At 44.5% G+C, this 72,089-nt stretch overlaps 1 protein-coding gene across 1 annotated transcript; it reads right to left on the bottom strand.

Moving 5' to 3' along the window:
* Positions 1 to 20,839: 20,839 nt before the first annotated feature.
* Positions 20,840 to 23,720, bottom strand: LOC147253789 (homeodomain-interacting protein kinase 1-like). Its single transcript, XM_086217392.1, has 8 exons — positions 23,452 to 23,720; positions 23,125 to 23,316; positions 22,851 to 23,029; positions 22,653 to 22,776; positions 22,330 to 22,449; positions 21,897 to 21,983; positions 21,602 to 21,781; positions 20,840 to 21,325 (listed from the first exon to the last, which is right to left on the bottom strand). Exons 1-7 carry the CDS (start codon positions 23,494 to 23,496, stop codon positions 21,713 to 21,715), a joined length of 816 nt encoding a protein of 271 aa, XP_086073518.1. The 5' UTR covers positions 23,497 to 23,720; the 3' UTR covers positions 20,840 to 21,325; positions 21,602 to 21,712.
* Positions 23,721 to 72,089: the final 48,369 nt, after the last annotated feature.

The raw sequence follows: 72,089 nt of genomic DNA, 5'->3' as shown, positions 1-72,089 counted from the left end.
CTGCAAATTGCGCTTTAATATTGGCCTGTTCAACCGCTCCGGAAGGGAATTTAATGTACCTGCGGGAGAGGCAGAGAGGATACTGAAATATCGATACTTCCAATACCAGATCTCTAGGTTCTAAAATCGATTCTCAAATCAAAATATCGATCCTTTTGATACTTCAGTCATTTGAGATTATGTATATCATTAACAAGAACAAAGTGGAAAATATTTAAACTATCGAGATCTTGGATAAATGACATAGTTGGTGGGAACTACTTTTTCTTCCGCCTGGGTAAGAGCGTAATGCGGAAGCACAGCAGCACTCACGCGCTGCTCGCTCTCGCTCAGTCACTCACTCACTCGAAATGGCGGAGCGTAAGCGGAGTGCTGTGTGGAGCTACTTCAGCTCCACAAACAGCCAAGAGGCAGTGTGCGATATATGTGGGAAAACAGTAAGAAGTTGTGGCAACACAACAAACCTCGTGAAACACCTGAGGTTATCCCACAACACAGAGTATGAGGCATATGCTGTAAATCGGACAGAAGAGGAGAGCGCAGCTTCAGGTGCTGCTGCTGGTAGGGCAAGACAGACGTCTCTGGCCGAGTCCTTCTGTGCTGCAGGCAGGCACTATCCAGGTAACAATTAAAAATATGGAACTTAAGCAGTGCTAAGCACTGTTGCTGTTGAAGTTGTTCAAATTAATATCGTTATGAAAAGTAACAAAATAAATACACACTTCAAAAAATAGTTGCATGAGTTCATCTTGGATTAATAATAGGGTTTATTATTTTACATATTTTCTTTTCTTCTTGAACTTGAGACTATTTTCATATATTTTATATGGCTGTGTCCTCTGTTTTTTCTGTTTTTCTGTTGGCTTGTATAAGAAGAAGGCTGCTGCCTCAAGTTTGAAATATATATAAGAAATGACTTGGATTTCTTGTATTTTTGTGAGGCTATGATTTGAAATACACTACTTTTTTTTTCAGATTTACCAGACACATTAGGTGTAATTGCACAAAGTATCGGTATCGGATCGGTATCGCCGATACCAGCATGAATTTTACTCAGTATTGGATTGGAAATGAAATTGGTGGTATCGATCATCACTAGCACGCGGAATCGGCTCATCGGCCACTCATCTGAATTGTGCAGCAGATCCTCCCGCTCCCTGAAATGTCGCTCCATTGCACCCTTTGCCACGTCCTCCAACAGCGCAAGTGCTGCCATCGTTGAAAGTTGCACATTCAGCACAACCATGAAGGCTCTTTTATAGCCGCTTAAGTAATGCCAACAGGTGTTTGGGTTTGTGTTTTTGGCTTTTTTGTGCCCGATGTATGTGCGGTTGTCAAATAATATCAGTTACCAAACACCGCCACAGGGTGTCGCCAACAGACCAAAGTGCAGTTAACTCAAGAAACGGCTTTCCGCCAACTTCTATGGCGACTCTGGATTTGGCGTGAAACAGCACAAGAATCAACGAACTTTTCGCGTTTATACATCTGATCCTGGCGTACGCAAGTTTTTCTTGCGTAAACCGTGTTGACACATGAGGCACCTGATCTGTGACATGTTGTAATTGTTTACGGTTTATGATTATCAAGCACTGGGAGGGGGGGTCATTCCTCAATTGTTCATTTTGTCATAGTTGACTAAGCTGTGATGTTATCGGCACAATGATAGCAAGGCACATCAGTGACTGTAGATAACTTGACCCTGCAGTTACATCACTTCAGTATCCTGCCCTTGTCACACACACATACAGTAGACCTACAGTGGCAGACACCTTCCTTCCTTGTTTTCCACATTAACTCAAAAAGTCAGCAAATTGGCAGGTCACACAAGCACGAGCAGTTGTAAAAATTTGTCTGTTGTGGAGTCTGTTTCAGTTTGACTCCAAAAGGACTGAACTAATTCAGGAATACAAATTTCTGTTAATTTAAAAAACCTGTTTAAACCTAATGTTGCCCTCATTTTGAAAAAGTTTCGACTGACATTAAAAAAAACAGATTGAAAACAGATGCCTATCTCATTAATAACTGGAGTTACCCTGATCAAGATGAACTTCCTTTCATGCTTACGTCATCAGATGGAATGCATCAAAAGCATATTACCTTTAGGGATAATGAGGCAGACACTTAGAGCATTCAGGCTAAAAATAAAGTCACCTGAAATCCCTGCAGACACATGCACACACATATATTCCACAGAAATGGGGAGGTGATAATACTGAGGTACTAATAATAATAAATCATGTGTGTCAACAATGCTTTTTCAAAGCTGATTGATTCTCTTTTCCGGAAATACTGATAATCACAGTTATATCCAAGCACAATAGTTCAGTAACCTTCAGCAGTTCGATGGTCTCTGATTACATGTAATTTTTAAATTTCTTAAAATTTTAAAGTAACAGTGTGACTGCTTTACATAAAGTACTACAAATCCTTTTTAGAAAAATATTCTGATCTTCCTGTTACATAACAGTAACCCAATTATACCTATCACATCTTTTTTTTTTTTTTTATAAAATTGAATATCTTAAAGCTTCAGTTAAAGGAGGAATTTTGGAAGAGCCTTACTTGTTTCTTTCTCCATCACCAGACAACTGAATCAACCTCTTAGGGAAAATGTTTCTTTTGCTGTCATTTTTTGCAGAGTATTTCAGTAAGAGGAGCTAGCTAATAAGAGCTGATGTGAACAAGAGGGTTTTATATACTTGACTGTGTACAAAGACATAGGACATTATTGTTGTAGCCTTGAAAGGCTGCCTGAACAAGGCCGCAGCACATGTTGTTTTATCCATTATTTTTGTTAGTTTTTTCGTAAGTACATTTAAGATATGAGCACAAGGACGACCAATGTCCCAGCTCCCAGCCTTGCTATATAGGTACGTCATCAACCTTCCATTCTACGGAAGCTTGATGACATTGCAACAGTAACTAAGTGGGACAAGCCTTGGACGATGGTGAATTATCGATTTCAGCAATAAATTAAGGCCAATTTAGCAGGGGGAAAACACATTTTCTGCTCAAGCCTTTTCTTTGTGTGTTTTGCAGAATGTAGTGCATTGTAATATCTAGCTAAGGTCTTATCAACCTGCTGATTCGTAAGTACAAAATTCAGTCTACCAGTTAAAACTATACAGTTAATTACATTACTTGACTGAAGCATAAAAAGATTATCTGTTAGTGACCAACCACTGGTTCACATTTCCAATAGGTTTTACAACTCGGCAACACATCCTCTAAGAAACCAATTCCATATCCAATGTATCGTGACCGAGTGGAGAAGGAACAGATTGCTAAAAAAAAAATATATATATATATATCAAGAAATAAATATATATCAAGAAAAAAAGTGCTGAAAGAATGTAGTTGTATTCTTGTAAATAGTGACCCTGTAGATTCACAGTCTTTGTGTTTGTTGTTACAGCATTGGGGGGAAAAAAAGACAGAAATTAGTGCAAGGACTTAAATAAGATAAATAGACAAGTCAATATATATATATATACACATACATACATATATATATATATATATATATACACATACATACATATATATATATATATATACACATACATACATATATATATATATATATATATATATATATATATATATATATATATATATATGCATACATACAAAAAGAGTGAAACAACTGGTAGTTTCATGTTGCACATGTACGGATGACAGTATGGATGACGTATTGCACAACAAATGTCTGACTAAGATAGTCAAATAATTTGCAATGAACAGTGTAGTGCATACTAACAGAGGTGAAATGGACTGAGGTGATGTTAATCTTCAAACATTTTTCTGTTCAAAAGCTGATGGGAGGAAGGTCTGTAGAAGTGTTCTATCTTGCACCAGGGATACACTAGTCTGCTACTGAAGGAGCCGCTGAGGGACACCACAGTCTCATACAGGGGGCGGGAGGTGTTGTCCATGATGAACATCAGCTTGGCTCATCCTCCTTTCCCCTACTTCCTCTATGGAGTCCAGAGTCCAGAACAGAGCTGGCCCTACTGACCAGCTTATTAGGGCCTGTACCCAGAGGTACTCCAGGGCGAAGACCCTATTATGTTTGCTCGGCAAAGCAACACAGTGGGAGCACTAAAAACACTAAAAACACACACTTAGGAGTATCTGAGCCCAAAAAAACAAACATAGGGGTGTTGGGGGGTGGGGCAGGCAGGGGGTTAGGTCTGCCATAGAAAACAATGGAAAAAAGGGGATTAATCAGCACACTTAGCCGTCTTCGATACTTCTCAGATATTACCGTATTACACAGGGTAGACAGAGGGCAATCATGCATCACACAGATAGATCACCCACTGTAGAGAATAAGACTGCTCAGAGTTATGACGATAACAGTGAAAAGCAAGGACCTTAACAACTATAGACAGTAAAATATTCTTGACGTCATGTCCATGCACATAGGTGTGTGTGATATATACATGTCTATGTGAGTGTATTTGGGTGCAAGTGTGTGCATATGTGTGTGTGATTGAAGTTACGCAAGGAATTCTGTGACAGAGACTTCAGTTACAAGGTGCCATCGCTTAATACAGAATCCAGGTTTCACCTATGGATGTTGATAGATTCCTACTTTTGTACTTAATTGTGACAACAAGAGTGACACAGAACCTTTCAATCACATGAACATTCTAATTGAAATACGCAATTGGATGCTGGAATGTTTAAGCAAACATACATCCCAAGAAAGAGGGTGCATCTTCACACGATCAGACAATGCATCCTCAGTTCATAATCTCGGGTCTCTTCCGTAAGGCAAATGTTTATTACGCCCTGTGGGGGGAGAGGTTGCAGAGGGGTGAGAGACCCCCCTTTGGCTAGCACTCCTGACTGGAGTTACGTCTTCCTTGGTCAGAGTGAACAGGAGAGGATGACTGGATGTCTTGTTAAAGAGGGAAGTAGAGGTGGAGGGCAGAGTTGTTGATGATGACGCAAATTTACAAACATTACGCTCACAAGTTCATACATCAAACACCTCTGAGAATGTCAAAACCGATACTGCTGGCAGCCAGAGTGGCAAATTGCTGTTTTGAAACTTACAGACTGTCACAGAACTAAATATTATTCCAATTCATCGTCACTTCAGCAAGATGAGCCACTGAGATCAGGGAGGTGCTAACCATCACTGCAGAGAGGACTGTGGATAACCACCTCACAGAACTGTGAAGGATGGCTTGTTGTATGAAAAGGCCGTGGAGGAGATTGCTCAACAAGGCTTACAAAAAAGTACCATTAGGTCTGTGACCGCAACAGCAGCAGCGGGAGGGAGGTTGGACTGGGAACACTACGAGGTTTGCCAGACTGTCACGGGGCTGAATATTCTCCTGATTTATAAACTGTATGTCACTGTTCATGCGCAACTACATGCTGCACATCACATCCCATGTTTACACCCTCACTGGTGGTGGTGGCTTTTTTGGAAAGAGGAATGTTACACCATTTTACACTGACAAGACGGCAAATTCCTGCCTCTACCAGGCCACAAATTTGGCACATTCTCTGTCTAAAAAGGGTTTAATGAAAGGGATGATATTTACAATACAATATAGACCTTGCCTTCTGAACTACCCGCTTCTCATAAATGCTCTGCAAGGAAACCTGTGGGTGGCCTATCAACTTCCCAGTCACCTTCACAATATGGCTGTGGTTGTTTTTGTTCCAAAGACTGATGCCCACATACCAGGCAATAAAAGAAAAGGTAAGAACAGATACTATAAATGAATTGTAAAATAAAGACAACATTACTTTATCAACACAAAAAGTTATGCTTCCTAAGAAAGTACAACCGTTGTTGTCCCTTCTCACAAATATCTTCTGTATTCACATCAAATTTGAGTCTGTTTTCTGTCATGGTGCCCAGATATTTTTTATTTGACAACCATCCTTGTGGGACTTCCCTTTATATAAGTGGGTGGACTCAAGAACCATTGCCTTTGGTACACACATCATCACGCACACACACAAGGCTAAAGGTCATCACAAATCATCCTTCAAAACTCTGCTTGCCAACTGCAGTTCTCATTCATTAAAAAGTTTAGAATGTATTTATGTATAGAGAAACTCTTCAAGAAGCCACAAGATAGTTGACATACCAAAGACTACTAGTAGTTCTAGTTAACAGAAGCTGACACTATCGTAAAAAAAAGAAAAAAAGAAACATTAATAGAAAAAGGTTATCTCTGTTGACACAGTGCAGTGCTGCCAACATGTTTAGATTTTACTTGAGGTGATTTTTTTTTAATGAACATGTACTTTTTTACAATTTTTGTACTTGTCTATCATAGAACTACAATTCTATTCTCAATTAGAGCAGAGGGGGACACCTCAGTGTACTTATTTTAATTACTCCTCAAATGCTTCAAGTAGTAGTATATACATCACTCCATGGTTAATTTACATGTTTTCTTTTGCTTCAGGACCATCTGGATTTGGCACAGATGTTATGTATGGTGGACCACATTATTACCAACTGGACAGACTATGAATGGCAGTTAAATTTTATAATGACAAAGACTACACTCTGTCAGTTCTGTGATATCTTCAGACCAGTGGAAGCAAGTGCCTGTGGACCAACATGGGGCAATATGTATCTGGAGACAAATGTGGAGTTCAGGATCATCGGCCATTTATTTGGGGTTGGCTAGTCTACTGCAGTTACAATTGCAAATCATGTGGCCTCTGTAATTGAAAACAATATGCTGCCCATCTACAGAAGAACACCCTCCAAAGACGAGTTCAAGGTCATTATTCAAGGGTTCAGAGACCAGTGAGGTTTCCCAATGTGTAGGGGCTATTGATGGAACTCATATTGGGATCTTAGTGCCAACCGACAGCCCTGCAGACTCCTATAACTGTGAGGGTTCTACTCTGTCATCCAGCAAGGTGTGGTTGACCATCATCCTCAGTTCTGGGACATCAATGTGGGTTGGCCTGACAAAGTCATTGATACTAGAGTTTTTGGCAACTCATCTTTGTATGAGAGGGGTCAGAGCAGTACACTCTTCCCTCACATCACAGAGAGATTTGGAGGGGTACACATGTCAGTGATAATCCTGGCAGATGGGACATATCCACTTATACAATATGGTTGATGAAGACATACCCTGAAAAACAGCCCGCAACTCCTGCTCAGCTTACTTTTAACAAACATCTCAGCAGGGCTCGTATGACTGTGGAGAGGGCATTTGGACATCTTAAAAGAAGATGGCGGCATCTGATGAAAAGATATTTCAACATTGACAACATCCGCACTGTGATCACAGCCTGTTGCATGCTTCACAATATCTGTCAAGACAACAGTGAGGACGATGATCGCACTGATGAGCAAATGGACAATATTGAAGCAGATGATTGTAATAATTACTGTCCAACAACGAATTCAAATGCCACAAGAGAGGGTTTTGTGCATATTTTGCAAGTCTATAGTGCTGACAAGTGATTGTGACATACAGTACTGCATTGTTCTGATGACATGAAATTTGTCTAGTGAGATAATGTTGGCAATAAATTTTGACATGAACTTAGATGATATAACTACAATTTTTCTATTTCTATTTCAGGGCATGGTTTTGGTTTTGAAATGTATTAGAGGTTGATTAATCAATTTAGCAAAAAGTAACTTCACTATAAAACAATCTTTTACTTATTACAAGCAATAAACCTATTTCCACTGACTGATTTTTGACTAGAAATAAGAAACTTTCCTGCTAAGACTGGGTTTTTGCATGGTAAAAATGGATGTAAAAAATACATGCATACTTAAATGTTTAAACCATTAATATAAACAAAATAATCAACTGGAGAATTTTAATGGTGATATATAGTACTTACAAATTTCATCTGGAGTGACTCACCTTAAACGCTAATCACAAAAGTATTGCATTTTATACCTTTAAGTCGATTAATAAATGCAAACGAAGAAGCCAGTGAACATCTTTTATTCAAACAAAACAACATGCAGTTTGTGCCAAAATAGAACATAAATAGAGGTAAAATAATCTATCTATATATATATATATATATATATATATATATATATATATATATATATATATATATATATACACACAGTGCAATAATAAACAAACTAGACAATCACAAAGTGAAACACTATGAAAGTCCATTCACAGGTGTCAGTAGTCTGACTTTTATAAAGAGAGTCTTCACATTTATAACCAAGAATTGAAAAAGGCAAGACAGTCTTTTTTCTCTGAGATGATCAAAAATAACACCAACAATGCCTGCATCTTATTCACTGTTGTCGACAGACTGACAAACCCTTCACCATGCTTCTCCAAAAGCAACTTAGTTATGTCACCATTTCCTCCTCAGTTTCTCAGAAATCTAGAAACATTTCAACCCATAGACCATACAACTCTGACAGAAACGGTTCAGAATTTAAACTCCAAGACGTGCTGCCTTGATATGATGCCTACAAGCTTGCTGAAAAGTGTTTTTAATTGTGTTTCATCAGATGTATTGAAGATAGTAAATGCTTCTCTTCAATCAGGTCAATTTCCCAGGGCACTGAAAACCGCAGTAATCAAACCTCTCTTAAAAAAGCCTAATCTGGATGCTTCAGTAATAAGTAACTACAGACCCATATCTAACCTTGCGTTTTTGTCAAAGATCATTGAGAGAGTTGTCTATCAACAAATTTATTCTTTCTTGACTCAAAACAATCTCTTCAATGCTTTCCAGTCAGGTTTTCAATCACACCACAGCACTGAAACTGCACTTATTAAGGTGTTAAATGACATACGCCTTAATACTGATGCATCTAAAATATCAGTATTGGTACTACTAGACCTTAGTGCCGCATTCGACACAGTCGATCACAACCTGTTGCTCGACAGACTGGAGAGGTGGGTTGGACTTTCTGGTGCGGTGCTAAATTGGCTCAGATCTTACTTAGAAGATCATGACTTCTTTGTCTCGCTTGGGAACTGTGAATCTGAGCGAACAAGGATGACATGTGGGGTCCCAAATGTCATCGCTGGATGGAGAAGGGAAGCGCGTTGGTTCGCTACGTCTGGTCAGGCTGCTGGCTGGCTTGACGCGATGCCCTTCTCACGCACAAGGTGACTTCTCTCCCCTAGTCTGGATGGAGATGCTAGGCTCAATAGTATTGTGACCGTGAGCCACGATCGATGACGAGTTACAAAAATAGAAAATCAAGAATTTAAATATTACGCAGAACAATGCATTCAAGAGCTCAAAAATGAGAGGCATGTTTAAATCCGTGTACCAAAAAAAACTTTACTGGAGGAAAAGTTGTTGCTAGGAAAGACAAGACATTCTGTGGAAAGTAAAAAAAAAAAGAAAAAAAATTAAGCAGAATAGGAAAAGAAAAGGGGGAGAGACGGACAGCCGCTCTCGGCGCTCGCGTGCAAAGCAAGAAGCGCTGAAGAGAGCCCTGAACATGACTAAATTGCTGAATGGTGTCAAGAATGTTATAGTAAACTGGTCCGCCTGGGGGGAGTGACCTTTAACCTGTGTGGGGCTGTTGGCCAATCAGCACACTTTGCCGTCTGGAATACTTCTCAGCATTAACTTGTCAAGCAGAGAGCCATTCCATGCCCTGCAGATAGATCATCTAGGTAAGTCACAGTCATGAACATACCAGTGAAAAGCAAGGAACTTAACTACAGACAGTGAAATATTCTTATGTCCATACACAGAGGTGTGTGTGTGTGTGTGTATATGTATATGACTATGTGAGTGTATTTGGGTGTGGGTGTGAGTGTGTGTGTGTATATGTATGTGTGTGTGATTGAAGTTATGCAAGAAATTCTGTGACAGAGACTTCAGTTACAAGGTGCCATCGCTTAATAAAGAGTCCAGGTTTCACCTATGGATGTTGATAAGATTCCTACTCTTGTACTTCATTTAACAATGACACAGAACCTTTCAATCACATGAACATTCTAATTGATGTAAGCAATTAGATGCTGGCATGTTTAAGCACACATACATCCCAAGAAAGAGGGTGCATCTTCACATGAGCAGACAATGCATCCCGGGTTCATAATCCCGGGTGTCTTCCATAAGGCAAATGTTTGTTACGTCCTGTGGGGGTAGAGGTTGCAGAGAGGTGAGAGACCCCCCTACAGCACTCCTGACTGGAGTTACGACTTCCTTGGTCAGGATGAATGAAAGTCTTGATGATCAAGGATGACCACCATCTTGATAGTTGCGAATGGCTTGACATCGTAAAAAGAAGGGGAAGTAGGAGTTCTTGGTTCATGTAAGGATTAATTGTCATTATAAAAGGCCAGAGAGGGAAAGTTCCAGCTTATATTTCCAGGTTGAGTGTTCAGAAGGGATTTACTCCAGACATCCTGAGGAGTGTGTTGAAGGAAAAGGGGGCTAGTGCACTACATTGGACTCCTCTGGTGTTGAGAGGGGTAACTAGACAAAAAAGAGAGAAAACTATGAAAACAACACCAATATAAACATACAGCCAAGAGCCCAGAATTCATCTAATGCGTGTTAATCTAGTCACAAACACATAAGGAGGCTACCTTTTCTATCTACTGTGGGTATAAAGTTTAGTTTCTCAGTGTCTTATGACCATATGACCAATTTAACTTATACACTTAAAAAATAATATAGGGGAACAAAAAGGGAATTAGTGTTTGGTAGACCAACTATTTTTGCACATTACAAGAACCTCACAAATGTACATTTGGAAACAATGATTTTCATCACTGCTGTAAAGCATAGCCACAAAAGAGCTAGCAAAATGATAAGTACTGTTCAGTGGAGTTCCCTGTCCATTGTCTGTTGAGTTGCCTTCCAATGGAGAATTGCACTCCAAAACCAAAGGCTGGCTGCTCGGTTTGGGGATGATGATTTGGTCAAGAGCCTAAATTTCACAATGAGGTAGGGTTTTTTTTGGACCGAGCATATGTGCACACAGCACAGAGCAGGAGATATGAAGTGCAGTGAACAAACCCTCAAGAGACACCATGGAAAAATATTTAACAGGGATGAAAAGAAAGGCAGAGAGAGACGGAGATAATGTGACAAATGAAAGTCTCCCTAAAGCTGGATGGATGGATGGATGAAAATACATTAAATAGGTTTAACTCAATATTACCTGAATTTTGAACCGATATTTCTGGCTTGATTTGACATAGAAATGCACTAAGTTAGTGCAACTTAAAAATCTGTGTCCTGTGTAATAAAAAAGAATTGAGTAGATGACTGACCAGACGTGTTCACAGCAGCGAACAGTTTGAAACAGTAGCTTGGTGAGTACAATTTTGACTTGTTTGATTCACAACAGCTTACTGAGAGTACAGAAAAAAATGTTTTACATGACACTGCTTATCCAGTTCTAATTAAGTCTATCATTAGTGTTTATTAAGTTTTGTTTTAAGGTGGCAGGTGAATTGACACTGTTAATTAGTTTAATCTTTTTTCTTTAAAAATTATTTTCGAATGTGTAGTGGAGAGGTGTGTATTTTTCCATGGTGTCTCTTGAGGGTTTGAGCAGCAATAGCTTCTTAGCTAGCTTTTGTCAGTGACTGATGTGTACTAGAATCATGGCAGTGTGTTTACATAAAAAAAGTATGTGTGTCTATGTGTTATGTTCTGACAACAAACCATCAAGCATTTATATTGATTCTGACCAACCAGGATGGTGACGGGGATCTTACGGGCGAACTGATGAAGATCGTGACTGATGGCGTACCTCCAGTCCATGCAAAAATCATCCTAGAGGGAAGAGAGATCCTAACTGATGTGGGCATTGCCAGAGCCTGTGCCTTGCTCATGGGCTGATATATGCACTCAACCTCAGCTACCCAAAACTACTGAAAAGTACTTTTGAAGTTTTTCAAAAGATATTCCTCGAGTTGGATGATCTGAAAGCAAGTCCAAAGGTAATGTCGCTCAAAAATAAACTGCTGTGCTGAAAAAAATGTGAAGCGTTCTATACATTTAAGATGTCCTCAAATTAAAGAGGAAATGTTGCACTCTTATTTGCAAACACTTGTTTACGCACTGTGAAGTAGGTGTAGTTAGTCGCTACAAATAATGCGCTTTATGCTCATCACTTAAAACTGTCAAAATGTTCAGTCTTTTTGAGATGGTTTAACAGCACTTTTCAAAGTTAAATTTCTTGATCTATTTAATGAAAGCTACATTTTTATGTACATTGATATTTTCAGTATGATGAGGTGAGATGCTGACTGGTTTTTAAATGAAAAGTTGGATCACACAACGGGAATTTCAATTTGGGATTTGTTCTAACTTCGATAAATAAATAATCAAATATAAAATGAAAAGAAATAAGTTAGCATAACTAAAATGAGTATTTTTAACACAATTGAAATTAAGTTGGTCTAACTTAAATAAGTTTGTAGAGGACAAGGCAAAACATGTTGCTTGTGTGAAAGTAATTGAGTTGGCCTAACTAGAGAAGTCTTGTGGTATTAACTCAATGTCTAAGTTGAAATAACTTAAAAATATCCATGCAAACTGTTACATTAATTTTCTACGTTGAGCCAGCACATCATTTGTGTGTAAATTTAGTGTATTTTAACTTATGTTTCTGCTCTGGGACAGCACTGACTGTTGACAGCACCCTGGTTTCCTGAAATATAACAAAATTTATATATATATATATATATATATATATATATATATATATATATATATATATATATATATCTCAAGAAGATCTACCAATGGCTGGAACACGCTGGCAGTCATCATGGCAGCACAAGTGCAGGCCCTAAACACAAGAGCCATAGGGGCCAAGGTCCACCACACCCAGTCAGTCCTAAGGTGAAGGCAACACATAGTAGCAGGGTGTAAGATGCTAGCCATAAAAGCATACATGGAGGGGCACAACCAAGTGTCAGGAATAGTGTAAAGAAACATCCATACCCAGTATGGACTAGAAGTATGCAAATCCCAATGGGACATACCACAAAGAGTGGTTGAGAAAAACAGGGCTAAGGTGCTGTGGGACTTGACAAACAGCTACTGGCAAACCAACTGAACTTTGTCGTGGTGAAACAATGGAGGAGGACAGTGGTGATAGATGTGGTGATACCTGCCGATGCTAACATCAGGAGGAAGGAATACGAGAAGTTTGAGAAGTACCAGGGGTTAAAAGAACATCTAAAACAGATGTGGAAAATCAAGGCTGACGTGGTCCCTGTGGAAGTAGGAGCATTTGGGACGGTGACTCTCAAACTGCGAGAGTGGCTCGAGCAGTATCTTGGACCAACACCTGAAACCTCAGTCCAGAAGAGCACAGTCTTAAAAACAGCTAAGATACTGTGTAGAACCCTCAAGCTCTCTAATTGAGCTTCATGAGGTAGTCACCTGAAATAGATTTCCAACAGTGTTGAAGGAGTTCCCAGAGATACTGAGAACTTGTTGGCCCTTTTGCCTTCACTTTGCAGTCCATCTCATCCTAAACCATCTTGATTGGGTTTAGGTCAGGTGACTGTGGAGGCCAGGCCATCTGGCGCAGCACTCCATCACTCTCCTTCTCGGTCAAATAGCCCTTACACAGCCGAGAGATGTTTTTGGGAACATTGTCCTGTTGAAAAATAAATGATGGTCTTACTAAATGCAAACCAAACTGGACGGCATGTACCTGCAGGAGGTGGTGGTAGCCATGCTGGTTCAGTGTGCCTTCAAATTTTAATAAATTCCCAACAGTGTCATCAGCAAAGCACCCCTACCACATCACACCTCCTCCTCCATGCTTCACTGTGGGAACCATGCATGAAGAGACCATCCGTCAACCTTTTTCTGTGTCAGTGGGTGGAACCAAAGATCTCAAATTTGGACTCATTAGACCAAAGCACAGATTTCCACTGGTCTAATGTCCATTCCTGGTATTTCTCGGCCCAAACAAATCTTTTCTGCTGGTTGCCTTTCCTTAATGCTGGTTTCTGAGCAGCTATTCTTTTAGGAGTCTGACACCGAACCCTCGCACAGAAACAGAGACCAAGACCAAATGAAAGCTAAAACCCAACCAGTGGGGAGAATTAATTGAGGCCGGGGTGAAGAGGAAATGATAGAAGCTGACTGGAGCAAAGGCTAAACTAGAGATAGCAGGCAGACCAGAGAGAGGCAGGCAGGTGGACTGAAACTAATGCAGGCTGAGGCAGGGAGGCTGACTGAAACAAGTGCCGGCCGAGTCAGGCAGGCTGAACTGGAGTCAGGCAAGTATACTACAGCCACAGGAAAACAAGAATTGTTGAATAACTATCATCAAAATGACTGGACAGGATGGCGTGACATGGAACTGAACTCTTCTTTATATAAAAAAGGGCAGACTTGGTGCATACAGATGACGAAAAAGTGTTTTCTATAAATTCACCTAGCTAAGTAGCACAAGGCATCATTGGAATGAAAACAGTGCATCTGCAGCATTTTTTCCTGAGGCACAAAGCATTCTTGAGATACGTAGTTTATCCAGTACACAGTACCAAACTCCCCCTGAAACTGTTACCTTACCTTGGTGAGGGAGTTTGAGTGCCGTAGTGACCCTGGGAGCTATGCTGTTGGGGGCATTTTGCCCCTGGTAGTGTCACCTAATGGCAGACTGGTCCTAGGCGAAGGGCCAGACAAAGAACAGTTCAACAGACCCTTCATGGAAGTTAGTACAAGGGATTTGTGCACCCAGCCCGGAGGGGCACTGGGGCCCCGCCCTGGAGCCAGGCCCAATGGCAAGTGCCTGGTGGCCGGGCCCAGCCCGAAAGGGTTACATGGATCCGTCCTCCTGTGGAACCACCACCTGTAGGAGTAACAGGAAGAGTCTGGTGCAATGTGGTTTGGGCAGCAGTCCAAGGCGAGTGCCTTGGCTGTCTGATCTGATCCCCAGGCATGGAACATGGAACATCACCTCTCTGGCGAGGAAGGAGCCAGAGCTGTTGGAAGAGGTTGAGCATTACCAGCTAGATATAGTCGGCCTCATCTCGACACCTAGCTCTGGATCCGGAACCCAAGTCCTTGAGAGGCGTTGGACTCTCTACGTCACTGGAGTTGCTCTGGGTAAGAGGTGGAGGGCCAGGGTGGGTTTTTGATATCCCCAAAAGTCTCTGCCTGTATGTTAGGTTTTACGCCGGAGGACGAATGGGTCGCTTCCCTGTGCCTTTGCGTCAGGGAACGGGTCCTGACTGTTGTCTGTGCTTATGTGCCGAACACCAGTTCAGAGTACCCACCATTTTTGGAGTCCTTGGGAAGGGTGCTGGATGGTGCCCCGACTGGGGACTCCATTGTCCTACTGGGGGAATTCAACGCTCACGTGGGCAATGACAGTGTGACCTGGAGTGGCGTGATTGGGAGGAAAGGCAGGCCCGACCTGAATCTGAGTGGTGTGCAGCTATTGGAATTCTGTGCAAGTCACGGTTTGTCCATAACTAACACCATGTTCGAACATAAGGATGCCCACCAGTGCACGTGGCACCAGGACATCCTAGGTCAAAGGTCTATGATCGATTTTATAGTCGTATCATCTAACCTCATGCCCAACAGGGAGGAGGCCTCAAGGCTGACCCAGGATGCGCTGGAGGGATTATATCTCTCAGCTGGCCTGGGAACCCCCGGAAGAGCTGGTGAAAGTGGCTGGGGAAAGGACAGTCTGGGCTGCCTTGCTGAGGCTGCTGCCCCCACGACCCAGACCAACCGGATAAGCGGAGGATGACGACGACGACAGTACCAAACACAACAAAATGTACCTGTTTGAACTATCTCTTAACTGTAAATAATAACATTAATCAATCATGTATAATAATTCAATAAATCTTTTAACTGGTTTTAACTGTAAATAATAATACCTTTTTAACAGTGTCAAATAATCCTGCTATAAATCAAACTGAGTTTGCACAACCCCTTTTAAGTTAAAACATGCTCCCCCCCTGAACTACTGGTTCATCAAATCTCCATCCATCCATCCATCCATTTTCTACCGCTTATCATGTTAAGGGTCACAGGGGGGCTAAAACCTCTCCCAGCAGCCTTTGGGCATGAGGTGGGGTACACCCTGGATGGGTCGCCAGTCCAACACGGGGCCTACATATATCAACGTACAACCATTCACACTCATAGCCATGCCTATGGTCAATTTAGAGCATTCAATTAGCCTAGTCTCCATTTGCATGTCTCTGGACTGTGGGAGAAAGCCGGAGTACCCATGCAGGCACAGGAAGAACATGCAAACTCCACACAGAAAGATCACGTGCCCGAACTGGGGCTCAAACCTGGAATCTTCTTGCTGAGGCGACAGTACTAACCACTGTGCAGCCCTCATCAAATCTCAAGAAACTATAATAACTGAATAGGTTTCTTAAGCCAAGTCCCTGTGGAAGTGCAGACTGAGCGCGACCTGACCAGACCATCTCGGTCTGTAAACGGTTATCTGATTCTTCCCAGTTTCCAGTTTTGTCTGGGAGTGTGGTCTTCTCCAATGAGTACAACATCACCCACTTTCAGTGGGGTGGGGGGCGGTGGGGGGCGGTGTGTCACAGCGGTGTGCTGACTTTAAGTCCAATAGGTCATCTTTCCTCCAGGCCTTCCAGAAGCTGGTCATTAGGCTCTGCCTGTACTTCCATGTTTGAGTGATCTATTCCTTGTTGGCAGTTGGGTGCTGTGTGTCAGCAGGGAATGGCTTGGGTGGAAGAGAGGTGAGTCATTTTCCCAGCAGGAAGTGGGCTGGGGTCAGTGACTGTGGTTCATCCACTTCATTGTGCATGAATGTCAGAGGCCAAGAGTTTATGACAGTCCCAACTTCTGTGAGGATGGTGCACATGTCTTCGTAGTTGAGTGAAGCTCTCCCACGAACTCTCTTCAGGCACGTTTTTCATTGATTGGACGAGCTGCTCCCAGAATCCACCCCACCAGGCTGCTCGCTCTGTGATGAACTTCCAGGTGATGCCCTTTCCTGAGAAGAACTCTAACAGCTGGGGCTCTTTGATTGCTTTTCATAGCTCCTTCAAGCCCTGATCAGCTCTTTTGAATGTTCTTGTCTGAGTAGATCACCTTGCATAATCCTCTTCTGGCAATAAATCTTTTCAGTGCCAACAGGAATGTCTCGATAGTCTGATCTGAGACCAGTTCCAGGTGTACTGCTCTGGTTAAAGCACAGGTGATTAGTGCAATGCATGACTTCTTCAGAGTCACCTGCTTTCACATAGAGCGGTCTTGCGAAATCCACACCTGTGACTTCGAATGGTGGGATTTAGTTATTCTGTCCTTTGGCTCGGGCACAGTGATCTGCTATCCAGCCTTTGCCTTGAATCTCTTGCAGACTGTATATCTAACTACAGTGTTCTTGACTTGCTGTCTGGCATGCAGGATCCAGTATCTCACTCTGACTTGTATGAGAGTGTCCCTCACTCCTAAGTGCATCTCTTTCTCATGACAGCTTGGTGTCAGTATTATTGAATATCAGTATTTGCTGGGCAGGATCCAGGGATGCTGCTCTCTGAATGTGAGGTTGGACTGCTCCAGCCTTCCTTCTACACTGAGCAGCTCATGCTCATCCAAGAACGGTTTGAGTTCGCTGATTTTGCAATTGTTGGTTCGTGTTTTTCCTGCCTTCAGTTTTTCAGTCTCCAGTTGTATCTTTTTGATCCAGTACTTTTCTGCCTTGAAGAGCTTGTCAGCAGTCAGTTGTCCTCTTCTCTTTGTCTTTTTCTGAGCATTGGCTACGAATCTCATTATCCAGGCTGTCACTCTGAGGACTCTTTTCAGTTTGCTGTATCTTGCCAGCTCCAGCACTGGTTCTGTGTCATTTTCAGTAAGCTGCACAGTCATCTGGTGACTGGACCTGAGTTATGCATTCCCCTCTTTGGAACATTCTCATTTTCAGTCTCCTCTGACTGATCTGTTGATGTTGAAGTGTTGGGCCCATTCCACCATAGCTGGCTCTGTATCAGGTTCTCAACACTTTGGCTTCTGGTAGGATGGCCAGCTGGATATATCCTCCCTGGGATGTGTGGCCATTTCTCTTGGTTGGTCAGGGACTGGATCTCCATTACTCTGTTAACAACAAACGGTTCCCACTTCTTAGCAGAGCTGCAAATCCAATGCTGCATGATCATAGAATCTGTCCACATCTTTATCTGGTTTTGTTCCATTTTTAGAGTGGTCATAAGGTTTTTTGCTAGTCTTGCCTCTATCACCACTCCCATGAGCTCCAGGTGTGGCAACGTCATTTTCTTGAGAGGGGCCACCTATGTTCTACATCTGTTGTTTCCCCTTGCGGGTAGGCTTCAGCGCTGTAGGCTCTCTCACTGGCATCACTGAACACATGTAGTACACCGTGGTATGGCGAGCTGGTGTCGCTTGATTAGTTCTGAACACCACTGATGCCTTTCACGTGTCAGGTGAAATCTGGCTCCCCATAGTGCCTTCTCAATTTCCCCCCCTATTCCTCCCCGTTGAATCCTCCACTTCTTGGTTTGGCCCTTGGACCTGCACAGAGGTAATGAAGACAACCTAAAAAACTGCATACACATGATTAACAGTCAATAAAAGATTTTAAAATCTTCCCGTGTCTTCTTTCACTGATGTCCCTTAAAACCCATCTAGCAATTTAATTTTGCAAGTTTCCATATACTGCCCTCGCAATGCGTAACTGTTGTCAAAGCTAGACAGTTAGCTTACAGAAAGTAGTTCCCAATAAAAACCAAGGCGTGACTTTTCTTGTGTTTAATGAAGAATCACTTTACTTTTGTAAAACTGCTAAACAACCACAAATAACAAAAAGAAATCAGGGTATCGCCATAAAAAACAATGCCAGGCACACAGAACATACTGAGTCACCCTATTATTCAACAAATTAACTACCTTGACATAAAAGGTCATTCACCACATAAAATATCTTTTTAACATGCAAAATACAATAAAATAAATAAGACTTACAGACAAATGGTGTCCAAGGCAACAACGTAGAAGAACAAAAACTGCAGCAGGAGAAGCCGTACCAGTTTGCTGTCCACATGGCTCGTTTAAGCCGTGGTAACACGAAAGGTGCTGCTGATAACTCTCCAGCAGAGGGCACTGTAGCACACAAATCTAGGCAACATGCACGCATCAGAGGGCAGAACACTCCCGGCCTGGTACAATACAATTGTACCACTTACTACTAAACACGATACATAAAACAAAATAACAATATACAGCAAGCATCGTGTAGTTTTCCTCTTTCTATTTTGTTAACATTCTTACTCTCCCTTAGACAACAAGAGAACCATGTCAGAGATTGGTCTCAGAAACACTTTCACAGTCCCCTGTTTGACCGTTTTCACTTCTGCTTTGCGAACCTTATTGTCTCTGCTGGGCAATGTCTTGATGACTAGTCCCACAGGCCAGTCACTTCTGTGAGCTTGGTTGTCTTTGAGTAACACAACGTCTCCAACATTGATGTTAGTTTTGGTGTCAGTCCATTTTCTCCGACTCTGAAGGGTGGCAATGGATTCTCACTTCCACCTTTTCCAAAACATGTCTGCAAGACACTTTACTTGTTTCCATTGTTTTGCATGGAGTTCTATGGGGTCAAAGTTGCCAGATGGTGCCAACAAAGCATTAGTCTTTTGAGTCAAGATCATTGCTGGTGTGAGAACAGTCGGTGTGTCTGGATCAGTAGACACTGGCACCAAGGGTCTTGCATTCAGTATTGCCATTACTTCAGCCATCAAAGTACTCAGTACCTCGTGTGTGAGCCTTGGATGTACAGACTGAGAAAGCATGACATCCAGGATCCACCTGGCAACACCTATGAGTCTCTCCCATGAACCACCCATATGTGAGGAGTGTGGGAGGTTAAACTGCGATGTGCAGCCTCTCTCCTGAAGGTAGGTGTTCAGTGTACCATCACTGTGATTGATTTGTAACTCTTTACAGGCACCAATGAAATTAGTGCCTCTGTCAGCGCGAAGGAGCTGTGCAGGTCCACGAACAGGGAAAAATCTTCTCAATGCATTAATGAAGCTGGATGTGGACATGGATTCAACACGTTCAATTTGCACAGCTCTTGTAGCCATACATGTAAAAAGCACTACCCATCTTTTACTGTCTGCACTGCCTCCCCTTGTGCGACGTGTCATCACTGTCCGGGGACCAAAGACGTCAAGTCCAACATTTGTTAAGGGTGGCACTGGCGTAAGCCTTCAGCGGGTAAATCTCCCATTTTTTGTACCTGTAGTGCCCCCCTGAGCTTGCAACAGATAACACATTTGTAGATAACAGATGAGACCAGAGATTTGCTCCCGATGATCCAAAATCCTGCGTCTCTGATTGCTCCCTCTGCGATATGGCGTCCCTGGTGTGCCACATTCTCATGGAAGTATCTCACAAGGAGAGTAGCAATGTGGTGTGCACGAGGAATTATTACAGGGTGCTTTTCATCTTTTGTTAAACTTGCAGGCGCTAAGCGACCACCGACCCTTAGCAGTCCATCTTCATCAATGATGGGGTTGAGCTTTTTTAGTGGACTTTGTTTTGGTAAAGTCTGCTTTGTTTCCAGGCATTTATATTCTTCGTTGAAGATTTCATGCTGCACAGTGAGAACAACAACTTTTGCACGGGAAAGTTCACTTGCAGTGTTTGTGTCTGTGTAACACTTCCATCCATGATATTTTGTCTGTTCTGACATCTTCTTGAATGATGTTGCAATACGAATGAGAGAAGCTATGATGCAACAAAGGGTCATCCAATGAGAAAACCTCTCAAACTGGTGCGAGTTCAACTGGGTTTACAAGGTTTTAGTGACCATAGTTGTGACATCAGACCTTATCTCCACATCAGCATCAGGATCCACAAGGGTGAAGAGGTCAGACTGGGATGGTTCTGGCACAGATTGTGCTAAGAATGATGGTCCAGAGAGCCAGTTCATGTGTTGAAGCTGAGAAGCAGGGATAGGTCTGGTGGCGAGACCCGAGTATATTTTTGATGTCAATTTTATTGTGTTTAAACAAACCCTTAAAAAAATCAGAAGAACAGGGAAATAAAACAAGAACAGGTCCATCTGAGTTGCTGTTATCTCCCTCCTTCTTGTGCCAGGTTTTCTCAGGCGACTCTAGCATGAGCTTTCCAGGTTCTGGCATCTGCAGTCCTGAGTGGATTGGGACTGCGCTTCCTCTTCTTCTCTTCGCTACCACTCTTCTGTCCACTCTTGTGGGGAAGGTGGTCCAGACGGCTTCTCTTAACAAGAGAAGGACAGAGGTTCTCACGAACCGGGATGGCAGTCCTGGGGGGTGACTGCTGTGGAGCTGGCTGTGTCCTGATCTTCGCGATGGTCATGATCCTGAAGCAGGACTTTGCACTGAAAGAAAAATCAAGTAATCCATTAGTCTTGAAAATAAAAAATATACAGAATGAATCATGTTCAGATGAAGCAAATGGATCAGTTCTCTTTACGACATGGCCTGTATGGCCTGCACCCGTCATCAACTCAGTGCAAATGCAAAACTTATTAAAAATAACTTGCAGGATAAACTGTAGCAAGAACTCATTCATATATGTCCCACACATTACACAAAAATCCACAATCACAGAGAGGAGGGAGGAATAGTTCATCAAATTCAGAGCTTGGACTTACTAAGAGCTGCTGGAGTGAAACCCGTCAAGTGGCTCATGGTAATAAAGGGGTGCTCCTGAGCCTGGCAGGGTGTCATCCGCTGGGATGGATCGAGCTGCAGCAGTCCTTTCATCATGTCCATGAACATGAGCGTATCTGCTGCCCTTGATCTTCATCCCGGATGAAAACTTGTTTGTTGCACTGAAAAATCAAAAGAGAGTTCAGATGTATCACTCAGCTCTCAGAGTAAATAGAAACATCACTGGGATTTTTTGTGTGAGTAACACCTTTATTCATTTCTTCTGAGGTCACTTACATGCAGGAGATCGTCCAGGCTGTTCAACCAGATTGCCCTGGTCTCCTGTGACACAATCTCAGCATCACTTTGGATCTGCTCTTTTGACTGGGGGGGCAGAGTTCAAAGTTATGTCAAGAGATACGCCTAAAATCATTTATTTCATCCTCTCAAAATCCTCAATCAAAACTAAACCAATGCTTCATGTGTGTCAGTGTAGAGCCTCCTTCTCTTCCTCTGATTGGATCTTAATTCCACATGTCTAAACTAGGCACCAAGTACGGGCCAATTAGAGGTTGATTCTTGAGAAAAACCTATCAGTCAATGAAAACAACCCTCATCTATGATCTCTCAGGAAAAAATGATGAGTAAGTGATGTTGTTTGTTAAAACATGAAGCACTGGAAGAAGTGTGTGGATTAGTAAGATCTAAGCATTACTGGAGAGCTCCATACCTTTAATGTCCAGGTGATGGTGTGAAGGTCAGAGGATTTCTGGAAGAACCTTTCTGTCTTGCTTCCAGAAGCCAGAATGTTCTCTGGGAGCTGACCCTGAGTCCACATGATGTACCTCAACTGAAGTACAACACAAAGAAAGGCTGTTTTAAACAATTAGTACATTTACATAAATAATGTAATGAATGAAAAAAAAGAGTGTGAAAAGAATGTGAAAAGTTTATTCACACGTGTCAGATTAAAAACCACTAAATATATACTTGACAGGTTCAATAAAATCTTGATCCGAGTTCAAAACAGAACAGACCTGATGTGCTACTCACCATGTCATTTTCATTCATTGCGTAGTACAGAGGGACACCAAGGTAAAGAGCTGCAGCGGTGCAGCCGAGAGACCACATGTCTATGGCCTCGTTAAACGGAGCACCCAGCAGGATCTCTGGAGACCTGAGGAGCATCAACAGTTAAGCTTCAGCCACCAAGACAATACTCAGAGATCAAATAGGGTTGCAGTTACTCACCGGTATGGCCGGGTCTGAATATATGAGCCCACCTTGGCAGCAGACACCTCAAATGCCAGGCCAAAATCAATAACTTTGAGTCTGTAGGGCTCATGCTGACCAACCAACATGATATTATCTAATTTGAGGTCTGCATGGATGATTCCAATAGACTTCAGGTGATGAAGAGCATTTGCTATCTGAAAAGTTATTTAAAGAAAAAGGTCAAAAATATTTAATCACAAATCTTTTTCTGAACTCTATTACTTGCAGAACTTGACATGATAGAAGATACCTGAGAGACGAGAGGCCATATCTCTTCCAGTAGGAGAGGTGTGTTCTGTCTCCTATGCATGAACTTCTGGAGACTCTGATCAAGATGCTCAAATTCTAGGCATATGTGTCCATTGTTGATGAAATGGCCATACCATTTTACAAGATTGCTCTTCTCTGAGTTCAGACAGCTAATTTTCTTTAAGGCTGCAATCTGAAAATATGTGAGGATAAGATTTTGAAATGTCACAAAGGAGGGGGCAAAGTGGTGCAGTGGTTAGCACTAGCCTCATGTCACCAAGTATTATCACAAGTGTGGATGCTGAGAATCCTCAGGTTGCCTTCTTACCTCTTCAAGGGCCAATCCAGCAAAATATCCCTCATTCTTAATCATTTTGATGGCCACTGTCTTCTGTCACTGTTTTCATCTTTTTTAATACATTTGGTGACGAGACCAAAGGTGCCTCGTCCAAGGTACGACACCACCTGGTAGGTGGAAGTCTCGGAGTGTAGCCAGCGAGTCATGGGCTGACAGTGGTGAACCCAGGAAGACATGTTTTTACAGCTAAGAGAAGACTTTCTGTGTGACAACTGATTCTAGTGGACAACTGTTAATGTGCCAATATGGGTGAAATGTTTTTACTGATGAAGCTGATTTCTTTTACATGGGCTTTTGACGTAACTGACGCGTGTCTAAATTCCATGCTCTCTGATCTCTCAGAAACCAGTTTCTTTGGTCTTACTTTGATCAGTCTTTGATCTCAAGCTGGACTGGAAGACTATCGATCTGCTCCAAAGAGGTTCTGGCAAACATTTCGTCACCTCAGATGGGGAGATGCTAACTTGCTCACACTGTTTACGTTGGTGATTGGAGGCTGCTGACGTCAAATGGAGATATGGTTGGACAGTGCAGTACTCTGAGGAACTCCTCAATCCCACCAACACATATTCCATGGAGGAAACAGAACGGGGGAGGACGTAAGGGGTCATCTAATCTCCAAGGCAGAAGTCGCCAAGGCAGTGAAACAACAGTGTGGCAGCAGAGCTCCGGGGGTGGATGGGATCAGCCCATGGTATCTCAAGGCTCTGGACGTTGTAGGGCTGTCTTGGTTGACACATCTCTGCAACATTGCATGGACATTGGGGAGCAGTGCCTTTGGAGTGGCAGTTTGAGGTGGTGGTCCCCATTTTTAAGAAAGGGGACCAGACCAGAGGGTGTGTTCCAACCATGGGGCGGGGGGCAAGGCAAGGCAAGGCAATTTTATTTGTATAGCCCGTTTTCACAAACAGTTTGTCTCAAAGGGCATCACATGGCATCATAACAACATCCTCTACCCTTAGACCCTCACATCGACTGAGGAAAAACTCCATAGAAACCTTTTAACAGGGAAAATCTGAGAAACCTCAGGGTGAGCAACAGAGGAGGGATCCCTCACCCAGGACGGACAGACGTGCAGTAGATGTTGTTACAGACAAGAAAACAGTTTACAATACAAAATGTGGGAAACACGGAAATGTTAATAACAGCTGAAGAAGGAAGCTTCTGGTAGGGGAGGCAGGGAGAGCAAGCCAGCTTGATGGGGGACTGGATGGCAGACTGGTTCATGGAAGGGGAGCGCAGGCCGGTGTAACAGTAGGGAATAAGGGGGGGGGGGGCGATGCAGGCGGCGGTTGGGGCTCTGGTGGATCTGTGGAATCACAGAGAGACTGCAAGACACCAAGGCCAAACTACAAAGTGCAACAAGTAATGGTAATGACAGTTCCAAAAATGTGCAGGGAGGAGAGGAGGAGAGAGGGGGAGAGGAGAGGAGAGGAGAGGAGGGAAGGGCTCCATGTAACCTGATGTGTCCCCCAGCAGTCTAAGCCTGTAGCAGCATAGCTATCAATGGTTCAGAGCTACCTGAACCAGTCCTAACTGAAGGCTCTGTCATAGAGGAAGGTCTTAAGCCTGGACTTAAACGTAGTTAAAGTGTCTGCCTCTCTGACCCATGGAGAGAGCTGGTTCCACAGTAAAGGAGCCCGGTAACTAAAGGCTCTACCTCCCAGTCTGTTTTTATTGATACTGGGAATCACTAAAAGACCTGCATTCTGGGAGCGGAGTGCTCTGGTCGGACAGGAGGGACTAATGAGCTCTTTCAAATAGGATGGAGCTTTATCATTGAGAGCCTTATAAGTTAGCAGAAGGACTTTGAAGTCGATTCTAGATCCTACAGGAAGCCAGTGGAGAGAAGCTAAAGTGGGAGAGATGTGTTCTCTCTTCTTAACTCCCGTCAAAACCCTCGCTGCAGCGTTCTGGACCAGCTGGAGACTCTTTAGAGAGTATTTAGGACATCCTGACAGGAGAGAGTTGCAGTAGTCCAGCCGAGAAGTGATAAATGCATGCACCAGTTTTTCAGCATCACTCTGGGAAAGGATATTCCTAATCTTAGCGATACTTCGCAGATGGAAGAAGGCGGTCCTAGTCACATGCTTTATGTGGGAGCTGAAGGAAAGGTCCTGGTCAAAAATGACCCCAAGGTTCCTTGCAGTCGTACTCGAAGTTAGGGTGATGCCATCTAGAGTAGAGATCCGATTCAAGAGTGTGTCCCTGTGGTGTTTAGGTCCAAAAATGATTACCTCAGTTTTATCTGAATTGAGTATTAAGAAGTTAGAAGACATCCAGGATTTAATGTCTTTCAGGCAGTCTTGCAGATGAGTAAGCTGGCTTGTGTCATCTGGCTCCATCGACAAGTAAAGTTGTGTGTCATCTGCATAACAGTGGAAGTTGATCGAGTGCTTCCGGATTATGTCACCTAATGGGAGCATGTAAAGAGAGAACAGAATCGGTCCTAAAACTGAACCCTGTGGTACACCATATGTAACTCTGCTATACTCCGAATGGTCATTATTAACATTAACAAACTGAAACCTGTCAGATAAGTAGGACTTAAACCATTTTAGGGCAGTTCCTTTAATCCCAATGTCATGGTCTAGTCCCTGTAGCAGGATGCTGTGGTCGATGGTGTCAAATGCAGCACTGAGGTCCAAACGGACAAGCACAGAGACAAGACCTCTGTCTGAAGCTATAAGAAGATCATTAGAGACTCTGACCAGTGCTGTTTTAGTGCTATGGTGTTCCCTGAATCCAGACTGGAAGGCTTCAAAGAGCTCGTTGCTGTGCAGATGTTCATGTAGCTGCTCCAGGGCAACCTTCTCAAGGATCTTGGAGATGTAGGGGAGGTTGGATATTGGCCTATAGTTGGCTAACACATCTGGGTCAAGAGAAGGTTTTTTAAGTAAAGGGTTGATGACAGCCACCTTAAAGGCCTGTAGCACATCACCTGTGACTAAGGAAAGATTAATTTGATTTAATATAGAAGTGTTGACTAGAGGGAAGGCATCCTTAAGGAGGCTTGTTGGGATGGGATCCAGCAGACAAGTGACTGACTTGGAGGAACCGACTGCAGAAGTTAATTCTGACAGGTCGATGGGGGAGAAGCTGTCCAAGTATGCACCAAGTCTGGGAGGTGCTTCTATGGGGACTGTAGTCTGTCCTCCATTACTGGCAATCTTCGTTCTAATATTCACAATCTTTTCAGTAAAGAAAGAAAGGAAGTCGTTACTGCTGAGAGTTGGGGGGATGCATGGCTCAACAGCACTATGGTTCTTGGTGAGCCTGCCCACGGTGCTGAAGAGGAACCTGGGGTTGTTCTTATTCTTTTCTATCAGGGACGAGTAGTAAGCGCTTCTGGCATTACGGAGTTCTTTTTTATATATTAATAAACTCTCCTTCCAGGCTTGGTGGACTTCCTCATGCTGGCTGGAATGTGTCTTCCTTTCCAGTTGTCTGGTCTTCTATTTTAAGGCACGCAGCTCTGGGCTGTACCAGGGAACTATTCTTTTCTGGTTGATAACCTTCTTCTTCAGGGGAGCTACGGCATCAAGTGTCCCAAGGAGTGCTGCTGCAGTGCTGTCCACAAGATAGTCTACCTGCAAGGGGGTGAAATCAGCATAACTGCCCAATATATTATTACAAGATGTGGCAGCAAGCTCTGCTGGAATAAACTCCTTAAATCTAGAAACAGCAGTGTCAGATAGACATCTACTGAAGCGGGACTTTTTCCCAGGTAGAATATAATTTGTTAAAGTAAATTCAAATGTAATTAAGGAGTGATCAGACAAGACGGGGTTCTGAGGAAGAACTATGATGCGGTCAGCTTCTATTCCATAAGTGAGTACTAAATCAAGGATGTGATTAAAAGTGTGAGTGGGTTTGTTTACCCTCTGACAGAAGCCAACAGAATCAAGAAGCGACTTAAACGCAGTGGCCAGAGAATCATCATTGACGTCCACATGGATGTTAAAGTCACCCACTATAATGACTTTGTCTGAGTTCAATGCCAAGTTAGACAGAAAGTCAGGGAATTCTTCTAAGAACTCAGAATAAGGTGCAGGAGGACGGTACACCACAGCAAGTAAGAGTGGTTTCTCTGCTTTCCAGTCTGGGTGGGAAAAGCTGACAATAAGGCTCTCAAATTAGTTAAATGAACTGTTAGGTCGAGGGTTAAGCACCAAATTTGACTGATAGATTGCAGCTACTCCTCCTCCTCTGCCAGTGGTGCGAGGTACATGGTAGTTAATGTAACCAGGAGGGGAAGATTCATTTAAACTAATATACTCATCTTGCTGCACCCAGGTTTCAGTGAGTGCTAATACACCAATCTGATAATTAGTAATTAAATCGTTCACTAGGAGAGACTTGGATGCAAGAGATCGAATATTAAGCAAACCACATTTAATAGTTTTACTGGGTTGGTTTGCTGGAGCAGTGGTTTTAATTTTAACTAAGTTGCTATAAGTTACTCCTCCAGATTTGGGTGCAGGCTTATAAAGCCTCAGGGAAGACACAGTTTCTATAGGCTGGGTGGGTGACAACACGAAGGAACCAGCAGAGGGGCGTGTTAAACTGCAGCTCTGCCTGCTGGTCTGAACTCTGGTTGCTTGTCAGGGATTAGTATTGCTAATAAATTGGTCCATGTTCCTAGATAAGAGAGATCCACCATCCAAAGTGGGGGGGGGGGGGGGGGGGGTCACACTCCTCAGCCTCCCCAGAAAAGATTGATGCCAGAGTACTGGATTGAATGGGGTTGATAGTCGAATCTCAGATTGAGGAGATTGGATGAGCTCTTTACTCCCACTAGGGTGCTGGAGGGGGCATTGGGGGTTTCTCAACCAGTCCACATCTGCTGAGTAGATTTAGAGAAGGCTTATGACCGTGTTCCCAGGGACGTCTGTGTGTTTGTGTGTGTGTGTGTGTGTGTGTGTGTGTGTGTGTGTGCTCCAGGAGGATGGAGAGGATGGCCCCTTGCAAAGGGCTTTTCAGTCTCTATACTGAGGGAGTGAAAGCTCTGTTCACGTTGCTGGCAGTAAGTCAGACTCGTTCCCAGTGAGGGTTGGACTCCACCAAGGCTGCGCTTTGTCAGGGTGTCGAGTTTGGTGATGGGAGGATGTCGTCTCTGCCTTTTGCAGATGACGTGGACCTCTTAGCTCCATGGTCCTCAGCTGAAAAAAGGTGGAATGCCCACTCCGGGTCAGGGTGGAGGTCCTGCCTCTGGTGGAAGAGTTTAAGTATCTCAGGGTCTTGTTCATGAGTAATGGAAAAGGATGGATGGAGCGGGAGACTGACAGGACTGGGGCGACGTCTGCAATCATGCGAGTGCTAAACCGGTCCATTGTGGTGAAGAGGGAGATAAGCCAAGAAACAAAGCTCTCAATTACCTGTCGATCTAGGTTCCTACCCTCACCTATGGTCATAACCAGTAAAGATCGTGAGAATGAGATTGCAGGTAAAGGTGGAAAAAAAGAGTTTCCTCCACAGGGTGGCTGGGCTCTCCCTTAGAGATAGGATGAAAACCTTGGACATACGGTGGGACTCGGAGGAGTGGATGCCTACCTCGGGAGGTTTTCGGACATATCCTACTGGGAGGAGGCCTCTGGGCTGAACCAGGATGTGCTATACATGTGTGTGTGTGTGTGTGTATATATATATATATATATATATATATATATATATATATATATATATATATATATATATATATATATTAAGGTTGGGTTGGAGCATATATCTTTCTGAGACTTCCATTATATTAAAATGATGATCTAATGATAATGATCCATACACAGGGGCTTATTGTGGAGTAAACCCAGGTGATAAACAAGTTCCTCACATTTGTGAAAAAAAATATAATTTTATATCCATTATTTATAACATTTTTCAGTTCTGCTCCAAGTTATGTCATTTCATGTGTAATTTTTTTTAGAAATTTAAGGTCACAGTATATAATTTCCTGATGAAACCAATCACCGGAGGTTGCTTTTGAACATACAAGAATCTCCTCTGTAAATGGCTGCTCCTCCAACCCAGCCCTCCCACACATACTTCAAGTAATGGAGGAAGCTAAGAGGAAGACATCAGCTAATTAATAGGTCATTAAATTTGGCTGCAAAAACCATAAAGATTTCACATCTGGTCTGTAAATATTGCAGCAGGATCAGTACCAAGACTCCCTGGTCTGGACTTGGCCTTAAATTTATTTGGGTTTGGTCTTTATTTGACCTTGACCTCTCAAAGTCTTTGTCTTGGTCTCAGAGTATTCTAGACATATTCATTACTTGATCTAGGTTTAGGTGATCTTTACAACAACATTACACAATAATGCCAGTGTTTCTGTTGAGTATATTGATATCTGATCAGAATATCCATTTTAAGTTTTTTATTAACTTTTATTACCATTATTAATTTTTTTACTTAAAAAGCTACTTTCCCATTCTAAGAACTCTATAAATTTGTAAAACCTCTATAAATATGTATATTTGAACTCTGTGTTTTGTAAGTGTCACTTGACTTAATTGTCTACATCTTGAGAATTCTATATTTTGTGGTATTTCAGAATAAACAGACCAGAATTATATTCATGTGCAGAACTGACACATTGCAGGACACAAATTAATATGGAAAGCATACATTTATTTTAGATTTTGCTTATTAAAAAAAATGAGTCTGACCTTTCTGACTTTTCCTCCATTTTTTTATCAGAGAAATGCTGGGTGTTTCTGTTCAATTGGTGCCACCAAGAACACAATGTCATCTGGTAACTAGACAGTTTCGTAAGGTTATGAATGAATCGGCTCCCCATATTTAATTCAGTGGCTTCCCAAATGTAAAAATATCAGGGCGGACAGGATGAAAAATAAAATAATGCAACACTTTAATCACGAGAGGATCAGCAATGGCACCTCTGTTGACTCTGTATTCTCAAATGGCCTGTAGGAAAAAATAATAATGATCAGCAACTCCTGCAAATGTACCACAAAAATAATTGCAAAGGTTAACAATGAAGTCAGACACTGCATTAGGACGATGTGTTGCTCGTCCACCCACATGTTATCCATCAGGGAAATCATGGTGCTGTCCACGTTTGAGCCAGTGTTTCACTTTTTTGCGCAAATTGGTTATTTTTGTTACTGACCTTCTCTTGACCCAGATGTGTTAGTCAACCATAGGCCTATATCCAACCTCCCCTACATCTCCAAGATCCTGGAGAAGGTTGTCCTGGAGCAGTTACATGAACATCTGCACAGCAACGAGATCTTTAAAGCCTTCCAATCTGGATTAAGAGAACACCATAGCACTAAAACAGCACTGGTCAAAGTCTCTAATGATCTTCTTATAGCTTCAGACAGAGGTCTCGTCTCTGTACTTGTACTTTTACTTTTGGACCTCAGTGCTGCATTTGACATCATCGACCACAGCATCCTGCTACAGGGACTAGACCATGAAATTGGGATTAAAGGACCAGCCCTAAAATGGTTTAAGTCCTACTCATCTGACAGGTTTCAGTTTGTTCATGTTAATAATGACCATTCGGAGTATAGCAGAGTTACATATGGTGTACCACAGGGTTCAGTTTTAGGTCCAATTCTCTTCATTCTTTACATGCTCCCATTAGGTGACATAATCCGGAAGCACTCAATCAACTTTCACTGTTATGCGGATGACACGCAACTCTACTTGTCGATGGAGCCAGGTGACACAAGCCAATTGAATAATCTGCAAGACTGCCTGAAAAACATTAAATCCTGGATGTCTTCTAACTTCTTACTAGTAAATTCAGATAAAACTGAGGTCATCGTGTTTGGACCTAAACACCTCAGGGACACGCTCTCTAATCGGATCACTACTCTGGATGGCATTACCCTGACCCAGAGGACAACTGCAAGGAACCTTGGAGTCATTTTTGACCAGGACCTTTCCTTCAGCTCCCACATAAAGCATGTGACTAGGACCGCCTTCTTCCATCTGCGCAGAAACTGGTGCATGTATATATCACTTCTAGGCTGGACTACTGCAACTCTCTCCTGTCAGGATGTCACAGATAATCTCTAAAGAGTCTCCAGCTAGTCCACAATGCGGCAGCGAGTGTTTTGACAGGAGTTAAGAAGAGAGAACACATCTCTCCCCCTTTAGCTTCTCTCCACTGGCTTCCAGTAGGATCTTGAATCGACTTCAAAATCCTTCTGCTGACTTATAAGGCTCTCAATGATAAAGCTCCATCCTATTTGAAAGAACTGATTAGTCCCTACTGTCCTACCAGAGTACTCCGCTCCCAGAATACAGGTTTTTTAGTGATTCCCAGTCTACTGGGAGGTAGCGCCTCCAGTTACCGGGCTCCTTTACTGTGGAACCAGCTCTCTCCATGGGTCAGAGAGGAAGACACTCTGACTACTTTTAAGTTCAGGCTTAAGATATTCCTTTATGACAGAGCTTTCAGTTAGGGCTGGTTCAGGTAGCTCTGAACCATTTATAGCTATGCTGCTGTAGGCTTAGATTGCTGGGGGACACATCCGGTTACATGGAGCCCTCTCCTCTCCTCTCCTCTCCTCTCTCCTCCCACGCACATTTTTGAACTCATTCCCATTACTTGTTGCATTTTGTAGTTTGGCCTGAGTGTCTCGCAGTCTCTCTGTAATTCCACAGATCTACCAGACCTCCATCTCCCTGCACCAACCACTGCCTGCACCACCCCCCCTACCCCCCCCCCCCATTTCCCCCCCCCCCCTGCTGTTACACCGGCCTGGGCTCCCCTCCCATGAACCAGTCCCCCATCAAGCTGGCTTGCTCTCCCTGCCCCCCCTACCAGAAGCTTCCTTCTTCAGCTGTTGTAACAACATCTATTACATGTCTGTCCGTCCTGGGTGAGGGATCCCTCCTCTGTTGCTCACCCTGAGGTTTCTCAGATTTTTCCCTGTTAAAAGGGTTTTCATGGAGTTTTTCCTCAGTCGATGTGAGGGTCTGAGGGCAGAGGATGTTTTTATGATGCCATGTAAAGCCCTTTGAGACAAACTGTTTGTGAAAACAGGCCATACAAATCCTTGCCTAAACTTGCCTTGCCATTGATGACAAGCTGAGTGTGTTTCATTGATCCTACATATTTAGTCTTTTTGTTGTTGTTGTTTTAGTGACATATTAAAAGATTTTAAGGCAGACATAAGATCAACCATAAGGGTTTCTGTCACACTTGCAAGGCTCATCATTCTAATGTGACAGGAGAAAAATCCCATCATTAAAATCCATCCATCCATTGTCTTCCGCTTATTCCTACATTAAGGGTCGCAGGGGTGCTGGAGCCTATCCCGGCGTCAACATGCTAGAGGCGGGGTTCACCCTGGATAGGTCGCCAGTCCAGTGCAGGGCCAACATAGAGAGACAAATAACCATTCACATTTACATTCATACCTACACTCAATTTAGAGTGTCAATCAGCCTTGTCCCCAATTGCATGTCTTTGGATGGTGGGAAGAAGCCGGAGTACCTGGAGAGAACCCACGCAGGCACAGGGAGAACATGCAAACTCCACACAGAAAGATCCCGTGCACGAGCTGGGACTCGAACCCGGAACCTTCTTGCTGTGAGGCGACAGTGCAGACCACTGCACCACCATGCAGCCCATCATTAAAATGTGCTCACTTATTTCCTGAAATTATGTGGCAAATTGCTTTGCTTTATTGACGAATGCAGTAATTATAAACACAGTAATGACGCTGACAATTGGACTCAAGCTGTGTTTACCTCCTTAGCACATGAGGCTTTATAGCAACTACTGAAAGCTCCACTGCAGGGCTGCTGTCTGTACTGTTTGCCTGCACAGAATTGATTTCCAATACATGTCAGCAGAGAGGGGGATTTATGCCAGGCAACATGCTGTTTAGCTAGCAAGCAGAGTTACAGAGCTTTGGTACTACCCCTTTAAAATAAAAGTTCCCTTTAACCTGATAATATTTATCCCAAAAGTATCACTTTTGTAATTACAACACAGGATTTAGTTCAACCAAGAAGATTTATTTCTTAAAAAAGTAAGGAATTGGATTCGCAAACTAGTTAACTTGTTCACTGTTGACCTTTAAGTATGCACTGATAACAGTAATCAAAACTCTCATATAATTCTCTGGTAGGTTTAACCCACAAATGATTCCTGATGAACCCAAGTAGTAAATGTAAACTAAATAGAAATGACCAAGGAAACTCAAGTGTCCACAGCCCACACTCACACACACACACACACACACAAACACCGATCCATTTAATGTAAAATTTAAACAATAAAAAAACGTCGCAGACCCAGTCGATTCCTGTGAGCGACGAGGACACAAATGGCTGCTTCACTGGCTTTAACCACCACAAACAAAAAGGCACGTGCAAAGTGTTAATGTACTCACGAATCCACACAATCAGAGATGAAGATGGGTGGGGGATAAGGGCAAATGGCAAGGTGCAGTTTCAGCGGCAAGGGAATGGGGCGTGCAGCACCCCGGTGCAGCAAACCACGCTCACGTGCAGCAGCTACAGTCTCTCTCCCACGGTCCAGGGCTCACCCGCTCCTCACTATCTCCCTCTTATGGCAAATGTCCGACCTTGAATCACACAATTCCTCTTATTAAATTAATTACAGGCTTATTCATGGCGGAAAACACACAGTATGTCTTACACAAATTAGCTATTGCTAACTGCAACGTCAGTAGTGTGAAAGCCTCGGAGGAGGCTAAGCTAAAGGCTAGCAGCGATTAACAATTAATTTTTACACATTGCAAATAAAGAACAGCACCGAGCACATTATATTCGTTTCACATTACATACATTACATTTGTTTCACATTACTTTTACAACTTATAGCTATCCAGCTCAGATGCCAATAAAGCAGACTTGCTAATGTGCATGCAGCATGTCGGTGACACTACGCACTTCCTACCTGAACAACATGAGGACAGGATTTGCTAAAGCTACATACATACAAAGATGAGAGAATAAAGATATGCTTCACTGCTTCACAAACAAACCGGGTCTCCTGACCTTTGTGCTGACAACCAAAGACGACTGGGTTTTCAAAACTAACACCACTCTTTTTTTGCTGACTTTAAACTACTTATAAAACGACTGTTATTTTAACATAATATGATAAAACATTTTTAAACATATTTTCACTTCATGATCTGTTACTTATTACCAACACAAACATTTTAATATTTGTATAGGAATGAATGAAAATAAGCAGGGAGGGGGATTTATACCGGGCAACATGCTGTTTACCTACGAGCAGAGTTCCAGAGCTCCCACCGCTACCTGCAGGCCAGCATGCGCATACACAACTGGCAATGATGCTGAAATTGTGCATGCAGCTGTGGTTGGTTTTCTGTTGCCAAATGTAGTGGCACTTGTCACGACATAAAGTGTTTCATTATGAAGCATTGAAGCCATGACTGAGCACAGCGCACACACGGGATTTCTCAGTAACTCTATTGCTACATGTGACAGTCTGTTCAGAGTTATCCTGACTAAAATCTACTCCAATAACTCAGAAGTGACCTGTGGCTTATCCCAGCAGGGCCAGGGGTGGGCTACACAGCCTACAATTCCATTTAGAATCTAAACTGTAATTTAAGCCTAAAACGGCTCTGCAGCTTCTTGTTAAAATCCATCTATCCATCGTTGTCTTCCGCTTATTCCTTACGAGTTAGGGTCGCGGGGGGGCTGGAGCCTATCCCAGCATCAACAGGTGTGAGCAGCCCTTGTTAAAATCGTGTTTTCCAAATTCTTCCTTCTCAGAATAACTCCTCCATATGTTTTTGAGGATATGTCATGTTGATGTTATATGACTCCTGATAAGCAGGATGGTGCCTCTTTTATTTCTCCTCCAAGCCTCAAATATCTGCTGAGCTGACTGGGCATGAGTTCTACTTTCAGCTACTAGAAGCTAGCGTGGAACTCTCAGGACAGGAATCGTGACAAGGAAAGTTTTATGCAGGAAGCTAAGAAGGTAAAAACTACTCCATTACTAGTGATGCAGCACATGTAACACTAGATATGAGATATTACATTGGAACACAGTAACTTTCAGTAAGCTCTGAACCATTTTATAGCTATGCTGCTATAGGCTTAGACTGTTGGGGGGCACATCTGGTTACATGGAGCCCTCTCCTCTCCTCTCCTCTCCTCTCCTCTCCTCTCCTCTCCTCTCCTCTCTTCTCTGCACATTTTGAACTGTCAATATCATTACATGTTGCATTTTGTAGTTTGGCCTTGGTGTCTTGCAGTCTCTGTGTTTCCACAGATCCACAGGAGCTCCATCTCGATGCATCAACCGCCACCTGCATCGCCCCTCTACCCCCTCTTTTCCCCTGCTGTTTAATTGGCCTGCGCTCCCCTCCCATGAACCAGTCTGCTCTCCCTGCCTCCTTTGCCGACCAGAAGCTTTCTTCTTCAGCTGTTGTTCACATTTCCATGTTTCCCACATTCTGTGCTATAAACTGTTTTCTTGTCTGTAACAACAGCACGTCTGTCCATCCTGGGTGAGGGATCCCTCCTCTTTTTTCTCACCCTGAGGTTTCTCAGATTTTTCCCTGTTCAAAGGGTTTTCTATGGAGTTTTTCCTCAGTCGATGTGAGGGTCTAAGGGCAGAGGATGTTGTTACGATGCCATGTAAAGCCCTTTAAGACAAATTGTTTGTAAAAATGGGCCATACAAATAAAATTGCCTTGCCTTGCCTTTTGGCCCCATGTTCTATGTTCATGGTATTGAGATCAAGTCAAGTCAAGTCAAGTCAATTTTATTTGTATAGCGCCAAATCACAACAGAAGTTATCTCATTACACTTTACAGGTAGAGCAGGTCTAGAACCACGCTCCTTCAATGAATTTACACCCAACAATTCTGCATGAGCAAGCAAATCCTGCAACAGCGGCGACGAAAACCTTCCTTTTAACAGGCAGGAACGTCGAGCAGACCCAGGCTCAATGGGGACGGCCTACTGCTTTGACCGGTTGGGGGGAAAGAGAGCAGGAGAGCAGGGCAGAGACAAAGACAGATAATGGAGGAAGACAGATATGCAGAAGGAAAGAGTGGGACAGAGATAAAGAGAGAGCGAAAAGGAAGAGACTGATGGACAAACGGGGGACGTGAGCAGGTGGAGCTACGGGTGGCAGCTTAAGCCTCTTCAGGTCTGCAGCCTTCTCCAGCAGCACCCGGGATCTGGGATGAGGGGAGCCAAAAGGCTCCGGAGAAGAAGATGAGTTAGTAATATGTATGAGTATGATTTATGTATGACAAATATAGGTGGACAGAGAGGAGTCGAGAGAAGCCCAGGGCACCATGGGACATCCCCCCAGCAGCCTAAGCCTATAGCAGCATATCTAAGGGCCAGCCTAAGCAGCCCAACTATAAGCCTGATCAAAAAGGAAGGTCTTTCTGCCCTTAAAGGTCGAGAGGGTGTCTGCATCCCGGACCGAAACTGGGAGACGGTTCCACAGGAGCGGAGCCTGATAGCTGAAGGCTCTGGCTCCCACTCTACTTTTAGAAACTCTAGGAACCACCAGTAACCCCGCATCCTGGGAGCGAAGGGTTCTAGCTGGATAATAGGGGACTATGAGCTCTGTCAAATATGAAGGTGCCTGACTGTTGAGGACTTTGTATGTTAGAAGGAGAATTTTGAATTCTATTCTGAATTTGGTAGGGAGCCAATGCAGAGTGGCCAGTACAGGAGAGACATGGTCTCTTCTACTAGTTCTCGTCAACACGCGGGCAGCAGCATTTTGGACCAGCTGGAGAGTCTTACTGGTGCAGCCTGATAGGAGGGAATTGCAGTAATCCAGCCCGGAAGAGACAAAGGCATGGACTAGTTTTTCTGCATCCTTTTGAGACAGGATATGTCTGATCCTAGCAATGTTTCGTAAATGAAAGAAAGCAGTCCTCGAAATTTGCTTAATGTGGGCATTAAAGGACAGATCCTGATCAAAGAGAACTCCTAGGTTCCTTACGGTCATGCTGGGGGCCAAGGTAATTCCTTCCAGGGTACCTATCTCATTAGATAGGGTGTCTCTAAGATGTTTTGGGCCCAGGACAATGACTTCAGTTTTATTGGAGTTTAATAAAAGGAAATTAAGGGTCATCCAAGTTTTTATCTCCTTTAGACAGGCCTCTAGTTTAGTCAGCTGATTTATTTCATGTGGATGCATTGATAAGTACAGCTGTGTCGTCAGCATAACAGTGAAAATTAATTGAGTGTTTCCTAATAAAGTGACCGAGAGGAAGCAGATAAAGGGTGAAGAGGATTGGTCCAAGCACAGAGCCTTGTGGAACACCATAAGTGACTGCAGTGGTTTCCGAGGGTTTATCATTAGTGAGTACAAACTGAGATCGACCTAGTAAATATGACCTGAACCAGTTAAGTGCAGTTCCTTTAATGCCAATGACATGTTCCAGTCTCCATAGAAGGATATGGTGATCAATGGTATCAAAAGCTGCACTAAGATCTAATAAGGCCAGCGCAGAGACCAGTCCCTCATCTGATGCTAGTAGGAGGTCATTGGTAACTCTGACGAGTGCTGTTTCTGTGCTATGATGAATCCTGAAACCTGACTTGAAATCCTCTAATAGGCTGTTGCTATGGAGAAAGTCACACAGCTGTTTAGCAACTGCTTTCTCCAGAATTTTGGAGAGAAAAGGAAGATTTGATATTGGTCTTTAGTTGGCCAAAACTTCTGGATCCAGGGTTGCTTTTTTGAGAAGGGGTCTAATTACTGCCACTTTAAAGGACTGTGGGACGTAACCAGATAACAGCGACACATTGATCATATCTAAGAGGGAGGGGCTAACGAGGGTTAGAGATCGATCTCCAGTTCCTGTTGTTTTAATGTACTTTCCTCCCATGTCCCTGCTTTCTTCTCTTCCTTTCTTTGTGGAACATCTGTCTCACGATTGGTGATCAGTTCACCTGTCTCTTGTTGTGTGACTACTTGAGTCAATACATCAGTGGAAACCAGTACGCAGAAAAACGTGGTGATGCTGATGCTGATGCTGAGTGACCACGGTCATGGTACGAGCTGGCTAACCAGTCAAACTCATGAAGTTGCTCTGCCACAACTCTGAGGCTTTGCTGTTTATAGGAATGACAAATTTCTCTTGGTGTGTTTAGTCTCCATGCTAACCACCTGTCTGTTTACATTACGCAGCAGCGCTGATTAGCTCATCATTTCAAGCATGATGCTGCAGTCGCATAATTCAACGCATAATCAATCAAAGTCTGCACAGTTATGCAGGGGCTGCCATCCATTGTCTTCTGCTGACTCCTGTTAAGGGTCACGGGTGGCTGGAGCCTGTCCCAGTGGCTAAGGGCGAGAGGCAGGGTTCATCCTGGACAGGTCACCAGTCCATCTCAGGGCCAACGTACATCGACAAACAACCATTCACACTCACAGCCACACCTACGGTCAATTTAGAGTATCAATCAGCCTCGTCCTCTCTTGATGTCTTTGGACTGTGGGAGGAAGCTGAAGTAACCAGAGAGAACCCACACAGGAACAGGGAGAACATGCAGACTCCACACAGTAAGATCCCGTGCTGACGTTGGGACTCGAACCCGGAACCTTCTTAATGTGAAGTGACAGTGCTGACCACTGCACCACCGTGCCGCCCAGTGAATATGATCCTTTACATTTTATTTTGGATGAACATAGTCCCAAGTAATTTCACCAATGTACCATTTTTATTTATATAAATAAAACAAATGTGAATACAATTTGAATAAAGCATAAACAAAAGTAAATATATAGAACATGTAACATGTTTTTGGTAGTGTGAAACAACAAGCAACAACAAATATTCTTTGGAATGTCACAATCAGTGCACAATCAGCCCTTATATGTGTTGTTGGGCACTGCTTGTAGTCATTTGTTTTCTCTTTCCCACTCATTCCTGTAGCCTACTTTATTTTGGAGACCGGGTAGCATCCATGATGTTTTTCAATCCATGTGGCCTCACAGGAGTATTGCATCAACATTATAAGCGCTTGCCATTGGTTAAAAAGAAGCACGAAGGCAGAGAGAATGGAACAGCCAGCAGCAGTCAGAGACCTGTGTGATTGCTGTTGGGATTCAGAGCCCATGTGCTGACGACCATTGTCTTCCTCCCTTTGTTCCACGGAGATGGGACAGAACAAAGACCAATAAAAACTTTCCCGCCAGCCACCAGGTTGAGGTGTGGAAAACCACTACTCATTGGCTGAGAGCCCAGGGGGTCCCCGCTACGTCATCATCAGCGGTGGACCTATAAAACCAGACGTACTGCCGAAAAGCTTCGCTTTTTCCCAGGTACGCTAACTTCACCAAGTAGCGTCTGCCGAAAGGGAGCAACTACCACGTGTCTCCCTTTGTTCCTCTCTTTTGTTCATGGAGCCGCAGTCTACAATTCACGGGACGAGTCAAGTCCACGGACTTTCACTTTCAACTCAGTCATGTGACCGCGGTTCTCCTCATTCCCTAACACGGAGAATCCGCTGTTAGAGCCATAGAGAAAATTGGCTTTGTTATATTTTGTATTAATTTGGAGAATATTTTATTGTGTGTACGTAATGTATTTGCCTTTTATGATTTAGTAGTTCAGATAACTATCTTGCTCCATTAGTTCGTCTTCTTAACGGAAATGTATTCTTCTGTCGTAAAGTGTTGTTTTTGACGTAAAATGTGGATTAAGGGCATGTGGGTGTCTGTCACAGGGACACCTGAGCAAAGGATGCCAGCAAAGGCTCACCTGCCAAACCTGTTCTCAGAAACACCCCACCATCCTGCATCTGAACACAGTGGGGTCAGCTCCCTCTGCTGGTGAAAGTGGGCAGACCAGGCAGTCGGTCCCAAATTCTTCTGTCCTAACAGATAGCGAAACTTGTGGTTGTACTGGGGCCGGCGATTCAACCTGTTCACTACCAATCGTTCCAGTGAAGGTCAGGTGTGTGAGGAGCAATAAAACTGTTGAAACATATGCATTCCTAGACTCAGGCAGCACTGGAACTTTCTACACCAAAGAGCTAATGAGGGACCTAAAGGTATCAGGAAAAAAGGCCAACATTTTGCTCCGCACCATGGGAAAGGAAGAGACAGTCACGACGCATATCTTCAATGGGCTACAGGTCAGTGGTTTGGATGAGAACAACTTCCTGAAACTTCCCCAAGTCTTCTCACAAGCAGAGATCCCCGTGAGGAAAGAGAACATTCCACAACAGTGCGATGTGGATACATGGCCTTACTTGAAGGACGTTCAGCTGAAGCAGATTGATAAAGGAATTGGTTTGTTAATAGGAACGAACGTACCAAAAGCGCTTGAGCCTTGGAAGGTAATAGTCAGTGAGGGAGATGGCCCCTATGCTGTAAAGACTCTTTTAGGATGGACGATCAATGGGCCCTTGTCGAAAGGAGGAAGCCTCAGTAAATGAGATGCTGAGTGGCCACAAGTAACAGTGAATAGGATTTCAGTGGAAAGGTTGGAGGAGCTCACTCAGCAGCAAATCAAGTATGACTTCCCTGAGCATCAGTTAACGGAGAAATTGAAAATGTCTTGTGAAGACAGACAATTCATGAACTTTGTATCGCAATCAGTGAAGCTGAACGATGGTCATTACTACATTGGCCTTCCCTTAAAGAACAAGGACATCATGTTCCCAAACAACCATACTGTCGCAGTGCAAAGGGCAGAAAGCCTAAAATGGAAACAATTGAGAAATAAGGAGTTTCATCAGGACTACACAAAGTTCATGATGGAAACTATGGACAAGGGCTATGCTGAAGAAGTTCCTATGGAAGAGGTTTGCAAAGACAGTAACAGGGTATGGCATATTCCCCATCATGGGGTCTACCACCCAACAAAGCACAAGTTACGGGTGGTGTTCGATTGCGCAGCCACGTACCAAGGTACCTCCTTAAACTCACAGCTGTTGCAAGGGCCGGACTTGACTAGTTCCCTTATTGGCGTGCTGACAAGATTTAGGCAAGAGTCGACCGCCTTTATGTCTGATATCGAAGGCATGTTTCATCAAGTCAGAGTTCCTGCCGAAGACACTGACATGCTGAGGTTTTTGTGGTGGCCTCAAGGAGACCTCAGTCAGGAGTTGAAAGAGTACAGGATGGTTGTTCACTTATTCGGTGCAACTTCATCGCCCAGCTGTGCGAGCTTTGCGCTACGAAAGTGTGTTCAGGACAACCAGGCAGGGTTCAGCTCAGAGGCAACAAACACCGTCTTAAAGAACTTTTATGTAGACGACTGCCTTAAATCTGTTCACACTGAAAAACAGGCAGTTGCTCTTATCCGGGAGCTCCGGGCTCTGTGTGCGGCAGGAAGGTTTAACCTCACCAAGTGGATTTCCAATAGCAGAGCTGTGCTTGCTTCTGTTCATGAAGATGATAGAGCCAAAGAGGTCAAGGAGCTTGACTTGGAAAAGGATTGCCTGCCTATTGAAAGAGCTTTAGGGGTTCAGTGGTGTGTGGAGTCTGACACATTGAAGTTCAGAGTTTCAATTCAGAGCAAGCCGCTGACAAGGAGAGGAGTGCTTTCAATGGTGAGCACTATATATGATCCACTTGGGATTTTGGCTCCACTGATCCTCCCAGTGAAGCAGATTCTGCAGGAGCTCTGTAGAACAAAACATGCATGGGATGATGACATGCCAGAGGCTCTGGTTCTACAGTGGCAACAGTGGGTAACAAGATTACATCACTTGGCCAGGTTCGAGGTAAATAGATGTGTGAAGCCAAATAACTTTGGTGAGACTGTTTCAGCTCAGCTTCATCACTTTGCTGACGCAAGCGAGAAGGGGTATGGCACAGTCACGTACATGGTCTCAAAAAATCAGAAGAAACAGGCATATAGTGCTTTTATCATTGGCAAAGCCAGGGTTACACCATTGAAACCGGTAACCATACCACGACTGGAGCTCGTTGCTGCAACGGTAGCTGCAAAAATGGACACAATGATGAGAGCTGAATTGGATCTGAATCTGGAAGAATCCATCTTTTGGACCGACAGCACATTAGTCATTCAGTATCTCAGGAATGAGACAACAAGATACCGCACATTTGTCGCCAATCGGGTTACAGCAATCAGAGATAGGTCAAAGGTCTCTCAGTGGAGATATGTAAACACTTCTGACAACCCTGCGGATTGTGCTTCCAGAGGACTTAGAATAGATGCCTTTCTAAAGGCAAAGATATGGATCAAGGGTCCAGGCTTCTTAACAAAACCAGAGACTGAGTGGCCAGAAATGCCAATCGGCATACGTCAGCCTCTCTGCAATGACCCAGAAGTGAAAGAATCTTCAGTTTTCACACTTTGTGCTGAACAGGGCACAAGCGCCACTTCCCGACTTGTTCACTATTACTCAAGCTGGTGGCGCCTAAAAAGAGGTATTGCATGGGTCCTCAGGTTGAAACGCATACTGAAGCTCCTTGCTAAAAAGTGAAAAGACCTGACAACATCTTTGAAGACTGGAAAGTTGAATGAAGAAGGTCAAAGGGTATTGCTAGAGAAGCAAATGACAAGCTTTAAGACATCACTTACCCCCGCGCCCCTCTCTGCAAGTGACGTTGCAAGGGCAGAGTTTGAAGTGGTACGCTTCAGTCAAGAGGAAAAATTTCGTGAGGACGTTGCCATACTTCAGGAAGGAAAAACGGTGTCAAAAGGCAGCCCTCTCTATCGGCTGTCACCAATCGTACAAGATGGCTTGTTGAGAGTGGGTGGCAGGTTGAATAAATCAGCAATGCCGGAGGAGTCGAAGCACCCTGTGATCTTGGCCAAAGACCTGCATATAACCTCTCTCATCATCAAGTCTGCTCATGAGGAACTTGGACACAGCGGCAGAAATCATGTCTTGTCAAAGGTACGGCAGAAGTACTGGATTTTAAGGTCCCACGCAGCTGTCCGAAACATTCACTCACGATGCATAGTTTGCAGACGTCAGCATCAAAGAACAGAAAGCCAAATTATGGCAGATCTTCCCAGTGAAAGGCTTACACCAGACGAACCACCATTTACGAACGTTGGTGTGGACTATTTTGGTCCCTTTGAAATCAAAAGGGGAAGGACCATGATCAAGAGGTATGGTGTGGTTTTTACTTGCTTGACAGTGAGAGCCGTACACATTGAGGTGGCAAGTTCTTTGGATACAGATTCTTGCATTCACGCGCTGCGCAGGTTCATCGCTAGGAGAGGTCAGGTCCTGCTTATGCGCTCTGACAATGGAACAAATTTTGTGGGAGCTGAGCGTGAGCTGCGGGAGGCCGTACAGGCTTTGGATAATGCAAGGATTCAAGACACCCTGATGAAAAAGGGTATCACATGGATTTTCAACCCCCCAGCTGCATCTCATTTTGGAGGAGTATGGGAGCGACAAATAAGGACCATAAGGAAAGTTCTCAACTCCATTGTGAAGCAGCAAACAATTGATGAGGAGGGGCTACACACTCTACTGTGTGAGGTTGAGGCAATTATCAATAGCCGACCTATCACTAGAGTCTCTGACGATCCAAATGACCTGGAGGTTTTGACCCCTAATCATCTGCTGTTAATGAAAGCCAAAACCCCATTACCCCCAGGATTATTCGACAGAAAGGACATTTACTCCAGACGCAGATGGCGCCAAGTCCAGTACTTGGCAGACTTGTTTTGGAGACGCTGGACCAAGGAGTATTTACCGGACTTACAAGTGAGACAAAAGTGGTCCCGTCCAAAAAGGAACATCAGGGAAGATGATATTGTCCTTATTATGGATGAATCATCCCCACGAAATACCTGGGCGATGGGTCGAGTGGTCCAGACAATTGAGGACAGCAGAGGACAGGTTCATCAGGCTAAGGTGAAAAGCAGCACGAATGTTCTCCTACAACATGTTACCAAGCTCTGCTTGCTACTTGAAGGTGATATGTAGCGCCCCTTCTACATTTCACTCAAGAGACAGCGGTAAAGGCTGATCTCCAACGGTGAGTTATGTTCTAGAACCTCTGATTCCACCCCCTCCCCTTGTCGTAAAAAAAAAAAAAAAAAGAGTTCCTGGTTCCAGGTGTGATATGAAGACCAGCTTATATATGGACATTCAACCTTGATGTTTGTTATATGGCTCTTCAGAATATGTGATGAGTAATTGTTTTGTGGCTCACAAGAACAATTAGGGGCCGGAATGTTAGAGCCATAGAGAAAATTGGCTTTGTTATATTTTGTATTAATTTGGAGAATATTTTATTGTGTGTACGTAATGTATTTGCCTTTTATGATTTAGTAGTTCAGATAACTATCTTGCTCCATTAGTTCGTCTTCTTAACGGAAATTTATTCTTCTGTCGTAAAGTGTTGTTTTTGACGTAAAATGTGGATTAAGGGCATGTGCGCCAAAAAAAAAAAAAAAAAGGGGGGGGGGGTTTTACTGAGCAGGATGGGGAGCAATCAATAGCTGTTGAATTTGGCCAAGCAAATTTGACAATTTTCTTACCCTGTTCATCTTTGAGGTTGATAACAGAGGATTGGCTGTTCCCTGATTCCAGGGTGGTGCCCCATTACTAGATTATATTGGAATAGTCATATTTAATAATTGATTTTTTTTTATAGTTTAATTTAAGATATCGCCAATCCTCTCCCCCCTTTTCGAGCCCCAACATTTTGGTGCCCCGTGTGAGGCCTAACACCAACATTTTGGTGCCCCGTGTGAGGCCTAACACCAGCATTCTGTGTAAAATCCCATGCAATAATTCCCTGACTTTGGAAAGCTCACTGAGATTCCAAGTCCCAATTTTTTTCGCTTATCTACTATTGAGGACAGGTTGTGTTCACAGTGTGTTAAGTTACCATCAGTGCTATTAAGTAGCCTACATCTCCCTTCCTACACTAACCTATCACACACAACATAATAACTAACCCCAGAGGTTGGGCCTGTGAGCCACCTCTTTAACTTCTGTTACCAGCAGATAGTTGTTCGAATCACTAACACCCAGAGCTGTGGTGTTACTGACTAAGACGAAGGGCTTGCCCCCCTGCGCACTGGTGCAACCATTTTCCTTAAGGAAGACATTTTATTGGCGCTATATGAATTAGGATGAGTAGCGAGGACACTCATCAGGGTGGGGCCCGAGCACCCCTTACAGTAGAAGAACCAGATATGCAGCATCTGGTCTCCCAGCTGATGCGGTTGTCAACCGCTGACGTTGACAACCTTAACCAGTATTTGTTAGAAACGTGCAAAGAACAAATACAAGAGCTCCTCGCCTATATTAATCAGCTGACTGGGGAAAGGTGAAACATTCCCCTAGTGCTCGTCCAGTTGACTCTGCTCTATCAGCGCAAAGCTGAGCTCCAGGCCCAGGAGTACACAGATCAACTAATGCAGATGCAAGTATGCAATCAGCAATTGGAAAAAGATAACTCTCGGCTGATCACCGAGGTTAAGATAGCCCACAAAAGAGCCCTCCAAGCAGAGGAGGACAACGACCAGGCCCAAAAAGACCTGGATTGCATGAGGGCACGGCTGGAGGACAACCAGCCCCAGCCTCAGCCTCTTGTCTTTGCCCCAGAGAAACCAAGGACCAGTCCGGTCCGAAATCAGGGTGCTACCACAAGAGCGCCCCCGAAAAATGAAGACACGGAACCCTGGTTTAGCTCCCCCCACAGCCCAGAGACACGCTCTCAGGGTGCCACATCACCCAGTCCACAGCTGTCAGACCTCCTGACACTTGACAGCTACAGAGCACCCCCTACAGTTTGCCATGTGGACTTGACTCCACCCCCGAGTGGGCAGAACAATTCCCGTGACCAGAGAAGTCCGGCCAACTCGTCTTCCTCAATGTGGAGGGAGCCCCCTCTTGTCCCAACTAGACCGCCATTTCACAAACGGCGAGCAGCTCCATTGAGGGACCAGTGACAGCAGCCCCTTCCAGACATAAGACTACAGGGCCCGCGACGCACTAGTCATTACTCTGAGTCGGAGGACTCAGATAACCCATTTCCGCTGCGAGATGAAGGAATTTGTACTCGCCAGCTCGAGTCTCTTGCTCAGGATATTGAGCGCTTCGATCCCAGCAACAAAGAGACCAACGTGGACGACTACCTCAGAGAGGTAGATCGCTGCCTCCTGGACATTCCACACCCTTCAGGCAGGGAAAAGCTGAAGCTAGTGTGGAAAACAACCACCAGGAGCATCCATGCTTATATTGAGACTCTTCCCCCTGCTACCAGGGACTGCTACTCTTCTCTTTGTCAGGCGTTGAGGGAGGAGTATTCCACATACTTAAACCCAGTGTCTGCATTCCAAGGAGCCTTAGGTATCCATCAAAGGAGGACAGAGTCGCCAAAGGAATACTTTCGGCGACTCAGGGCTGCTTATTTCCAAGGACGTAACACTCCAGGTCTTGAAGAAGAACCTGCATTCGCCTTTCCTGCCCCAAGCGGCCCCTCCTACTGATGGAAGGGGGGACGCTGACAAACCAGACACCAGGAAGGTCAGTGGCACCACAACCAACCAACCATACACTAACCTCAACTAACCCGGTATAGGTAAACATAACAGAAACAAGAGTAATCAAGTCCAGCCTCAAGCCGACTGAGATTGCAATGATCCTCTCTCCTAAAGGGGGGAGGTCAATGTTGATGGTGCCAACATAGTTCCCACAACATTGCTTTCATTATAGAAACGTTTGCGCTGACATATTTTCAGAAATAAGGGACAAGTTCGTCCCTTTTCGGTTCAAAAAGTGACATGTCTTTTAATTCCCAAATAAGGCAGGATTCCAGTTTTGAAGGGACAGTTGTCAACCCTAATCACCACCTTTCTCTCCAGTTAGTCATCTTTCATCTGGGAGATTCCCCAAATCAAAATCATTTTCACATTTTTTTTTCTCTTGTGTAAATTACTTTAGTTTTTTTTGCTTTGAGTCATTAATTAATTTGAACTTAGTATTTCATCCTGGTCCACCAAAATGTCTCTCTACCGTATTTGTCTCTTCTACATTTAACCCCTTAAGAATGAACTCCTGCAGGTTGTCTTGTGTGTGAAAGGTACCTTGCCTAAACCTCACCTGTCCCAACATTGTGTGTATGTATATGTATGTATGTGTGTGTGTGTGAGTATGTGTGTGTGTATATATATATAAAAATACACACACACACACAAGCTATGCTTCTTCCCACTCCTTTTTGAATGTCATTTCTTTTCTGTTTTTCTGTCTTACTGTTATTTTGCTTCCTCAGTTTCATTACTATGTTGTATTTTGTCAATAATTTCTTTAGTAGTAACCAGGAAGTCTTGTACTGTTTTCCCATTTGGAATAAATAAATCCACTGAGGATCCTTCACTAACAGTAAGTGAAGTGCTTATTGTTTGTTCAGCAGTCTGAGGCTAAAGGGGCTTTGTACAGCTGCACTGTTGAAGTGACAATGTACTCAGTAACAAAACTACCAGGCTCCAGGCCATAGTAATCTAGTACTGGCAGGGATGCTGGGTTGATTACTCCTATCTGTGCTCCTCACCAACCACTGGCAGAAGACCTGGAGCTGTATTTCATGTCGCTTTGGACAAAAGATTCTGCTAAATGAAACTGTAGAATTGTAAGCTGAACACGGCCGCTCACTGCTCCATAGAGGACAGTTTGAACACAGAGGACATTTCACTGCACCAGGTTCATGTGACAGTGAAGGATTTCATCTTCTTCTGATATTCCAGATGAACTGTTGGACAAACAGCTGTATTCTGTCCATCTAGTCTCACTGGTTCAGACACACCTGCAGCTGATGGGTCCATCCATCCATTGTCTTTCGCTTATTCCTACATAAAGGGTCACGGGGGGGGGGGGGGTTGGAGCCTATCCCAGCGTCAGCAGGTGAGAGCCGGGGGTTCACCCTGCCAGTCCATCGCAGGGCCAACATACAAAGACAAACAACCATTCATACTCACATTCATACCTACGGTCAATTTAGAGTATCAATCAGCCTAGTCCCCAATTATATGTCTTTAGAAGGTGGGAGGAAAGCAGAGTACCCGGAGAGAACCCACGCAGGCACAGGGAGAACATGCAAACTCCACACAGAAAGATCCTGTGCCCGAGCCGGGACTCGAACCCAGAATCTTCTTGCTGTGAGGGGACAGTGCTAACCACTGCACCACCGTGCTGCCGTCTGATGGGTTATGTTCATATTATCTCCAACAAATGGAACAACTCATCCCTTCCTATCTTTGTTTCAACTTTTCTCTCATAAGCTGGTTTAGTCAATGAGATTCCTGCAATTTCATTGTCGCGACCATGTGCAGGCTTGCCTTGATGAGTCATGTCAGACATGGCAGGAGAAAAACTTCTCATGTGCCTTGGATAACACAGTTATTATAGAATGCATTAGATATTCATACTTCTCTTCCATTGTCTTAGTTACGAGGGTGGCTAGTAGGGCCCTACCGATTTATTAAATCGGCCGATTATAGCCCGTTTGAGAATAATAGGTGATCGGCCTAAACTGGCCGATTATCGCCAATTTTTTCAGAAATAAATGCAGGGAATAAGACATGGTTTCACTTTGAAGGGAAAGGGCTTGTGAATAATTTTGTTTTGTTCTTATAATTCTTGCCCCAAACTACCTTACTCTTTTACAGTTGTTTGTTTTTATTGTTTGTTTCAAAGATGTAAGATGTGCAGAGTTGTACATTAACTTTATTGTTGGCACTTTATTTTAAAAACAAAACAAAAACACCACCATCAATGGTGCCTCAGTAGGGCTTGTGAATATCTTAATTTTGTTCTTACAAATCTTGCCTCACACAAAATACCTCATTCTTTTGCAGTTGTTTTTTCATTGTTTGTTTTACAAGATGTGACATGATGAACAAAATAGATGGATGTTAGAATTACTGTTTTGTACATTATTATAATGGTTCATTGTTGTGGGCCTTATGTTAAGGATGGTTATTGTGTTAATATGCTGCTTGCTTCAGCAATAAAAAGGATTTAAAATTAATTTTCTGCCTCAAATTTACATCCTTGTACAAGTCTGAAAAAGCAGCCATTTGTTCTATATATAAAAAATATATATAAAAATTAAGTCTATGTATGTGTGTGTGTGTGTGTGTGTGTGTGTGTGTGTATATATATATATATATATATATAGTAGATAAATGTATTCATATATTTGCTTAAACTGTAGATTAATCCATACATATATATTTGCTTAAACTGTAGTCAAATTTATACATATATTTACTTAAAATAGAGTGCAGGAAACTACAAGGCAGTGAAGCACGGACCAGATTGTATAAGAGTGGACACAGGTGAAAAGGTCACAACAGGGACTAGCAGGAGTGTAGCTCATGGCTAGCATCCCTCCCTCAAGCTAATCAGGTCAGAACAGAGTCCACAGAATTTCTATGGTAGCATGAAGTAGTGGGAGTCAGAAGTAGATAAGAGCAAGGTCATGAATCAGGACAAGAGAGGTTTTTGTCTTCACAGCTGCAACAAGAAGTATACAATGGGAACAGATGGTGCTGGCACGCGGTCAGACAGAAGATTCTGCAAAATAACACAAGATCAAAAAAAACACACTTGCACGCAGAAGCGACCACATAAGCACCTCCTTGTAACACATAAAACTGGAGAAGATAGTTAGATTGTTGGACTTCTTGCCCCAACGCCAGGGACGACGCATCTGCGTATGCTGACTCCAGGATAGGGGAAGATCATCTGTATTTTTTCCTGTTAATCTGAATAAATTCTTTTGAACTAACTAGAAGGTGTCCTCTCCAGATTTTGAACAGCGCAATATATACTCTGTGGGTCCTTCTGATTGATTAATGATGACTTGTTGAAAAATTCCTACTATATATATATATATATATATATATATATATATATATATATATATTCATATGTATGTATATATATATACACACACACACATTTATATTACCGAAATCAACACAATTTTAAAATTTAATTTAAAAAAATCGGCTGATTAATCAGTGATCGAATTTTTTTCCTCCAATAATCGGCATCGGCATCAACTTCAAAAAAAGGAAAGAATCACTTCTGTTGCATGTTTTTCATGTTTCACAACCTCATACAATCACCAAACGTAGCAGGATTTTTAAGCCTCAAGGGAAAAATGAGATATTATGAGATTTGAGGTTTTATTCAAGATTAAACACATCTTCTCCTGTTTTGATAACCACTCTGAGACTTTCCCCTTTCAGTGAGAATATCACAAACATCACCAGCACACACGGAGGCATCAAAGATGTAAACCATCGTTGAAACACTACTCTACACTTCTGAGCTGATGAAACTTTTAGTGGGAAATATGAAACTCAAAACAATGCCAGCTAACGTGTTGGTCATGTCGGGTCCTTTTAGTAGCCTTCTATTCAGGGTCCGTTCTTGGAAAGAGGCTGCACAATTGAAGACCACTCTCAGCTTTTTCTTTTTGGGGTGATACATGGTGTCAGCTTGAACTTGGACAGCGTATTCTTTTTCTATGACAATGTCCATGAAGCACTTGTAGTCTTCCTCGAACCCAGGGTCCTTCTTAAACTTGCTGTGTAAACTAGCCATGCCCTGTTCCGCCACACATTGGTTGTTGGGTATCAGCAGTATGTCGTTCTTGCCAATGCTGTAGCGGCCGTTCTTGAAGGCTGTTGTTTTCTTTGCTAAGTGCATGAACTACTTGTCTTCTTAAGACATCTCCTCTTTGTCCTCAAAGTTACACTCTGGAAAATCTGTGCTGTACTGCTGGACCAGTAGCGTCTCCATCTCTGTCACTGGGATCAGATTCACTGAACCGTGAGACGTTTCTCTTTGTTGTTTTCACTTTGTTCCTACCTTACAGGCCCGTTCATGACCCAGCCAATGGCAGTCTTCACTGCTTACGGTCCACCATATCGACTGTTTATAACACGCCATGGCTCCATTGCTGCAAAACAGTTCACTCCGATAAGTAGGCCGACGTCCGGGTCATGGGTTTCATGGGTTCATGTCCTCCTGGTTTGTACTGACTCATGGTGCTCAGGAGAATCTGTTTTTGTTTCCCTTTAACCTTCAGTTTCTTTAGCAGGTCTTCTGATGAATCTTGCAGCTCTCCCCGGGTCCATGAAAGAATACCTTTAACAAAAATATTTTTAAAAAATCAAAAGAACAGGTAAAGTCTGGGTTGGGACTCGGTGAGAGCGGTCGCTCTTCTTTTCTGCCCGTCTCATTCTTGGCTGGCCATGTAGGAAGGAAATATTATTTAGTTGGGCACAACATGTGTTTGACTTTACGCAAAAAGGTCAACCTCTGAGTCTTTAAAGACTGATGTACGTGAGCCTACCTGTGCTGATCTGCAGCAAAAACAATCCTGATCCCTTCAGGGTGAGGGGGTACGTTCATGCCATCTTCAGAGCGTGGTCCGATTGTCCCCCTGATGTCACCCAACTGGCCTCTGCTGACAGGAGAGTCCCATATGCTCCTCATAGGTGGTGGAGGAGCAAACTGATGTAATCGGCTGGCAAAGAAGGAAGGAAATAATATTTATTTGGGCACAAGATGGGTTTCACTTTACTGAAAAAAGTCAACCTCTGAGTCTTTAAAGACTTATGTATGTGAGCCTACCTGTGCTGATCTCCAGCAACAACAGTCCCAATTCCTTCGGGATGAGAGGGTACGCTCATGCCATTTTCAGAGCGTGGTCCGTTTGTCCCCCTGATGTCACCCAACTGGCCTCTGCTGACAGGAGAGTCCCATATGCTCCTCGTAGGTGGTGGAGGAGCAAACTGATGGAATCAGCTGGCAATGTAGGAAGGAAATATTATTTAGTTGGGCACAAGATGTGCTAGACTTTATGGAAAAAGTCAACCTCTGAGTCTTTAAAGACTGATGTACGTGACCCTAACTGTGCTGATCTCCAGCAACAACAGTCCTGATTCCTTCAGGATTAGGGGGTATGCTCATGCCATCTTCAGAGCGTGGTCCGTTTGTCCCCCTGATGTCACCCAACTGGCCTCTGCTGACAGGAGAGTCCCATATGCTCCTCGTAGGTGGTGGTGGAGCAAACTGATGGAATTGGCTGGCAATGTAGGAAGGAAATATTATTTAGTTGGGCACAAGATGTGCTAGACTTTATGGAAAAAGTCAACCTCTGAGTCTTTAAAGACTGATGTACGTGACCCTAACTGTGCTGATCTCCAGCAACAACAGTCCTGATTCCTTCAGGATTAGGGGGTATGCTCATGCCATCTTCAGAGCGTGGTCCGTTTGTCCCCCTGATGTCACCCAACTGGCCTCTGCTGACAGGAGAGTCCCATATGCTCCTCGTAGGTGGTGGAGGAGCAAACTGATGGAATCAGCTGGCAATGTAGGAAGGAAATATTATTTAGTTGGGCACAAGATGTGCTAGACTTTATGGAAAAAGTCAACCTCTGAGTCTTTAAAAACTGATGTAGGTGAGCCTACCTGTGCTGATCTCCAGCAACAACAGTCCTGATTCCTTTGGGGTGAGGGGGTACGCTCATGCCATCTACAGAGCGTGGTCTCTTTGTCCCCCTGATGTCACCCCAGTGGCCTCTGCTTACAGGAGAATCCCATATGCTCCTCGTAGGTGGTGGAGGAGCAAACTGATGGAATTGGCTGGGAATGTAGGAAGGAAATATTATTTAGTTGGGCACAACATGTGTTTGACTTTACTGAAAAAGGTCAACCTCTGAGTCTTTAAAGACTGATATAGGTGAGCCTACCTGTGCTGATCTCCCTCATCTGCAGTCCTGAGGGGATTGGGATCAGGGCTGTGCTTCCTCTTCGTCTTTTGGCTACCACTCTTCTGTCCACTTTTGTGGTGAAGGTGTTCCAGATGGCTTGAATGACAAAGGTTCTCACGGACTGGGATGGCAGTCTTGGGGGGTGACTGCTGTGGAGCTGGCTGTGTCCTGATCTTTGCGATGGACGTTATCTTGAAGCAGGACTTTGCACTGAAAGAAAAATCAAGTAATCCATTAACCTTGAAAATGTAAAATATACAGAATGAATCATGTTCAGATGAAGCAAATGGATCAGTTCTCTTTACTACATGGCCTGCACCCGTCATCAACTCAGTGCAAATGCAAAACTTATTAAAAATAACTTGCTGGATAAAATGTAGCAAGAGCTCATTCATATATGTCCCACACATTACACATAAATCCACAATCACAGAGAGAAGGGAGGAATAGTTCATCAAATTCAGAGTTTGGACTTACTAGGAGCTGCTGGAGTGAAACCCCGTCAAGTGGCTCATGGTAATAAAGGGGTGCTCCTGAGCCTGGCAGGGTGTCATCCGCTGGGACGGCTCGAGCTGCAGCAGTCCTTTCATCATGTCCACGAACATGAGCGTATCTGCTGCCCTTGTAGCCTGATCTTCATCATTGTTGTAAACTTGTTTGTTACACTGAAAAATCAAAAGAGAGTTCAGATGTATCACTCAGCTCTCAGAGTAAATAGAAACATCATTGGGATTTTTCTGAGCGTGTAACACCTTTATTCATTTCTACTGAGGTCACTTACATGCAGGAGATCATCCAGGCTGTTCAACCAGATTTCCCTGGTCTCCTGTGACACAATCCCAGCATCTCTTTGGATCTGCTCTTTTGACTGAGGAGACAAAAGGGTTCCAGTTTATGCTCTCTGTCATTGTTGGGTTGATGGTTTTTTTTATCTCAGTGACTGAAACCTTTTCCTGCGTGCACTAAAGTCTGTGCATGCAGTAAATATCCTGGGATATTTATTCTACAAATCAAATCAATGATGAAATTCTTAAGGGGAGGAGGAGTTCAAAGTTATGTCAAGACATACACCTAAAAACATTTATTTAATCCTTTCAAAATCCTCAATCAAACTAAACCAATGCTTTATGTGTGTCAGTGTAGAGCCTCCTTCTCTTCCTCTGATTGGATCTTAACTCCACATGTCTAAACTAGGCACCAAGTACAGGTCAATTAGAGGTTGTGTCTTTAGAAAAACCTATCAGTCAATGAAAACAACCCTCATCTATGACCTCTCAGGAAAAATGATGAGTAAGTGATGTTGTTTGTTAAAATATGGAGCGCTGGAAGAAATGTGTGGATTAGTAAGATTCAAGCATTACTGGAGAGTTCCATACCTTTAATGTCCAGGTGGTGGTGTGAAGGTCACAGGATTTCTGGAAGAACCTTTCTGTCTTGCTTCCAGAAACCAGAATGTTCTCTGGGAGCTGACCCTGAGTCCACATGATGTACCTCAACTAAAGTACAACACAAAGAAAGGCTGTTTTAAACAATTAGTTCATTTACATAAATAATTAAGTATAAATGTTTCAATGAAAAAACTATATTGTTGACACATGGTTTGACTAAACGTGGAGGTTGTAATTCGTCACTTCACAAATTACCTCCAAGTTCCTATGAAAGACACATCATTCTGACATACCATTGGAGCAACATGCCACATGTTCCCACTCACTATTTAAATGATTGTAAGTCAGCACTGAAATAAGATATGAACATGTAACGAATGCAAAATGTATGTCTGTCACTTTGTTCTTTCTTTGGTTTGCAGTTTTTGACTGAACAGTGAAAGAATGTGAAATGTTTATTCACACGTGTCAAGATTAAAAAGCACTAAATATATACTTGACAGGTTCAATAAAATCGTGATCTGAGTTCAAAACAGAACAGACCTGATGTGCTACTCACCATGTCATATTCATTCATTGCGCAGTAGAGAAAGACTCCAAGGTAAAGACCTGCAGCGGTGCAGCCGAGAGACCACATGTCTATGGCCTCATTGAACGGAGCACCCAGCAGGATCTCTGGAGACCTGAGAGAGCATCAACAGTTAAGTTTCAGCCACTAAGACAATACTCAGAGATCAAATAGGGTTGCAGTTACTCACCGGTATGGCCGGGTCTGAGTATAAGTGCCCACCTTGGCAGCAGACACCTCAAAGGCCAGGCCAAAATCAATGACCTTGAGTCTGTAGGGCTCATGCATGTTCAGGGTCACGGGGGCTGGAGCCTATCCCAATGGCTTTCGGGCGAGAGGTGGGGTTCACCCTGGACAGGTCGCCAGTCCATCGCAGGGCCAACACATATAGACAGACAGCCATTCACACTCACAGCCACACCTACGGTCAATTTAAAGTATCAATCAGCCTCGTCCTCTCTTAATGTCTTTGGACTGTGGGAGGAAGCTGGAGTACCTGGAGAGAACCCACAAAGGCACCAACCCACGCAGGCACGGGGAGAACATGCAGACTCCACAAAGGGAGGTCCCGTGCTGGAGCCGGGGCTTGAACCCAGAAAACAAAAAGCAAATCACTGCACCCCCGTGCCGCCCATATGACCGAACCACGACAGTAAACACATGAAGACACAATATCCAAAAATACACACTACTGTATGAACTCAACTACAAATTGATTTGTGCACAGTTTGTTCAAGGCTGCACGGTGGTGCAGTGGTCAGCACTGTTGCCTCACAGCAGGAAGGTTCCGGGTTCGAGTCCCGGCTCCAGCCTGGGATCTTTCTGTGTGGAGTCTGCATGTTCTCCCTGTGCCTGTGTGGGTTCTCTTCATGTACTCCGGCTTCTTCCCACCATCCAAAGACATGTAATTGGGGACGAGGCTGATTGATACTCTAAATTGATCGTAGGTATGAATGTGAGTGTGGATCGTTGTCTGTTTATATGTGTTGGCCCTGCGATGGACTGGCAACCTGTCCAGGGTGAACCCCGCCTCTCACCCGTAGCTGCTGGGATAGGCTCCAGACCCCCTGCGACCCTTAACAGAATAAGCAGAAGACAATGGATGGATGGATGGATAGGACAGTTTGTTCATATTATGTCTGTCTGATTAGTTCACACACACACACACACACACACACACACACACACACACACACACATTTGTATTTTCTAAACTCTAAACCTCCTGCTGTGTGTAATAAAGACAACAATTTAGTGAATATTTTGCAGGGTTGAGCAACCATGGGAGACTCGGATGTGATCAAATTTTTCTTATATCTTCCACTTTCTATTTACATTTTGCTGTGCATATTTAGTAGAACTATGAATATGCACATTTAGACATTTTTATATGTTTGTACTATGCATTATTTGACATTGATTACATTACAGGTCAGGTGATCCCCGCAAGACTAATGTCTATGAAGGTGTGTCTCTTGCTGTTGAATGTCCGATGAAGGGCTCTGTACCTGAAGTGTCACATACCTTGTGTTGAGATGTCATTAAATTGACTGGGAGCAACATATGGCTGGAATATGGCTGACAGAAGTGGAACCTTTCTACTTGTCTGTTAGATGATTGTTCAGGTGACTTGAATGTCCCTCAGTTTGCAACCAACCTCATATTCCTGCAGCAAATACACTAAAATATAAAGATGTCGATTCTCCTGAGACTGTTGCAGCATTCCTCTCTCCCCTGAAGGTGAGAGCATGTTGGTCAAATGCTTGTGTGGACGGCATCGGTGCCTGCTAGGAGACTTGACTTGAGTTACAACTCTGCAAGTGTTCATGTCATTTGTAAATCTAAACAATCACATGTGGTTCATGGAGACGAGTCAGAAAATGAGATCGTTTGTGTTGGTCCTCGGAAAGTCTTTCATCATTCAAACTCTTTAGTGGACACATTTCTGACTGGCAGATGTGAATCCACGCTAAATGACTCAACTATGGCCATCACTTGATGACCGTAGTTGAGGCATCACTGGACTACAGTCACCATTTTGGTGGTGCTAAAGAGTACTTTGTGTACTGTAAACAGAGGTGAAAGGGAGCTGTAACGGGCCAGAACGCAGTTCCGGTAAAATATTCACAGCTGGAACGGACTTCCGTTAAAAAAAGGAGGAGAAGGGAGCTGTCAAAATCCCATATTAAATCAAGAAAACAACGTCTGAAATGTGTCCAAACGCGGCAGACGCGGCACGCTGCGCGGGGTGGGGCGCAAGCACGCGCAGCGCTACCGAGTTGCTGGGCTTGGTTTGCACTCATGTGATGGCACAGCGCGCCCACATACACAATTAATGGACTTCCCCCGCGCAGCCTGCGCCTTGCGCGTTCAGTGTGAAACCGCCTTGACACGGAGTCATGTCCATGAGCGCATCTCCGCAAGCGAGGTGTTTCTGGTTGGCTGACAGACGGACACGTGGGTCACGTTACCAGCATTGTTAGTTTTGACTGGTTAAAACCACACGTATTCTGCTTTCACTGAACGAAAAAGAGGAAGAAAACAAAACAGAGGGCAAAATCAAAGAACTTGGCTGCTGGCTACCTGCTTTGGCACAATGCAACGTAAAATAAGTGACATGTTTAAGTGAAAATGTGACAGAGTTTAAGAAGCAAGAGAAAAAGTTAGCAAAATTATACCCAGGGAAGATTCAGACTCAGAGCAAATCACTGATGAGAATGAGTAACAGGGAAAGACTGTCTCTGTGGAGTCTGCCAGTGAGAACCTACAGGAAGAATAAATCATTGAGTGATATTGATTATCTGTTTTTTCATGTATGCATGTCTGCCTGTTCCCTGTTGTTAGCACTGTAGTGGGCAATTACTGTAAAAAGCAGTTTTCAAAGCATTTCCAGGGGTAGCGCGGGTATGGTGGGGCTATGGGGGCTGCAATTGTGTGGGGAATAGACACCCGAAAACTGTCATAAAAATCACCCAAAACTGATTAAAAACCGTAAAACTTTGGTGGTGGCGGCACGCGCCCAAAGGACATGCGTGCATCTCCGGAAAGACTTTTAAGCCACTTTCACCCCTGACTGTAAAGATGTGTATATATCATGTCCCATGACCTTGTATGATTGCAAATAGAGACACTGTCCAGCAACAATCAGGGTCAAAGGTCTAAAGAGTGGATTTCCTTTTAATCACTTGGTAATTCTTCCATTCCCACTTCCTTTTAATACACATTAAAGCTTGATAAAGTTTCTGAAGTTTACCCTAATGGTGTATGAGCAGCAGCTCCCTCTGCTGGATTGAGGCAGTTAATACATTCTCCTCCTGGAACCGTCACCTTACCGTGGTGGAGGAGTTTGAGTGCCCTAGTGACCCTAGGAGCGATGCTGTCGGAGGCATTTTGCCCCTGGTAGGGTCACCCAAGGCAGACTGGTCCTAGGCGAAGGGCCAGACAAAGAACGGGTCAACAGACCCTTCATAGAAAAACCAGCAAGTGCTACGTGTACCCTGCCCGGAGGGGCACCGGGGCCCCGCCCTGGAGCCAGGCCCGGGGTGGGGGCTCGAAGGCGAGCGCCTGGTGGCCGGGCCTTGGGCCCGGTCGGGCCCAGCCCGAAGAGGAGACACAGGCACGTCCTCCCTTGGACTCACCACTCATCGGGGAAACCGGAGGGGTCCGGTGCAATGTGGTTTGGGTGGCAGTTTCAGGCGGGTGCCTCGGCTGTCTGAACCACAGACATGGAAGCTGGCTTTTGGGACATGGAACGTTACCTCTCTGGTGGGGAAGGAGCTGGAGCTGGTGGAAGAGGTTGAGCGTTACCGGCTAGATATAGTCGGCCTCACCTCGACACTTAGCTCTGGGTCCGGAACCCGAGTCCTTGAGAGGGGTTGGACTTTCTCTTTTGCTGGAGTTGCTCTGGGTGAGAGGCGGAGGGCGGGGGTGGGCTTTTTGGTTGCCCCTCGACTCTCTGCCTGTACATTGGGGTTTACCCCCGTGGACGAAAGGGTTGCTTCCCTGCGCCTTCGGGTCCTGACTGTGGTCTGCGCATATGCGCCAAACACCAGTTCAGAGTATCCACCCTTTTTGGAGTCCTTGGGAAGGGTACTGGATGGTGCCCCGGCTGGGGACTCCATTGTCCTACTGGGGGACTTCAACGCTCACGTGGGCAACGACAGCATGACCTGGAGAGGTGTGATTGGGAGGAATGGCAGGCCCGACCTGAACCCGAGTGGTGTTCAGTTATTGGACTTCTGTACAAGTCGCAGTTTGGCCATAACGAACACCATGTTCGAGCATAAGGATGCCCACCGGTGCACATGGCACCAGGACACCCTAGGTCACAGGTCTATGATCGATTTTATAGTCGTATCATTTGACCTGCGACCGCATGTTCTGGACACTCGGGTGAAGAGAGGAGCTGAGCTGTCAACTGATCACCACCTGGTGGTGAGTTGGATCAGATGGCAGGGGAAGATGCCGCGCAGACCTGGCAGGCCCAAACGAGTAGTGAGTGTTTGTTGGGAACGCCTGGCAGAAGAACCAGTCAGAACGATCTTTAACTCCCACCTCCTGTTGGAATTTTTCAACAAGTCATCATTAATCAATCAGAAGGACCCACAGAGTATATGTATTGCGCTGTTCCAAATCCGGAGAGGACACCTTCCAGTTGGTTCAAAAGAATTTATTCAGATTAACAGGAAAGAATACAGAGCTCTGGAGATCGTCTTCCCCTATGCTGGAGTCAGCATACGCAGATGCGTCGTCCCTGGCGTTGGGGCAAGAAGTCCAACAATCTAACTATCTTCTCCAGTTTTATGTGTTACAGGGAGGTGCTTATGTGATCGCTTCTGCGTGCAAGTGTGTATTTTTGATCTTCATGTCTGTTGCAGGATCTTCTGTCTGACCTCGTGCCAGTCCCTTCTGTTCCATCGTGGCCTTGTTGTTGCAGCTGTGAAGATTAAAACCTCTTTCCGATTTACGGCCATGCTCTTATCTTTCACGGCCTCATCCCACCATAGAAATTCTTGTGGACTCTGTTCTGACTTAATTAGCTTGAAGGAGTGATGCTAGCATGAGCTACACTCCTGCTATTCCCTGTTGTGACCTTTTCACCTGTGTCCACGCTTAAACAGTCTGGTCTGTGCTTCACTGCTGATAGTGAAGTGTTTTTCTGTTGTCTTATATCTTGGAATGTCTATCTGTGTTGTCTCCAGTATTTATAAGTTCCTTCCTAGAGTCGCAACAGCACCAACTAATCCTGGTGCTTTGGAGATTTGTGGGACCCCTCTGTAAAACACCTTTTACTACTTCCCGATGTTCAAGAGGTCAAATAAGGTGACTTGCAGCTAAGTCATTGATTCTGCCTGGGATGCATGAGCAGGAGATCCCGGTACCGCTACTAACATTAAAGAAGTACATTAATGAACTAAATACAGTGTTGAAACATTTTCTACCTCTTTGGGAACTGCCACAGAAACATCTTTATTACAACTGCCTTGTGTTTCCTGCACTCTATTTTAAGTGAATGTATGTATAAATTTAACTACAGTTTAAGCAAATATATACAGAATATAAATTTGTCTACACTCCGGCAGAGCTTTTATCACATCACGGGGGTAGTGGGGGACATTGAGTCCGAATGGGCCATGTTCTGCTCTGCCATTGTAGAGGCGGCTGCTGTGAGCTGTGGCCGCAAGGCTGCTGGGGCCGGCCCCGGGGGTAATCCTCGAACCCGCTGGTGGACACCAGAGGTGAGGGGAGCCGTCAGGCTGAAGAAGTAGGCTTACAGAGCATGGCTGGCCTGTGGGTCTCCAGAGGCAGCTGACCGGTAGCGGCAGGCCAAACGGTGTGGAGCTGTGGCGGTCGCCAAAGCAAAAACTCGGGCGTGGGAAGAGTTTGGTGAGGCCATGGAGAACGACTATCGGTCGGCTCCAAAAAGGTTCTGGCAAACAGTCCGTCGCCTCAGGGGGGGAAGGCGGCAACTTGCCCACACTGTTTACAGTGGGGGTGGGAGGCTGCTGACGTCAACTGGGGAGATAATTGGGCGGTGGAAGGAATACTTTGAGGAACTCCTCAATCCCACCAGCACGTACTCCGTGGAGGAGACAGAGTCTGGGGAGTGCTTGGGGGGGGGGGTCGTCCAATCTCCGGGGCAGAAGTCGCCGAGGAAGTTAAACAACTCCCCGGGGATGGATGAGATCCGCCCTGGGTATCTCAAGGCTCTGGATGTAGTGGGGCTGTCTTGGCTGACACGTCTCTGCAACATTGCGTGGACATCGGGGGAAGTGCCTTTGGAATGGCAGACCGGGGTGGTGGTCCCCGTCTTTAAGAAAGGGGACCAGAGGGTGTGTTCCAACTATCGGGGGATCACACTTCTCAGCCTCCCTGGTAAGGTCTACGCCAGGGTACTGGAGAGGAGGGTCAGGGCGATAGTCGAACCTCAGATTGAGGAGAAGCAGTGTGGTTTTCGTCCTGGCCGTGGAACCATGGATCAGCTCTTCACCCTCGCTAGGGTGCTGGAGGGGGCATGGGAGTTTGCCCAACCAGTCCACATGTGCTTTGTGGACTTGGAGAAGGCTTATGACCGTGTTCCCAGGAGCATACTGTGGGGGGTACTCCGGGAATACGGGGTGGATGGCCCTTTACAAAGGGCCATTCGGTCATTCTACCGGAGGAGTGAGAGTCTGGTCCGTGTGGCTGGTAGTAAGTCGGACTTGTTCCCAGTGAGGGTTGGACTCCGCCAAGGCTGCCCTTTGTCACCGGTTCTGTTCATAACTTTTATGGACAGAATTTCTAGGCACAACCGGGTGGTGGAGGGGGTTGAGTTTGGTGGCGGGAGGATGTCGTCTTTGCTGTTTGCGGATGACGTAGTCCTCTTAGCGCCATCGGGCCACGACCTCCAGCTCTTGCTGGGACAGTTTGCAGCCGAATGTGAAGCGGCTGGGATGAGAATCAGCACCTCCAAGTCTGAGGCCATGGTCCTCAGCCGGAAAAGGGTGGTTTGCCCACTCCGGGTCAGGGGGGAGGTCTTACCTCAGGTGGAGGAGTGTAAGTATCTCGGGGTCTTGTTCACGAGTGAGGGTAAGATGGAGCGGGAGATTGACAGGCGGATTGGGGCGGCATCCGCAGTCTTGCGGTTGCTAAACCAGTCTGTTGTGGTGAAGAGGGAGCTTTGCCAAAAGGCGAGGCTCTTGATTTACCGGTCAATCTACGTTCCAATCCTCACCTATGGTCATGAGCTTCGGGTAATGACCGAAAGAACAAGATCGCGAATACAAGCGGCCGAAATGAGTTTCCTCCGCAGTGTGGCTGGGCTCTCCCTTATAGATAGGGTGAGAAGCTCAGTCATTCGGGAGGGACTCAGAGTAGAACCGCTGCTCCTCCATGTCGAGAGGAGCCAGTTGAGGTGGTTCGGGCATCTGGTGAGGATGCCTCCTGGGCGCCTCCCTCTGGAGGTTTTCCAGGCATGTCCAACTGGGAGGAAGCCTCGAGGCCGACCCAGGACACGGTGGAGGAATTATATCTCTCGGCTGGCCTGGGAACGCCTCGGGATCCTCCCGGAAGAGCTGGTTGAAGTGGCTGGGGAGAGGGCAGTCTGGGCTTCCTTGCTGAGACTGCTGCCCCTGCGATCCGGACCCACCGGATGAAGCGGAGGACGACGAAGACGAATACATTTTCCTGTTTCCTGGCATTGCTCATGATTAACTTCTTTCATCAATACTTACATCACATTCTTTCTGTTAGAGAGATCTCTTCATCTTTGTCTCCACAATGAAATGCGTTTTTACAATTTATCCTCCTTTCTTTTTTCTGTTAGCCTACGTGACCTATCCTGCACCTTTAATGTTGGATTTTCCACATCTGTATGCTCCTTTTCCCCATCCATCTTATCACTTCCAGTGTGGACATTAGCTTTCATTTATTTTCAGCTGGAAGCTCCTATCTTTACCACATTCACTGTTACAGGCAGACAATATGATAAGTTCTTTTTCACCTTGCCTCATAGAATCAAAGGATAACCTGTTTTCCTACTTCAGATTGTCTTCTGGTTCTTTGCATCCAACAAGTCTTCATCAGGATCCATCCAATTCCATGCCACTTGTTCTCCGTCTGTTCGGTGTTAGCTAGCTCCGTCGCTAGTTTTTGACAAATGTAGGTGTATTCTCCAAAAGCCTTTTCTTATAATGGAACACCCTTGAAGGCAGAATAACGGCAAGTACAGGACATGAACAACAGGACAACAACTTGTAATTTACAATTTAATGTAAATGATAAAAGTTGCACAATAATAAAATTCAGGTCACACGGTCAAAAACTGCTTCTAGGCTGGCTTCATCTTGCCAAGGCTGGCATCCATGTAAGTCACGTGACTGTCGTGTTCTCATGCACATTTATGAATAAAAACGCTTTGATCACACATCTGTGTTTATTTAAAATGAATAAATTCTAAATGTAACTGGTGAGTATTAAAAATAATCATGAGTCTCCTTTTAACTAATTATCAATCGTGACATGTATCCAAATATGAAATATATCAAAACTGTATAGAAACATGTAAATAGCCTTGTATGAACATAGGAATTATCAACAGCAGGTCCGATATGAAACAGCCAACTACTAATTTGGCCCCTACAATTTTCATGAATTAAATGTATGTTCATATAAAACTGTACTTCCTTAATATCACTACAGTTTTTGACATTTACTTATCTTTGACACAATGGACCAAAAAAACAAACAAACCATGTCATGTCAACCACCCACGTTTTGTGCAGGACCTTTTGTTGCCGGACCTGATGACGGTGCTCAGCCTGACGGCGGTATGGTCAAGTCTAATTGAGTCTGTCTGGTCCATTCCTATCTCAATGTCTCGTGGTGCACTTTACTTTGTTAGTTTTAAAAAAAAAATAAAAATGACTAAAGTAGTTGCTTTCAATTTCATTGTACTAGGAACAAACATCTCCAGAAGTCATCAGCTCGCCTGCTTAAGAGTTAAGTGACACTGCATTGTTGTAGAGAGCCTGGTGAGTGTAAAGTAAGTATCCACCATCTGCACCATTTCAAGAACCTCACTGGGACTTGTAGGAAAGATTCATGCACCAGCTGTCATGAGACCTCCTGTGTCTCAGCATAGGTTTCACAACTCACCACAGAAAGAAAGGAACTTCATTCACACAAATATGAAGATGTTCAGTGTGAAAAATCACACCCATAAACCAGTCTTGAAAATCTGGCAAAGAATTACTGATATTTCAAATTTGGAGGAAAAATGCAGTCTTTTATTTGTCAAATGGACTGACACAAAACAAGCTGAGTATATTTTTGATGTCAATTTTATTTTCTTTAAACAAACATATTAAAAGAAATCAAAAGAACAGGAAAATAAAACAAGAACTGGTCCATCTGAGCTGCTGTTCTCTCTCTCCTTCTCATGCCAGGTTTTCTCCAGCAACTCCAGCATGAGCTTTCCAGCTTCAGCCACCATTCTTTCTCCTTCCCCAACAAACAGCCCAAACAGGCCACTGCTGCGGGTGTGGCCCAATCTAAGCTCCTTCCTCCTGGAAGAAAATAAGGTTAGAAGTTTGGCACAAAATGTGTTTCTACTTTACTGAAATGTATCATCTCTGATTCTTTAAGGACTGATGTAGGTGAGCCTACCTGTGCTGATCTCCATCATTTGCTGTCCTCATTCTTTTGGGGTGAGGGGGTGCGCTCTTGCCATCTTCTGAGCGTTGTCTCTTTGTCCCCCTGGTCTCACCCCTGTGGTCTCTGCTGAGTAGAGGGTCCTGTTTGCTCCTCTTTGCAGGGGGGTGGGGGGGGGGGTAAACTGCTGGAATTGACTGGCCATGTAGGAAGGAAATATTATTTTGTTGTTGTTGTGTGCAAGATGTGTTTGACTTTATTGAAAAATGTTAATCTTTCAGTCTTTAAAGACTGATGCAGGTGAGCCTACCTGTGCTGATCTCTGGCATCTGCAGTCCTGAGTGGAATGGGATCAGGACTGCGCTTCCTCTTCTTCTTTTGGCTACCACTCCTCTGTCCACTCTTGTGGGGAAGGTGGTCCAGACAGCTTGAATGACAAAGGGTCTCACGGACAAGTGAGACACAAGTAAAAGATGCTTATGAAAATATGTGATCTCAATCAACACCTTCCACTGAGATAAGAAGGAAAATTGATTCCTGCACAGCAGTAACCAAAGACTTGTTGGGGCTAATGAGAGTGCGTATCAGTGAAGTGGGGCTAGAAGAATTTGATGCTAAGGTAGAAAATGCAAGACTTCATATGGTGCTTGACAGAGAGTATGCCCAGTCAATATTCGCGAGTACAGTCACCAAATCTACTGTTCGGAGCCATCACTCAAATTGCCCGTCAGAACAGCAAAGCATCATAGCAAAAAGAGCAGAATGCACCGCACAGTTAACCGCAAAAAAAGGCTGAAATGAGGATGGAGGAGGCAATCGCAGCACAAAAGCAAGAACTTAAAAGGTTGGAAAATCAGAGAGATCTTGAAGTGATAGCTGCTAAGCTCATGGCCGACTGTGAAGCTGACTCAAGCGAGGCTCATGATGAAAGTAGAGCAGCACACAATGTGATGACTAATTGCCCTCCAATACCTGATCAGGAAATTAAAAAAGAACAAACATGTAGGATAAGTAACAATGAACAAACACACCACACTAATAATGAAGCATCGTTAGTACAAGCCCTGCACGACACGATGGCTCTCACCAGACTTCCTGCACCTGAGCCCCCAGTCTTCTCAGGAGACCCACTTAAGTTCTTAGAGCAGAGCACAAGTTTCAGGGCATTGATAGAACGGCAATGCACCAATCCAGCTGACAGGTTATTCTACCTGCAAAAATACATCAGTGGTGAGGCATGATCTGTATTGGAAGGAAGCTTTTACAGAAAGGATGATCAAGCCTACAATCAGGCATGGGAGGCGTTGAACGCTCGATATGGCCATCCATTCGTAATCCAGCGTGCATTTAGAGAAAAACTGAATAACTGGCCAAAAACTGGCTCAAGGGAGTCTAGCAAACTGAGACAATTCAGTGATTTTTTCACAGCCTGCAGCAATGCCATGTCACACATCAAAGGGCTTCAAGTGTTAAATGACTGTGAAGAAAATCAAAAGATGCTCCAAAAGCTGCCTGACCTCTCGCTGGAATCGTCATGTCACAAAGCAGTTGAGAAAGACAGAGGTATATCCTAGTTTACTGATTTTATGGCACAAGAAGCAGAAATTGCATGCAATCCTGTAACTTCCATACCATTGGAGCAACATGCCACATGTTCCCACTCACTATTTAAATGATTGTGAGTCAGCACTGAAATAAGATATGAACATGTAACGAATGCAAAATGTATGTAGTGAAAGAACGTGAAACGTTTATTCACACGTGTCAAGATTAAAAAGCACTAAATATACACTTGACAGGTTCAATAAAATCTTGATCCGAGTTCAAAACAGAACAGATCTGATGTGCTACTCACCATGTCATATTCATTCATTGCGCAGTAGAGAAAGACTCCAAGGTAAAGACCTGCAGCGGTGCAGCCGAGAGACCACATGTCTATGGCCTCATTGAACGGAGCTCCCAGCAGGATCTCTGGAGACCTGAGAGAGCATCAACAGTTAAGTTTCAGCCACCAAGACAATACTCAGAGATCAAATAGGGTTGCAGTCACTCACCGGTATGGCCGGGTCTGAGTATAAGTGCCCACCTTGGCAGCAGACACCTCAAAGGCCAGGCCAAAATCAATGACCTTGAGTCTGTAGGGCTCATGCCGACCAACCAACATGATGTTGTCTAATTTGAGGTCTGCATGGATGATTCCAATAGATTTCAGGTGAGGAAGAGCATTTGCTATCTGAAAAGTTATTTAAAGAACAAGGTCAAAAATATTTAATCACAAATCTTTTTCTGAACTCTATTACTTGCAGAACTTGACATGATAGAAGATACCTGAGAGACGAGAGGCCGTATCTGCTTCAATAGGAGAGGTGTGTTCTGTCTCACATGCATGAACTGCTGAAGACTCTGTTCAAGATGTTCAAATTCGAGGCATATGTGTCCATCGTTGATGAAATGGCCATACCATTTTACAAGATTGCTCTTCTCTGAGTGCAGGCTGCTAATTTTCTTCAAGGCTGCAATCTGAAAATTCCTGAGAATAAGATTCTGAAATGTCATGACGGAGGTGGTACACTGGTGCAGTGGTTAGCACTAGACTCATGTCACAAAGTATTTTATATATTTATATATATATATATATTTTTTTTTTTTTAATATTTAAAATGCTACAAAGCAGATCACGTCAACGACACTCGTTATACAACAAATCCATCACAAAAAAACCTGACTCAAAAAAAAACAACAGTAAGCATCCTAATATAAATCAGTCTTCCTTACAAGTTACTTCCTGCTGTTATCAAATTTTACAGCCAAACACCAACATCAACTTTCAAAAATTTAAAACCAGAGAATTCTCTATGACTGAACACAGAACATCCTGCACACCCCACAATTTCACAAAAATGTCAGTCTCATTCATCAGTCTGTAGAACTGGAACTCCACACTGAGCCAAGCTGCTAACATCCCAGTCAGCAACAGAACCACGTCCTCAGTCCCCTGATTGCCAGCTTTGCCTGTCCTGAAATGAGATTAATAAGTGTGTGTACAGCTTTTCTCCTGACAGAGAAGTGTGTGGACCATAAATGAAAAGACAAGGAGAAAACTGTTCCCCAAAACCCTGAAACCATAAGTCTAACAGTCTGAAGAGCCCTGCCAACCTAGAGCACTGAACAAAGAGATGATGGACTATTTCAGCTTGAGAACAGAAAACACAACCCTCCCCTGTGTCAGGATTGAGGTGCACCAGATGCCTGTTTGTAGCTATGGCCCCATGAACAATCCTCCACTGGAGGTCCCCCGTCCATTTATCAACGAGGGGTTTGTACAGGGACTGCCAACAGCCCCTCGGGGACGAGCCCCTGCCACAAAACTCTGTCCACCTCGACACCTTCACCCCCACCAGAGAGCGAAGATTTGAGACCTTAACACAGAGATGGTATGCTGCTTTCTTCCCCAGAGTGTCCAAATCACCCAACTCTGGGATCCGAAAGGACAGCAAGATGTTGTCCTCATCCTGCTACTGACCCACAGCAGGAGAGATTGTCAGAGAAGGAAAAATGTATTCAGCTCCATCCCCCCACTGATCCAGCACAGTTCTGTCCTCAGAAAACGCTCTGAGGGGTCCTGGCAGGGATGCGTGGACCTCCTCCACTAGCCTCAGCAGCAGTCTCCTGGACCCGATGTTCAGCAGCTCAGACAGACGGGCGATGGAAGTCCCCATGAGGTGACCCAACTTCACACAGCCAGCCTCTCTCAGCCTGGACCTCAGGCTGACCGAGGACAGGGCCTGAGAAGTGAAGAGACCGTTACCAAACAGAGGTTCCTCCAGGATCCACATCCCCACTGGCTGGACATCCTTCCTCTGGAACCTGAGAACCTGCCACGCCTGCAGGACTGACTCATAGAATGGAGTCAAACCAGTCATGTCCACAGACCCGGGCCAAGGCAGGAACAGGTGTTTGTCGTAACCCAAGCGACCAGCCCTCCTCAGCAGCAGACAGGTGGTGTCAGTCCAGGCCACAGCTGTACAGCAGTTTCTGAGCTGTCTGAAGTCTGAACGCTGTGATCCAGGATGCAATGTACACCAGGCCCTGTCCCCCTTCCTGCAACAGTAAGTACAACACTGATGCTCTCAACCAGTGCAACCCAGACCAGAAAAAGTTCACAAGCTCCCTCTGAAGCTCTTCCACCAGGCTCCTGGGTTGAAGCAGCACAACCAGCCTGTGATATAGGGTCGTGGCAGCCACGTTATTAACAATCAGGGTTCGCCCCCTGTAGGAAAGCTGAGGTAGCAGCCATTTCCATGTAGACAATCCCTCTCTGAAACTGAACCGGACAGCTCAACCCACCACCCACTTTCAACAAACAGAAAGCATCCTTACACAGTAACCCCACCTGTGATATAAACCCTTCCCCAAACCCAAAATCCCTTAAAGAGGAAACTTTAAACCCATGGTCCACCCTATCAAAAGCTTTTTCCTGGTCCAAGGAAATGATGCCAATATCAATACTGTACAGTTTGCAGATGCCCAATATGTCTCTCATCAGAAACAAATTGTCCATGATGGATCTGTCTGGTATACAATACGATTGGTCTCTCTGGATGATGAGCTCCAGGAAATCCTTGAGCATGTAGGCCAGCAGCTTAGCAAGAAGTTTGTAATCCGTACATAGCAAAGCCACTGGTCTCCAGTTCTTGAGTAGAGTCAAATCCCCCTTTTTTGGCAACAAAGAAAGAACTGCACGCCCACAGGATCCCAGCAACAGACCTGTCTGGAAACACTCCTGCAACACCTCCCACGGGTCAACTCCAACACACTTCCAGAAGTGTTTGAAGAAATCAGCCGGCAGCCCGTCCAGCCCAGGTGCGCGACCAGAAGCCATCTGACCTACAGCAGCAGGAAGTTCCTCCATGCTAATTCCAACGTCCAGGGCTGCTCTGTCCTCAGGACTCAGCTGAGGAAGCCCTTGCAGCAGCTCATCCTTTCACTGCTGGTCACAGTCCTTTCTCCTGAAGAGGGCGCTGTAGAACTCCACAGCATGCTGTCTCATCTTGGTCAGATCAGTTGTGACCAGTCATTAGGAAGGCGGAGACCCACCAATTGCTTGCTTCGACAAAATAGTGGATGACCTTGAATGAGGTTCCAGCCCTATTCTGTCTAATGTGAACTCTGAAGTGCAGTTCCCCCCCCCCCCCATCACTACACACTCACTCTGCTCACATTGGCCTAAAAACTCTCTCATCTTCTGGAAAAATAACAGCCTATCTGAGCCCAGATTAGGAGCATACTGTAGATATTAATGACGCAAAAGACAATGCCCTGTACTTCTGCTCTGACAACCGAGGCCCTGCCTGTCACTATCTCTGTGGTGGATATAACAATATAACATTTACATCAAGCCCTGATGAAAAAAGGACGGCTACTCCTGCAGAGAAATTTGTGCCATGAGATAAAACACACTGGCCATTCCACCACAGCTCCCAGTCCATCTCATGATCTTTATCACTGTGTGTTTCCTGCAGGAAAACTACACCTAACCTTTTCTGTGGAACAATTTCAGAGATAACTGTCCTCTTCTGCTGATCCCTCCCCTTTAAAATATTAAAGGGGGAGGGATCCTCACCCTATGTATGCCAAAGAGAGAGAGAGAAAGAACCAACAGGTAGAGTAACCAGCAACAAGGAAAAGACCCAGTGCAGCAATCTCAGCATAACTTACTTATTCAATTTTAACCTTCCAGAAACTCTTTTCAGGTTAAGGCTCTTCCTCAAGTTTGTCACATGTTTCTTCAACCTGAAAAGTTTTTTTCTCATCCAATAAATCCACGCCTACTATCTTCTGCAGAGTCTGCACACTTTTAATAAACTTCCCTGCATCCGGAAAATAGTCAGCTACTTTAACAGACTTTCCAAATGATTCACAGAGGAAGGCGTCATTTTCTTCCAGTGTGTATAGACCTCTACTCTGAGATTCCACAACAGAGGCACAGTCAGAATCATCCTCCACATCCTCCTCCTCATCTCCACCAGCAGCCCCCTCCATTACACCCTGCTGTCCTCCTCTCACCTGTCCATCAGCAGCCTGCATGTGGTCAGACCCTCCCTCCTGACATCTCTCACTGCTCTCCTCATTGCCTGGCTCTCCTTCCACTGCTGTCCGCCCTCTGCACCCTCGTCTCCCCCAGCTGTCCCACTCACAATGTCCACACTATCATCAGCCACTGTCTGATCTCCCTGCTCCCCTGCCTGACCGTCTGTCTGTCTGCTACATCCCTCTTCTGCCCCGGGGTCAGACTCCATCGCCTTGGCAACTCCTCCCCGGGGGGCGGAGTAACCGGGCGGAGCGGCGGGATCAGTGCGCTCCTCCGCCGGCCCGCAGCTATCGACCGCCGGCTCAGAGCGCCCCTCAGTCTGCCGGTGAGGACAGGCCATCCGCTTGTGCCCCACATCTCCACATTCAATTCACTTCATGCTCCCCTTGCTCGCATACACCATGTATTGTCCCTCCCCGTGCTTTACTCTGAAGGAGACATCCAGCGTCTGTGACTGGCAGTTCAAGAACATGAAAGCCTGCCTCCTAAAAGACTGCACGTTTCAGCTTCTCATTCTTCCAGCCCAGACCCACACTCCTGAAACCGCTCACCAGTTTGCCAAAACGCTGCAACTCATTGGCCAAAACCTCATCAGAAATAAACGGGGGCACACCCGAAACTGTGACACGGGTAGAGGGCACCGCGAGTGGGAAACCTGATGTACACAGTCACACCACTAGCTGTCAGCTCTGCCACCAATCTCTCCTCCTTCACAAAATCCACCACACCTTTGTTCATCCTCGAAGCGTAGGCCAGGTTGGCGTGTCCCACACAGTCCCCCAACGGCAGTAGAACATTCCTCAAAGACATAGACGGCGTCCCGGAGGACGCCATCTCCGCCAAGAAACACGGCTCACCGGCCGCCGATTACCACCAAACGTTCCACTAACGATCACACAGTGATTTTTAACCGTTACACACTGACGATAGTGTCAGAAAAGTGAAAAGAGTTAGAAAAAAACACCCCGCAAACTCTCAGACACTCTCACCACCTCCAGGCTCCCCGCACTGCACACACGTAGAGAGAGAGCGAGAGATTTTGATTTCTAACAAAAACCTTTTTAATTCAACTCAGTCAAATCTTTAACTTACACTACAATAAAAAGAAAAAAATATATGTACACACACAACAGTCATTTCTCAAAACACACATTTATCTCGTCTTCTCACTGGGGCTGCAACTAACGACTATTTTAATAGTCAACTAG

Source organism: Aulostomus chinensis, chromosome 11, assembly GCF_037954235.1.
Source record: "Aulostomus chinensis isolate RoL2024-O1b breed Wild chromosome 11, RoL_Achi_v1.0, whole genome shotgun sequence".
Lineage (NCBI taxonomy): Eukaryota > Metazoa > Chordata > Actinopteri > Syngnathiformes > Aulostomidae > Aulostomus > Aulostomus chinensis.
The sequence above is the reverse complement of the archived record's forward strand: the minus strand, read 5'-3'. Positions and strand labels throughout refer to the sequence as shown.

What these genes read in the sequence shown, in the direction of transcription:
- LOC147253789 (XM_086217392.1), bottom strand. Translation starts at nt 23,496, where the DNA reads ATGATTAAGAATGAGGGATATTTTGCTGGATTGGCCCTTGAAGAG. An exon ending in TATGGCCTCTCGTCTCTCAG is followed by an intron (nt 23,030 to 23,124) that starts GTATCTTCTATC and finishes ATAACTTTTCAG; the next exon opens with ATAGCAAATGCTCTTCATCA. An exon ending in CAATGAATGAAAATGACATG is followed by an intron (nt 22,450 to 22,652) that starts GTGAGTAGCACA and finishes GTTGTACTTCAG; the next exon opens with TTGAGGTACATCATGTGGAC.